The 69,897-nt window shown below is 32.8% G+C and overlaps 2 protein-coding genes across 4 annotated transcripts; one reads left to right on the top strand and one right to left on the bottom strand.

Moving 5' to 3' along the window:
* Window positions 1-20,775: 20,775 nt before the first annotated feature.
* LOC18039348 (ACT domain-containing protein ACR10) lies at window positions 20,776-25,875 on the top strand. Of its 3 annotated transcripts, none has more exons than XM_024182719.1 (6): window positions 20,776-21,281; window positions 21,950-22,051; window positions 22,515-22,620; window positions 23,557-23,890; window positions 24,557-24,841; window positions 25,249-25,875. In XM_024182719.1, the coding sequence occupies exons 1-6, from the start codon at window positions 21,128-21,130 to the stop codon at window positions 25,384-25,386; spliced, it is 1,119 nt and encodes a 372-aa protein (XP_024038487.1). In that variant the 5' UTR covers window positions 20,776-21,127; the 3' UTR covers window positions 25,387-25,875. The 3 variants fall into 3 exon arrangements, with proteins under 3 accessions (XP_024038487.1, XP_024038488.1, XP_006428457.1); XM_024182720.1 differs by having other exon boundaries at window positions 21,833-22,051; window positions 23,557-23,650; XM_006428394.2 differs by having other exon boundaries at window positions 21,833-22,051.
* A 10,547-nt stretch (window positions 25,876-36,422) lies between these two features.
* LOC18040086 (heparan-alpha-glucosaminide N-acetyltransferase) lies at window positions 36,423-42,429 on the bottom strand. The gene is made up of 13 exons (XM_024182483.1): window positions 42,205-42,429; window positions 41,576-41,713; window positions 41,306-41,387; window positions 38,318-38,394; window positions 38,003-38,112; window positions 37,799-37,907; window positions 37,603-37,719; window positions 37,398-37,489; window positions 37,235-37,301; window positions 37,076-37,157; window positions 36,899-36,990; window positions 36,666-36,809; window positions 36,423-36,569 (listed from the first exon to the last, which is right to left on the bottom strand). The coding sequence occupies exons 1-13, from the start codon at window positions 42,427-42,429 to the stop codon at window positions 36,423-36,425; spliced, it is 1,482 nt and encodes a 493-aa protein (XP_024038251.1).
* Window positions 42,430-69,897: the final 27,468 nt, after the last annotated feature.

Raw genomic sequence — 69,897 nt, 5'->3', positions numbered from 1 at the left:
TAAAGTCCATTTAATCATGTTATATGTATTTATGTGATCACCATGTGGATTCATAGAAGACATAAATACAAGTTATCTTATGATTAAATAAATTTAGTTCGCAATTGATAAATAAAGTTGGGCACTTTATTTAGGTATAGACTGTAATGAATTCATTAAATGATTTGTCTTAATCATGTATGAATTTATTGATGTAGTACGACTACATTGAACAAGATCACATATGAGATTTAACTAACTTTGTAATAACTGTCAAACTTATTAAATCTCATAGGCATTGATTTTACTATAATCTTAATCTTGAGTTAATTATGATTTCATGATTGTAATTGTTATTTCATTTAAGTTACCAATGGGCACGACACATACTTGTGGTCAAGATTACCCGGTATCTTGATGGAAGCAATTATGAGTATTGGAGTTATGGATTAATAATATAAAATTTGTACAACACATCTCTTGATGGGTTTTCGGCACTTGATCATAGAATTCTCTGGCCAGAGTGTGTCAAACATATTTAGTATGTTGAAAATGATCATTAGAGAAAACCAGTAAGTATCAAGGAACAAGATGTAATTAAATTGATTGGACAGTTGAGATATCGATTTAATTAATGATGTGGTACAAAGGATTGTGCAATAAAGACATCAATGTGGCTTGGGACGAATTATGATTCGAGCATACAATTATGGAGGTCAATTCCAATCTTTTAGTGGAGTAGATTTGGAATTAAATAATTCGGCTAGTTTAATTACAGGCCTAATTGTTATATCCACTATTGTATGTTCCCAAATGATCCCTGAGTTAGCTCATTTAATTGACTGCACCACTACTGGATTAATAAGCAAGATAACTAATTATTTGGGTCAAAAGCCTAAATATATCATTTAGTGGGAGGCTCCATTTAATTAGCTTGTGTGTAAGGACCTTATGTTATTTTACAAGGTGGGTCCCCTATAGAAAAAGCAAGTAACGTGAGTTTTGATTTTTATTATTTGGAGCCTAGGGTTTTTACTAAAGGGAGATATAAAAAGGCTTATTTTCTCTAAAAGAAAGAGAGAGCAGCCACTTTATACAGATCAGAGAAAAAGATTTTTCTCTTTATTGTTGAAAGAAAAATTTTCTCGTGCTAGTTGCTTTAGTAGTGATAAAAGCGCCCACATGTCAAGTGCAGATCAAACTTGAGTCATAATCTGGAAGATCATTGGTGACAGTTCGTGATCTAACAAGTATGGTGGTGACGGATCGTGATCTATGAGCCTAAATCACTTCAACGGAAAAAACTAAATCGGATTTTCAAGGTACGATTTTTAGATTACAAATTCTTATATATTATATGATAGCGATCTTAAAAAGGTTTTATAAAAATTGAAAAAACTGATTTTTCTCCAACAATGTGCGCTGTCATGTTTAAAAAAAAGAAAAATAAAATTAACTCATCTCAGTTTCTTAAGAAACAAGCTTAAAGGTCTCTTTAGCGGCAGATTTTCTCGAGAAACAAACAAAAATAGTGGAAAATGAAAAAGAAACCACATGGGCAAGGACATCCTCCAGTCAACTTGGAATTTGATAAAATAAGGGCAAGAGAAGTCCCTAACGTCAGAAGAAGATTAGAATTTAGAAGAGTAGCACGTTGGACACGTCACCGTTAATGACGAAGATGATCTAACGTTTTGGCAAGATGGGTGTGGGAAGCTGTGTTGGTAGAAAGAGAGGAAAATGAGAATAATATAATATGTGCTTTTAAATTCACGTGAGTCCCACATTACTAAAAGAATTCATAGATAAGTGAAAATGGCAGTGGGCTGCTCCACTATATATCATTGTCTTATAATTATAAGTTATTACTATACAATGGAGCAACTCCACAAAGTCGAACTTAGTGAATTTTTTTTTCTTTTTACATATTTTAAATGTGCTCACAAAGGCATAAACAAAAAAATCAACTCATGTCAAAAGTTAGCTAACTTCATAACTAAATTCAGCCATTTATTGGATTGAACCACCACGATTAATAGTGCGTTTAGTAAATAGGAATTGAAATGAGCTGAAACTAGAATGAGAAATTAGAATAAAAAAAAGTTATATGTGTGATCTGTAAGAATCAAAATAAAAATAAATTTCATTCCTATTGATATATTTATTTTATCTTAAAATCGTAATGAAATAATACAAGTTACTAAAACGTCCTCTATTAATTGTTGTCCGTAGTATTATTTATATACATTATAATAATAACAAGAATAACAATAAAAATAATAATAAAACTAATAATAATAATAATGAAAATAATATTAATTAAAAAATAAAATTAATAAATTTTAATAATAATAATAATAATTGAAATTAATGACAATAATAATAATATTTTAATAATATTAACATCAATATGAATATTAATGACATTGGTGATAGTAATAACAACAATTAAAATAATAAAATTAATAAATGAAGCCTAACAATATTAATATTAATAATAATGACATTAATGATGTTGTTATTAATGATAAATAATAAAGGACCTATTTGTAAATAACACAAAAATTTTGGGTATTTTCACAAATTCTATAGAGACCAAAATGTAAAAATAATAGAAATTGATTAATGGCGATTTGGGGATTATGAAAATTCAATAAGGTAAAATGGGCAATTCAAGGAATCAGAGTGTGATTCCCAACCCCCCTTGGGAATCAAACTTTATGGGAATGATTCCCAAATTTGTGGGCCTCGCACGATTCCGATTATAATTCACACTCTTATTTTGTGAAGTAAATGTTGTTAATGGTTCTAATTCTCCCATCCGAGAAGTAAACACACCCTAAATGTCTGCATGTTCATAAGGGTATAAGGGCATTTGTGTAAGAGAAATACACACACACGATTCTTTATTCAAAAAGTGATCTCAAACTGTTAATCAACAAAATACTAAATATGATGAATATGTCAAATATTTGGTGGAAGACATGAAAGAAATGAATTAAAAGAAGGGGAAGTCATAGGCAAAAAGAGAAGTGTTATTAGGTCATTTCTCCTATAGCATATCCTTATTCAGAGTAGAGTATAAACTTAATAAAAAAATAAAAGAAGCACATTCAATTCAAGAATAAGAAAATGACATCGTATTTTTGGATCAAGTCTAAATAAAAAATACATCAATGAAAAGTTAGTTTAATAAGTCGATAGGTTTATTAAATTGCTTTTTAATATTAGAATATTATAGGACAAGGAAACTAGCTAAACTCATCATTCTTCAAAACCAAAAGAAGAGCCCCCTTCATAGAAGGAGTCGGTGAATAAAAAAATAAAGGAAAACAGCTAGGAGCTACGCATTGATTTGTTTTTTGCAAGTTTTGTTGAATCATATGCATTAAAACATGGTTGTATGGCTCTAAAAGGATATTGTTTTATCCTAATCAACCGACTTTATCGAGAAAGATTATTTTCTTTAGGTCAACTGGTTGAGAGCGATATCTCAAATCAATTTACTGGTATTATCATATATCTCAATATAGATAGAGAACAAGACCAAAGATCTGTATTTATTAATCAACTCTCTTGGCGGATGGATAATACCCAGCATAGTAATTTATGATGCTATGCAATTTGTGCGACTCGATGTAAAGACAATGTAACACTCCACTTTTAAAAACATAATTTATTTTTAAAATATTTAAAACCTCGTTACTTTTTAATATAAATACGAATTTTAAAAAAATGTTTTATATAGCAAGCAAAACTTTCTTACAAAATGTAGGAGACATGCAGAAATTTCTTAGTATATATCTCAAAAACTTTATTATTACATAAAGCTAAGATATTTATTTTTGATAAAAACAAAGCTAAGCAAGCCTATCATAAAACCCAAGATTAATTTGCTATGCCCATATGCACTTCGTCTTAGCGTCAGCTTGCCCTACTCATCATTGCCTGTAATGTAAGGACTTTATAAGCTAATGCCAAATAAGATAACACTTTGATGCATCAATAAATTATTATGCATATAGATGACCATATTAAGTTCTTAAAAGAAACTGAGAAAATACAAAACAACTTTATGAGAGCCCTAGGTATGTTGCACTACAAGGCTAGCACTTTTATTCTTTAAAACAATATGCCCTTCGTCCTAACTAGTTGATCTTTTGGGCGTTACGTATCGCCATCTCAAAAGATTACCTTTTACTAAGTTTGGAGAGCTTGCCCTCTTTGGGAACTTTACCACCTCGTAGTACAACAAACCATTTTTTAAAAATTCATTTTCTAAAACTCTTCTAATAAAATAATCCATGAAATGCATGCGTTCAATACAACTTATATCATAACATGTGAAGTTCCTAGAGGTACAACAGAATCAACACACAATGCTATTTAACGACAACAATCTTTAATATAAGCGGCAGTGTCGTCCATATAGAGATTAAACAAAATGAGATTATAATATAAGTGACAAAGCCGTCATAGCATAATTAAGTAAAAGTATCACAGAATAGGCGGCATACATGACCATACAAGGAGTAAATAAGAAAATATCATAATATAAGTGACGTAGCCGATCATATAAAGGATAAATAAAAAAATCATAATATAAGCGGCATAGCCGACCATATAAAACTTTTGACAATAACCAATCACATCATAGTAGCCATCACAAAATAAAAGATTAGTTAAAGCTGAAGATAAGTATAAAATGAAATTTGTCCCTACATTACAGTTGAAGTGTTATTTACCTCTTAATCTTGACTCCTTTAGACCTTTCTAACTTGAGGATTTCTCTACTCTTGATGTTATGACTTAAAATAAAAGAGGATTGAATCTCTAGGTTACATTGAAAATGAAAGGGCTAGGAGATATTTATAGGGTTTCCTAAAACTAATAGATGGTTAGAATTTTGACATCATAACTCTTGATTAATGGTGGAGATTATCACTCTATAAATATCTTAGTAAATTCTAGAATTTCTATCTCTAAAAGTGTCTCTTATAGCGTCATCACTTATGTCATTACTTATGTCATCATTACTTTAGAATTAAATATTTTATATTATTATTATTGTTGTTGTTGTTGTTGTTGTTGTTGTTGTTGTTGTTGTTATACTTAAGGGGCTTGTTAGCTTAATATTAATTCTATTATATTCAAGTGAGAAAATTGTACTTCACGGACAATATGCAAGGAATTGGCCACCTCCATGGGGTCTTTTCTCCTAGCTGCTGAAGTAAGTATCAAACATATAGTATTCTCTCACGTTTGATGCCAACGAGTTTTTAATTTGAGAGAAAAAAAAGAAGACTATGTCTTTACCATATGGATTCTTAATATTAAATTATACTTTAACAAAGTGGGGATACCAATAAAAAATAAAAATATATAAATTTTAATACACTAGCAGGCAAAAAAATAATTTTTAATGTATTATAATATGTGTTTTGTGGTATTTTAGTATGCATTCTTATTTTTAATAGCTAATCTGTATGTTCAAAAGTTGCAGATATCCAAACCTAAGAATAATTGTATATATAAATAGAGAATTTAGCTGAGTCTGACAAGTCTGTTATTGCTTGAGAAAGTTTCTATTTGTTCATTTACTAACATGTCGTTGAGTCACTTTCAGATTCAATGACATTTATTTGATGTCATCTAATCCTTTAAGTAGAGCACATGCCACCACTTAAGTTGTTTGCACTGAATGACAACATTTTCCTGTTGTTTTTGTGATTATAAAGCCTAAGCAGGTTGCATGTGTGTCCAAGGCTAGTCAAATGTTTGTTGGGGTTATTAGATAAAGCAAGAAAGTTTTAGGTTTCTCAACAAGCCCATAACGGAATGTTGGCAAGTAGACGAACTTTCTAGATGTCATTGATCTTGTATAAATATGCTTAGAGTATGGTAAAATTATGTCAATTATCCAAAGTGAAAAATAACGGGTAAGAAAACAATTCTCTTACCTATCCTCAAAGTTGCATTTTAGTGTTTTAGGTTCCCAATCTTCAACCCTAATGAGTTGGGCTAGAGAATTTAGTCAACCCTAAAAATAGAATACCAAAAGAATAATAATAGCTGCATACATTTAGTTAAATTTCTCCTAAAACTTTACAGAAATTAATTCTAATCATGTTATATCACAATCCAAAAATATATAAGTTCCATCTAAAACCATATATGTTAAACTAGTTAAAAATTACCGAATCATTCATGAATTTTGTTAGGTCTACACATAATATATTGACTCAAATTAAAATTTGGCCTCCGATAATATGATTTTATTTGCATCTTTAACAACATATTTCCATTGATAAATGTATATAAAACTTGAAAATGAATATTGATCATTTAATTATATGACAATTTCATAATTTTATTTTTGGTATGAAGAAATGAAAACAGGAGAGATAATAGGAAAGGAGAGGAAGAGAAGGATATAAGAGAAAAATAGATGAATTTCATATCAAACTAAATTAAATAATGAAATTGAAATTCACCATCCTTTTCTCCAATTTTTTCTTTCCTTCTCTTCTTTCCACTCCTCTCATTTCTTCCAACCAAGCATGCCCAAAGTATATTGTTTAGGGGGTAAATTTAGAATGATATTTTGGACCAATAAATGAATGACACATGGACAATTACAAGTGAAAAATTAATATAGTACTTAGAGCAATAGAAAGATGCCATTTGGAAGAATTTACTAGATTTGATGGGCTTGGAAATCAATGGTCAAGTTGGACACTTCAAGATATTTATGAGAAAGAATAAACTCAATACAAAAAGAATATTCTTACTCTTTTTTCTTCAATATGACACAAACCTCTAAAAACATCATCTTCTTTTTAACTAAGGATAACATCTAACCATAACTTTTATGCACTCTCCTTACCACTATCCGTCATTATATAAATGACATATTCACTCATATTAGGGCATGCTATCATTTCTTGCCTCCTCTTCTCTCCTTTTCTCTCTATCTTTTAGATCATCAACTACTTCTCCTTTTTGTTGAGGTCATTAATATTCTCCACCTTCATCATCTTCTCCTACATATTATCAGTCTCCATATCTTTATTCACCATTTTATTTTTATCAACACTAAACATCTCAGTATAGCTATTTATCTTGTGTTATTCATCTTAGATAATGTAAAATCTTTTGTAATCTTTAATTTATATAATGGATTGATGATGATTTGCTCCTATAAATGTAGGCCTAAAGTCAAACCATGTAAATATTGTGTGTTCTTTGTATTTATGTTTATTTTGCTATATTATTAATTTGAGGTCGAGATTATGTTTCACGTATGAGCTTATCTAGGTACCCCAGTTACATTAAGTATTCTGTGAGACCACTCATGCTATTCCTTGAGTATATTGAGCTACACCTAAACATATATTAGTCGTCTATTAAATCCTACGACGCTCCACTGAGCTCTCCCTATTTTTCCTCATGCAACCACCTCAACTCACTATATCTACTACTTTAGCTCACAGCCTAGGATACCTCAGCTAAAACACTCACCCCAAATATCTGGAAAAATATATCTAAACCCAAACTTAGTACAAGCTCCTCTCAAATATAAATTTATTTATTTGAATCAAATTTGAGCTACATCTAGTGAGGACCACTCCATTGATCCAAATTAAATCCTAGCAAAATTTTTGGTGAAAACAATTGGTGTCTTCTGCAAGGGTCGCTACAAAAAGCTTTCGCAGTGGGGACTAGTTTAGTTTAGTTCATAAAAGGGCAACAAAGATACCATCAGATGCAAACACCACCAAAAGGCATTTGAGATATGCCAACATCGGACATGCAATATAGAATTCTCTATTGATTTATTCTATTCATTTCTCATCTTATATATATAACTTTATGGGGGCTCTCAAGGGTACCCCACAATGGTCATATTCATTTATAAATGTGTTTTTATAATTATTGTGTGAAGACATAGTGGGGACCTCAGGGGTACCTGACAATGATCAATTTCACTTGTGAATGTATGTTTATAAATATTGTGTGAAGATATTGTGGGGACCTCAGGGGTGCATTGCCTGGCTAGTCTCACTTTGTGAATATGTGTTTATAAATATTATTTGAAAGCCTTATAGGGACCTCAAGGTACCCGACATAGGCTGCTTGCTTTTCTAGAGATTTCATTATCTCCTTTGAAATTAAAAGCATATAGTTTGCTGGCCCAAAGTCCTCACAGTGAAAGCATGACTTGTTGTTAGCTATATGTCATAATGAATGGTACATAAGCTTCTCTTTCGTCAATTATCACTCATGAATAATTTATATGGGTGATTTATTTTTTATCGCCATGGGTATAGCTCACCTTGCTAAGATCATCGTTATAATTGAAGTATGATGCAATAGCCTGTCTTCTCTAATATATCTTACAGGGATAATTTATATGAATGATTTATCTTTATTATCATGTGGTTGTGAATGTATGATTTACTCCTTATTTATTATGTTTTGTTGATTGTAATTTATCTCCGCTTATGACTCACTATGTTTAACTTTTAGACCATAGCTCTAGATACTTGAGCTATTCTTGTTTCAGCTGACTTATACTTATTGCTACTAAAGAGCTATAAATATAAGCAAATCACCAATATTAGGATACCTTGGTTACCTACATATGGGATTGAGAACTCCTCCCTATTAAACATGTGTATATTGCCTGGAATTATCGTTATACTTTACAGCCATTTTTTTATTGCCATATGATCAAAGAGCTAAGAAAGCTCTTGAAAAAATTGCCATGATCAGAAGGTTAAGAAATCTCCTGAGTGAATCGTCATGATCAAAGAGGTAAAATAGCTGCTAAGCAGGGTTGCCATGATTATTGATGTAAGGAAACTCCAAAATCAATCTCCATAAAAGATATTTATTGCCAAATTTTGTTTTGCTGGAGTGGTTGAGCTCCATCGGTTTCCTCTCTTGCTCCAAAAAGTTTACAAGATTAGTGAATTAGCAGCTGAAAGTAGCGATGGCTCATCAAATCCAAATTTTTTCTTTGAGTTTCTTGCGCTTTAATTCTTTCAACACAAGAAACTAGGGAGATCTAGTTTGGGGGTAAATTTGGAATGATATTTTGGAACAATAAATGAATGACACATGGATAATTACAAAGGGCAAAATTGACACAATACTTAGAGCAATAGAAAGATGCTATTTGGAAGAATTTACTATATTGAATGAGTTTGGAAATCAATAGAAGTGTCAAGTTTGACACTTGAAGATATTTATGAGAAAAAATAAACTTAATATAAAAGGAATATTCTTAACCTTTATCCCTAAATATGATACATAACCCTAAAATTATCCTCTCCTTTTAACCTGAGAATGACATTTAGCCTTAACTTTTATGTATTCTCCTTACTACTAGACTCCACTATATAAATGACTTATTCACCTATATTAGGGCATGTCGTCATCTCTTTGCTTCCTTTTCTTCAATTTTCTCTCTATCTTTTAAATCATCAGTCATTTCTCCACTTTAGGAGGCCATTTTTATTCTCCACCTTTATCATATTCTCTGAGATATTATCATTCTCAATATCTTTATTAACAATCTTTATTTTTATCAATACCAAACATCTCTGTATTGCTATCTAGCTTGTGTTATTCATTTTGAATAATGTAAAATCTTATATAACCTCTCATTTATATAATGGATTGGTGATGATCTGCTCTCATGGATGTAGGCCAAAAGGTGAAACATGTAAATACTGTGTGTTCTTTATATTTATGTTTATTTTGCTATATTTTCAATTTGAGGTCGAAATTGTTTTTCATGTATGAGCTTATCTATAGATACCCAGTTACACCAAGTATTCTGTGAGACTATCTATACTATTCCTTGAGTATATCTGAGCTACACCTAAACATATATTAGCCCTCTATCAAATCCTACAAGACTCCACTGAGCTCTCCCTATTTTTCCTCCCACCTGAACTCACTATATCTACTACTTTTGCTCACTATCTAGGATAATTCAGCTAAACTACCTGGTCCAAATACTATAAAAATACACGTAAACCCAAACTTATCACAAGCTCCCTTCAAATATAAGTTTATTTGTTTGAATCAAATTTAAACTGGGTCCAATGAAAATCAGCCAACTGGTACGAATAAGATCTTAATGAAAATTTGGTGAACACATATATTAAATTATAGAGTATGATTGCTACAACTATTTTATTATACTTAGAATAAGAAAAGATAAAATATTGTGTGCATTATTTTAATCCATATTCCAAGATACTCATTGCCCAAAAGATACCAAAATCAGTTTCAAGATTCCAATATGTGAATATATATATATACATATTTTTAAATTTCATCCGTTAATGCATACATACGCAAGATTCAAAATCCCAACTACATCCATATAATTTTTATTAATTTATGAAATTAATAGTACCTATCGAAATTGATGACATGACCCACCATATTGTCACTTTTTTATTTTTCTTTAGACAAACATTTATTCATATCTCTAAATACCCACTTTGTCATAGAGTTCGGTTATACGGTTCACAGCTGATACAAATATAGTGGTTGATTTTTTAATCAAATTTTAAATTCAATTTCCCAAGTTGGTTTAAATTGAACTTTAAAGATAAAACAGTTATTTTATTTTATTTTTTTATCACTGTTAACAAAAAGATAAAAAATTGATACAGTTTATAAATTTGGAGTTAAATCGTTATTCATTAAACAATATATATTTTTTGATTTTTTAAAACTAGAGAAAGTAATAACTGGACAATTAAAAATTAAAAAAATACAAACTTACATAATGCTTGCACATTATACATTGTTGCAACGGTAGTTCCATGGTCAAATTTACATCTGCATAAAAAGTATCATACTTTAACACATGTATATCATATCATTCATATACTGATCTAATAAAATTTTATTGTATACATATTCAATTTTGAGATAAATCATGATGTGTGATAGGATTTTATTAAGAATATTTGAGGATATGAAAAACAAGGATTTTTCTGGTTTAGTAAGTCGTGAGAGCATATCAGGAATAAGGTTGTGGTCTCCTTTTATATGCTTCACTGAGAAATTATATTTTGAAAACCAGTCTTTGAGCCTAAGCAACTTTTACTTTTCTAAAAGCTTGTCGCTTGTAATTATGACTTTGCTTTTCAAAAAGTGATAGGGGTCTTGTCCTATCCTTTTTCTTGGTTTGCCTCCTATTTAAGCTCGGCTTCTCTTGGTTCCCATCTGCCTAATAAGGATATCTTGTTAGGATTTGATATCATTCACCAGATAAAACACCTCCAAATCATTCCTATTGGAATTCAAGTCAAGTCCATGTTTAAACCATACATAGTAGCTATGCTTAAAAATCATTAAACGTGTAAGGTGTATTTGACACATTATATTACAATATAGTGTATTGCATTAACATGCATTGCATTAAGTTGTAATGCAATACTATGTTTGGTGTAATATGGACTCTATTATATAAAATAATATTATATTATATAAATGTTAAAATTAAATAATATTTATTAATATTTAAGATTTTATTATTAATTTTTGAAATTAAGTACTTACTAATTACTTTTATATATTATTATTATAATACAAAAATGACTTAATAATATACTATTATTAAATAATAAATATTAAAATATTATGTTATATGATAATAATATTTTATTATAATATAATTTATTTCTATATATTAGTTACTATAATATAGTAAAATCATATTATAGTATAGTATAATTTGATATTGTATTACAAAAATATATTACTGTATAATTATATAATATAATATAAATTATATTATAAAATCATACAATATTAAATTATAAATTTATTTTATTTATTAATGTCAAGTATAATTTTTTAATCTCAATTTCATTTTAAATTTATTATTTAGTAAATAATAAATGATTAAATAAAAGTAAATATGTTCTATGTATTTAAAGTAAAATAACTAAAATAATTTTATGTAATAAAATCAGGATAGTATACTATCATTATTTATTAAATATTTAGGTTCATTACTATCTTATATATTATTTAAATTAAATTTCTTGCTTAAATTTAAATATAAATTAATATTAATAAATTTAGACCCTAGACCCTACTCCTCCATGGTTTATTTTATATGCCTTTCATTTTATTAACCACCTTCTTAAAGCAGTGTAATGCACTAGAAATTGCAGTCAAACATGGCTTAACATAAATAACAGTGTTTTAATGCAATGCAATATAGTGTAATGCAAGTTGCTAAACGCACCCATTGTGCATTGGAATGGATATTAAAAATATCCATTCGGTCTTGAAATTGGACTTAATAAGCCACCGTCCATAACTCAAATTTTATGAGAAAAGTATTAAAAATATATTGTTTTAAATAATTATATTTTTTTTGGCTTACCTATTACATATATTTGAAATTTTAGACCTTTTAGGTCCAATTTTTTAAGCCCAATTTTATTGAAATAAAATTAAAAAAAATAAAAATTATAAAATAAATATATATAATTATAATTATAAACATAAAATTCTAGTTTTTTATGCTAGGATAAAAAAAAAATCTAGCATTGGTTGAATTCAGACACTGTCATACTCGATATTGGCCTGAGTTTTTACCATCCGTACACTTTAGTAAGATGGTCCTCTGAATAATGTTTCTGTTTATTTTCTCTTTCCAAAAAAATATATAGAATAAAAATAAATTTCTTTATAATATTGTAATTTACAGTAGATTTTTAAGATAATCTCAGTAAATTCCGAACTCTACTATAAATATTACTTGTAGATTGGAATCAGTAAAAAGTGAAAAAAAGAAAAAGAAACTTTGCTTAGAATAAAAATTAATTGGGAAGCAAAATGTCCAAAAGAGATACACGGTAACATTTTGGGTGTGTTAAGGGCGAAAATGATAGCCTGGCACTGGCCGAAACCTTTTTAATTGAATTTCCGACGAAGCAAAGCTTAAGCACGTGAGGGGACCACTCACTCCGACTAAATTAAGACACGTGATGGCGGCTGATTTCTGTGTCTCAACCAACGTGCGCCACGAGGTTAGCTGATAATTTTTGCTTCACGATATGATATATTGCTCTAATTTCTCACGATCTCATGTGGTTCCTATGTCTCCGTATATGATAAGTTAATATGAGATTGGGTAAGTTTCGGTTTACTCAAGGTCCCTTGAGGTTTAGGGTCCTTCCACCTTGATAGATTGTATGAGTGTATCTCTGCTTTACACCCCTACCGTTAGTATAAATTTCAGTATATGTTTAGTATATAAGGGCAAGTAAGTAATTTCATATTAAATTAATTAAATATTAATAAATTTGAATTTTTTCACTTTAGAAATTGGAATATCTTCAAATACTCTCGTTACACAGTGGGTAATATATATATATATACAGACACATATATGCTGCTGTACATTGTTTTTTGCACCAAATTAAACAAAAAGAACGATGCTATCTTTCATCTTCTCAAATCAAACCCACAGTCAATTTTTTTTTTTAACATTAGATTGCACACCGATCATTGAACTTTCCATTGTCATCGAGCCATACCAGTCTCATTCCGGAATCACATTACTTATGACATCATCCGGTAACAATATATCTATCAAATATCAATATCAATATTCAAGTAATAAATTTGGATTTTTTATTCCAATATTTCGATTTAAAAAAAAAAAAGATGCATTCTTTCACCTACTATCAAAATTAGAACTTTCGACACAGATATCAAATAGGCACATATCTTTTCATAGCTTGTTTTACCGCAACAGCTGCACCTCCCGTCAACCCACCAATCGCCCCCACAACAGCCATCGACGTTATTCCTCTCGCCACCTGACACACAGCCCCAGTGCCCAGTCCCGCCGCCATGCTACTCCAAACATCATTCTGATCCGTAACCACCACAGCCCCACACTCCATCCCTGCATAGATCAACCCAATCACGCCGATCCGACTCCCCCGCGATCGTCTTGAATGTCCCAACGAGTTCAAAACCCACAAACTCAAATTACCCGAATGTCGCGCCGCCTCTGTTGGTGGTGGTTGCGTCCACCTTCATTGCTACATGTTTTGCCGTGTGCTTCTTCGACTTCGCATTTCCGATCATTGTAATTTTTTATGTTGAGGATCCAACGGCAAGGATTTGATAAGGTGTTTTGACGGATGATGAGAAAAGAGAAGAAAAAACCCTGTGAACTAATCAAGAATTGTGTCACATTAAAGCTTTTCTTGATGCAAGGGTATTTTGGTCATTTAGTTAGTCAACTAACAGTCAATAATACTTTATACTAACGGTAAGGGTGTAAAGTGAAGAGACCCGCATACAATCTATCAAAGTGAAAGCACCTCAAACCTCAGGAGAAGAAACCGAAAATTACCTATATAAGATTTGACATTTGGGGTCCGCTACTCCACTTATAATATAGCCGCGGTATGACACCGTTCCACGATTTATTTAAAAATATATTGGCCGCTCGATGGCTTTTCAAAGCAATCCAACGGCTTTATAATTTAACGCATAAAACCGGCTACCGAAACAAGGGCAAACTGGCAAATATCATTCTAAATTATCATATAGTACCTTCTCTTAACTAAATATCAAGTATCAACAAGAGCCATTTAAGTTTGGAAACTATTAAAGACAGCCTCAACATACAAAAATTTATTTTTTAATGATGAAAAAAGTACTTTAAAATATGAAAAAGATTATTTATATTATTATAAATCAAATTAATCCAAAATCAATTATTATTTTATATTTAACTACTGAATAGTTTTCAAATAATTATAATTATTGATAATACCAAATATAATATTATATCATTCATCAAACATTATTGTTTTCAATATTATTAGTATTAGATGGCTAATATAAATACTATAAAATTGTATTTAATGTGTATAATACTCATAAACAATCTCTTGTGTAAGCTATTCATAAAAATTATGAGAAATTAATTAAATTATTGCTTGTAACCTACTTTGTGTTATTTGTATGAAATAGCTTGCATAGAACCTAATTTTTTTTTCCTGCATTATTTTTGTGGTTTCGTTTATTTACAAATTTCTACAACAATAAATAGTTTTATTGGAAGCTTATACATGTTGTAATGTTAATATTTGATCTTGTGTTACTAGTCATATCATAGTTACTAATATTATATATAGTACACAACTTTACTATTGATGTTGTTGATAAATAGCCTTATTAGTCAATATTACTATGATTAAACTAAATTCAATTTTTCATAATTTTAATCAATATTATATAATTTTATTATATGTGTGTATAACCTATAGGACATTATCTTCATAGCAATAGAATTTTTAGTAATGTTATATATATAGTTTAAAGTGAATGTGTGTGTGATGTGAACCTCAGCAAGATAAGTGAGACCCTGCGCTCAATGAGATTCTTTTGTCAAAAATCATTCTAATTAATATTGAAATAAAAGATCTGGTTGATCCTAAAGTAAAATGAAAAAAAAAATCTTGTTTCCAAAATAGATTAGGAAATAAAGATTTTGTCTGATTTTTCTTCCTAATTTGATAAGCCCTTGTTTTTTCTTCATGCAGGTCACTCTCAATCAAATTTAGAAGCTTAAATAATAATGACAAAGTATTGACTATCTTGAATACTTATTTTTGGTATATTAGTATATATGGACAAAATATGAATTTAAAATGTGCTCAATTAATGAATTTAATGCTTCCTTCATTTCTTAATTATTACCCTTGTCATTGGAACTCTATGAATAGGGGTGGGCATTTGTTTTAAGTTGACCCAAACCGAACCAAACCCGCTTTGTTATTTGGTTTTCGAGTCGGTTCAGGTTAACCCAAAAACCCCAAACGGATTACAACCTCCAAACCGAACGGTTTCGAAATTTAGTTTGGGTTAACCCAAACCAAATTGAGTGGAGTTGGCAAATTATGGGCTTGGGATTAGCCTTGAAGAGTAGAGTTGCAAGGTCTGTGCTTGAGCCGGGCTTAGGCTTTTACTTATTTTTTCAATTTTTTTTAAATTGTTGTAAATTTAAATGAGCTAATAATAATCAAGTTGTTATAATCAATGAATCAAAGAAAATAAATATTTTAAAATAAAATAATAATAAAAAATGAAGTAAATAAAAATTTAGAAATTTAATTTTTTAGTACTGCATTCTCTAATTTAAGCACTATATTAATTAGTTAACACTTAAAAGAGAGTTTAGTATTATAATTTTAACTTTTCTTATTCATTATTTATATATAAATTAGGGATTTAAACTTTCACTTTTTTATTTTTCCATTATTTTTTAATTTTAAATTTATTATACTAACTTATAAATTTATTTTAAAAAAAAAAATTGATGGCTTAGGCTTGGCTCAGGCTTTTTTTCCTAAGCCATTGTCCAAGCCCTCACGTGGGAGGCCCAGGGCCGACTTGGGCTTTTTTCCCAATTCTAGAATTGAGAAACCAATTAAAAGCATGAAAATGGGAGAAAATAAGCAGAGCAAAGAGCACATGCACCAGCATGAAGACAGAAGTCAAAACAATTTCACAAAGACAAAACAAAGCCCCAAACCCAATCAGCCGATCCCCAATCCCAAATTCAAAACCTAACAGCCGTTAGTCATCCTCCGCGCCATACCATGTCTAGCCGTCGTAGCCCACGACTTCGATCCTCAAATTCACAATCTTACAAAACAAAAAACAAACCCTAACAACCACATCCTCTCTTATTTGGTTATGCCACTTGATTTGGCAGTCCCTCTACGTCGCTCTACGTTAGCTCAACTCGTCGTTGCAGCCAACAACTTCAGCTCACAACTCTCTCTCTCTCTCTCTCTCTCTCTCTCTCTCTTTCTTTATTCATCGTCGCAACCAACTATTTTAGTTCAAGACTCTCTCTCAAATTGCCATCGTAGCCCACGACTTAGGTTTAGCCACTACTTCATCTCCTTCTCCCAGCTTGCCATTAGCTCTTCATGCCTTCATGGTAAATCAGCTCTTCACAGCCTGTGTACATACTCAGTAGTGTTTTCTTTATTGTTGTAATTTGTATTTGAATATTATGAATTTAGTGTTTTGGAAACCCCGAATATTTCAAATTGGTTGATGTTTTTATCCCGACGAATTCAAAATAATGGGCAGTGCAATACGCTAATGGTTTTTGGAAGTTGATGGATCATGAGAAGGATGATTCTTTGCCCTTTGCCATTCTATTTGTTTATTTGTTGAGAATTCTAGCTATAACATAAACCATTAACCTTATCTGAATTATTAGCCCGACTCGATTTATAAACCCAATAACCCAAACCGTTTTGCAACCCAAAATTAACAAATTGAAACCGAACCGAAACAAAATAATTTTCCAACCCATTTGAGTTGAATTGTTAAACCCGAACAAGTTGTAAACCGAACCGAAAATGGGAAAAAAAAATCGAAACATAGGGTGCATTTGGGATTGAAGTTGATCAGCTGTAACTTAAAAGGTACAGCACTAAAGTGTTTGGTAAACACTAACTGCTGTAACTTAGAAGTTACGTTGATATAATTTTTCACTTGTATAATGCAAAATCTATTATATCTTTAATAATTTTATCAAAATTATTATTTAAAATTTACATTTACTATATATTATTAATTTTTGTTTTATAGTTACAGTTTTTTTTCCACAGCAGCTGTAACTTAAAAATTACAGGACCTCAATCCTAAACGCACCCATAAACCATAATGCCCACCCCTATCTGTGGATAGTCAATGAATCTTGTGAAGATTTATCGGCATGATTCTCATCAATGTGTAGGCTAATTGAATATGTGTATAGTATAAATTGAATTTTTAGTCTCCACCTCTATTAAAATTCAAACTTGAGTGCTCATTTAAAAAAAAAAAAGGAAAACTTTTTATTTTAATAAAATTTTAATTATATAATGAGTAATATGGTAAATTATTATTACACTTGTTCTTAACATTGTGTTGTACAAGTCCACTATATTAACAATGTAACTATATTAGTATAATTTTAGTGCAACAACTATCATCAAATACTATTTTTATTGATTGCATTTTGTGATTATATGATGTAAGCATGATAATTACAATTTTAAACTAAGGTAGATAAACTTAAATAACAGTGCACTTATACATAAAAGTTATAATCCATAGACTAATAATTGATGTACTTCATTTGTAGGTGTTACAAAATTATTACACAATTAATAGATAGCAAATTAACTGTCAGTGACATATAAGAGCCAAAAATTGGTAACATCAATTAAATTATAAATTTATTTAACAATATATTTATATAGTTGGATACATAATATATGATTAAAGATGAACTAGTGGTCACTCGTTCTACTAGATATTGAGTATTTGGAAACTTACTATAATTATGTATATCGAGTATTTGGACACTTACTATAGTTATGTGACTATATAAATAATATTAAAATTGTGCCTTAACTCTACAATGACACATGGTAATGTAATTCACCATAAAATACCGCTGCCAATCAAATCATTATTCATTTATAATATTAAGAGAAGAATTTGGTTCATTTGGCGGTAAAATTACTGCCTAAATGAATACTAAAACATTTTTATCAATTTTAATGGATTAAAATTAAAATTTGATTCGAAGTTTTTTAATCTTCAAGATAGTAACTTTATTTTTGCTCGACCACAGACACATTATGGACGTGTGAGCTTTATTTGAGCTAAATAAAGGAATGTGAAGATAATTTAATATAATTATTTTGTATTTAATTAAGCATCTTATTTGAAACTAAAAAAAAAGAGTATCTTATTTGAAAAAATAGAAATATTAAGTAAGAATATGCACTCAAGCAATGCTTGGGACTTGATTCTCCTCCTAATTAAATTGGGTAGGTGAAAAATTTCTACCCGATTAATATGAGTGGTGCAAATATTCTTCTTGTATTATGTGTGGATAGAATTCGAGATATGGTATAGTAGACTTATCAAGGATAGCCGAATAGATTTTTTATATTATAAACGTATACTTTTCTATTGTAAAAAAGGTAAAATTGTTTGAGTATTAAATTAAGGAAAATAATTTATAGAAACTTTGCCAAAACAATTAGGAAAATAATTTTCGTCAGGTGACGCTTGGGATAATGCAAAAATAAAGAAAAAAAGGAAAACAATTTTCTTTTTAAATACTAGTTAATGACTATAATTACTTCAATAAATATGTAAAATTTTTTACGGGACCTTTTGTGTGAGGTGAGGTCTAAAGCAATTATCTTAGAGTTGTATATAGCTGAGCCACCTATTGATCAGATTTTATTTATTCTTTTTTATCTAATGATGCTTAGACTTTAAAGTATTATAACCAAGTCCAATTTTCTTTTCTTTTGTTTTCCTTTTTAAAAATGCATTTCTCAAATTCAAATTCAAATGGATAATCAAATAAAACTACACTAAGGAGGTAAGTCTTCTTCATCAGTTTTATTTATTTTAAAGGAAAAGACTGACAAAAACAATAGTGTTGCAATAGAAGCAATATATCATTGCTTTCATCTTTTTATTATTTAACTAAATGACAATCCATTTTGTTTTCGTAGTTAAAAAGAAACTATAGGTTTCAAATTTTTATATATAAGTGTCGTTTTGGATAAAATGGGATTTAAAAAGAATCTTTTAACTACTGACTTAGCAATCACTCTTCTGACTCTTGAGTGATGCTGGCCAAAAGAGATGCAAAGGAGGCAACATAAGCCGTTAAACACTTAATGACATTACGAGAAATGTGACCTTTTTGCAATGGCCCTTTACCATCGTAAAAGACAGTTAGGTCAAAATATTACTACTGTAGGTGTTTCTTTCTTGATTAGTCATTTCAAAAAGTCTAGGACAAAAAAAATTAAATGGTCGTGAGCCATATATTTAAAAGAGTATTTAGAAACTAATAAATTTATTAATTAATCATTCTTATTGAAGAATAAATTATAAGTTATTATTAAAACAAGGATCCATAACTTAAGTTTCTAAGAGCAAAATACGATGGATCATTCTCAAAAAACATAATTGCTTAAAAGCTTTTGAACTATTTAAAAAAATTTTAAACTACCTTCATTTCATATTATTCTTTTTTTAATCTTTCTATATAATTTTGTTGGGCTACATTTAGAAATTTAGAATGGTTCCTTAAATTTAAAGGAAAATATTGGTATTTTATAGGTAAACTAACATATTTCTGTATAGATAAATTAATTTGTCAACTAACATTAGAAATAAAATTGTAGTAAAAATTAAAGTTTTATAATAAAAAATAATAAAGTATTACAACCTTAAACATTTTTACACATGTTTTATTTTGCAATTTTACCTTTTTATTTGTACAAATTTCTGAAGTATTAAAATGTTAATAACCCATATTTTTAATGTATAGTCAATTTATTATTCTATATTAAATGTATATTATGTAAAAAATGATGGTTGACACGTATTGATTTTCAAGCGTTTAAAAAATTTATGTGAGATTACATAATCCTTGTACCATCACTCATTTTTACAGTCAAAATAGGTTAGTGAATCAAAGATTATAAATTTAAAATAATATGCAATTATATCTGTAAATATTTTAAAATTTTTGGTTTTTATAATTGTTTGATAAACAATAGGGACTGAAATGTTAATAAGGAACTAAACATATTAACATATCCCCAGCCGTTGAACAAATTTTCCAATAAATCTATTTACCGAATCAGAAATGGACAACGTTGTAGTGGCTTGCAACTGGTGCAAGGGAGCTGGATCCCGATTCACATCATTAATCACAATGCAGACCATCCTCTCTATCTTAAAATAATGAAAAGAAAAGAATCATTTCATCAGTCGATAAAATGGATTCGAGATTTTGGATTTTTGGTGGAACACCGAGAAAAAAGCATAGTTAAAAAGATAATAATAAAAAAGCCAGAAACAACTGCAACAACAAGAACAAGTGAAGCAGAAGCAAAGATGGAAGCAGCAACACACAACACTGACTCTTTCTATCTCTCTGATCTTTAATTTTTATCTGTCTCAAAAATCTCTGCTTCCCTGTTTCTTTCTTTAAAGCGAATAATAAGCTTGAAAAATTGAATAGCAATAGGAAATGGGAATTCTGTACGACGACGTTGTGATCATCAGCCAATCAGACAAAGAAGGTGACCCATGTGTGATAACAGTCAACTGCCCTGATAAAACTGGTCTTGGTTGTGATTTGTGTCGCATCATTCTCTTCTTTGGTCTTAGCATTGTCAGAGGAGGTAATTTCTTCCCCACTTAATTGATTTTATTCTGTATTTAGCAACGATTTTCTTGTTTGGCTGCTGAGAAAATATGGGGAAAATATGTTATGATTTTCTTTTGTTGAATCTACCTCTTGAAATTTTTTGTAAAAAGAAAAAAAAAAGAGTGATTGGTATGTGTGATTGGTCTTCAACTTTGAGAAACAAGTGATGGGTAGTTAAGATTTTAATTACATCTAGTGAAACTATGATTTTAATTTTTTTAAATAACTATTTTCCTGGTTTGGCTGTTGAGAAAATATAGGAAAAAAAAGTTTTATTTCTAGCCATTTTCCTTGTTTGGTTGTTGGAGGAAAAAAATATTTATTTTGCTTTCATTGTATGTACCATGTGTAAAATCGAGTGATGGGTATGTGTGATTGATCTTCAACTTTGAGAAACGAGTGATTGGTATTTAAGTTTTTCATTACATTCGGTGAAATCTAGTTAAGATATTGCTCTTTTTTTTTTTTCGAAGTTATGGTTGTTAATTACAATATGTGTGATTCTTTTGAATTTGTATGGTCAAGATGTATCTACGGATGGGAAATGGTGCTACATAGTGTTTTGGGTGATTGGGGACTCACAAACAAGGTGGGGTTTATTGAAGAAGAGACTGATGGGTGCATGCCCTTCTTGTTCTTCAGCTTCTGTGGTTCTTTACTACCGCGCAGAAATGCAAGCACCCAAACCTTCTGATGTTTTTCTCTTGAAGCTTTCTTGTTATGATCGAAAAGGCCTTCTATATGGTACTTTTTTTTTTTTTTTACACTTTCAATTTTCTGTTTTTGATTTTATATTTGTGCTCATGTAACTTTGTTCGTCTATTTGGTTTCTTTTTTTCATATTAAACATAGTTATTTTGAGATGAATTTGGGTTTTGGTTTGCTAATTTAAAACTTTTGTGGTCTATTTGTATTGTCCTTTAAGTTGTTGATTCATACCCTTTGACTGTTAAAGAAAAGAAAGAGAGAATGTGGAATCTTTGAATGACCCTTTTTAATCCACTTGCTTTTTAATGGATTCTGGGATTTCAGATGCTTTTCTTTTACTATGGTTGGAGTGACAAAAATTACATTCCTCTGCTTTCTTGGTTTTTGGATATGGAATTTCTGATTTTCCCCTCCAGTGGAGAATTTTGATATGATAATATTTTAAGAACCGTGTCCATAATTGATTTTTGGAACAATTCTTTTTCCTATCTTTTGCCAGATGTTACCGCGGTTCTCTGTGAGCTTGAGCTTACCATAGAGAAAGTGAAAATATCTACTACTCCAGATGGGAAAGTGATGGACCTTTTCTTTGTCACAGACACAAGGTTTTGCTCTTTTGATATATTTTTCTCAAGATCAGCAAAAATATTCTTCTAATCTTTGACAGCTAGTTTGGTTTTCATCAACATAATTATGTTATTAAGGTTGCATATTATTCACTGACTGAGAGTTATACAATTATTTTGGAATGTCTGCAACTGTGCGAAATAGCTTCCATATACAAATTTAACTCGCATCTTGTTAGTAGATATTTGTGTTAATGGTCACTACTTTCAAATATAACAACTTTTTAGAGTAATAATAGAGTTACAAACTACAAATTGATATGGTATAACTCAATTGGTTGGATACCTTTTGGCCCATATGATTAATTTTTATTGTTTTGTATTTTCATTCAGTTAATGAATTTTTGTCACATCAGTTTTTACAAAATAAGTATATACAATAACTTGTGGCTCTTGACTAACTAGACTATCCAATTGACTAATATTCAGCAGCATCTATCTCATGTTATTGGATATTCTCTCTTGTCAAATGGTTCATTTGGAAAGGTCACTGTGCCATCCTTCGTAAAGTTAATATGGTCGCGTACAATTGAGATTGGAGTATTGAAAACCTGTGAACTGTGATATAATGGGCAGATAGTTACTCAATTGGTATTTAATTTATGTGCATACTTTTTCATTTGCTTCTTTATTTTTATTTGCTTATTTGGGATTTAAAGGGGTGTCAAAGGGGTTTTTCAAGAACTGAATTTATTTAGATAAGGCCATTTTTATTTTCAATATTTCGAATTTCGTAAAGTATTGATAGGTTGTCTCATGTGGTAAAAACAAAAGAATATATGGTAGTAATGCAAAGATTTAAAGGATTTTGAGATATCCCTCATTAAGATACAAAGGGCTTTTCTTTTGCAGAAATGAGTCCATGTTGACCTTTCTCTGAGAAACTAATGTGCTTCTGAATATTTTCGTTATCAGAGAACTTCTACATACAAGGAAGAGAAAGGAGGATACATACGAGCACTTAAAAACCATTTTGGGGAATGCAATGATAAGCTGTGATGTAGAAATGGTAGGCACAGAAATTACTGCCTGCTCGCAGGCATCTTCATTTCTTCCATCTGCAATCATTGACATGCTCCATTTAGATATGCCTGTTGAACTCCCAAGTGGATCGCTCACTTGCAGCAATGTCTCTGTCACAATAGACAACTCGCTGAGTCCTGGTCATACTCTTGTCCAAATTGTCTGCCAAGACCACAAAGGTCTCCTTTACGACATAATGAGAACTCTAAAGGATTACAATATTCAGGTAGATGAACTGGTTGTATGATAGACTTCAGATATAGTGGCTTTAAGAAAGTACTGCACTGTTTTGTCATGTACTTTATGTGTTATGGGAGTGTTTTTCTTTCTTGAACCATCTCCAATCCTGATGAACCTGGATTTGTTAGTATTTGAAATCCTTTTTTTTTTTGTTTTTTGGTTGGCTTGTGATTTGTTTATAAAACCATCAACCTGCTTAGATTGGAAGAATCTTATTGCATGTTTGGTTTGAAGAAATATAAGAAGAGGAGAGGGGAGAAAAGAAGGAGCAGGGAAAGAAACAAGGGAAGAAAGATAAATTCCATGTTGAACCAAACAATGATTGACCCTCTTTTTCATTCATTTTCTCCTCTTGTTACCTTTCTATTCCTCTCCTATCCTACCATTTCTTCCAACCAAACATGGGCTTAACTTTGACCTGCGGCTGTTTACCTCATGGAAGGATCTAGTTGTTAGATGGATTTGTTCTTGCTTTGCTTACATATTGAGTGCTCGAAAGTATGATGCATAAAATCCATGTTCTGCTGGTGTACTTCTCATCCAAAAATGTCGATCATATTCTGTTAAATAGAACACTTAGAAAAGTGGAAGTTAATGGAAGGTGGCAGCTGGTTGCATAACATTAACATATTAAGCATTATCTTTTATGCAGGTTTCATATGGACGCTTCTCTAGAAGACAAAGAGGAAACTGTGAGATTGACTTGTTTATCATGCAAGCTGATGGGAAAAAGATAGTTGACCCTAGCAAGCAGAATGGGCTATCCTCTCGACTGTGGATGGAACTGCTTCAGCCTCTCAGAGTAACTGTGGTCAGCAGGGGTCCTGATACAGAGCTTCTGGTTGCAAATCCTGTGGAATTATCTGGCAAGGGTAGACCTCTTGTTTTTCACGATATCACCCTTGCTCTCAAGATGCTTGATATTTGCATCTTTTCGGTATGTACTTATTTTCCTACGACATTAAGTGAAAAACCATTTTGGCCATGCTTACATATTCAGTTTTGTTTAATTGCATTTGTTGCATTATTAATATTGTGAGGATAAACATAAAACATTAGGCAGCTATGTCATCATTCCAGTAATGGAGTCGCCACAGCTGAGCTACGTTGTGTTATTGTCATAATGTTGCATTCCATTTTACTTTTCACAGTTAGGATATAACATTATCACAATGATGAGTTATAGATACTTGTTGTTTTGTCATTTTTACTTTGATTTGATTCCAAGAATTGGCATTCAAGAAATTTGTACAAAAAACAATTAAATTCTTGTTTTTTAGCAACAAATCCTTTCAATCTTCCTAAATGAAAAGTATAACATCTATTGCCCCTTTTTGTTTTCAGGCTGAGATTGGAAGGCACATGATTGGAGATAGGGAATGGGAAGTTTACAGAGTCCTACTTGATGAAGGGGATGGATTGTCTGTCCCAAGAAATAAGATTGAGGAAGGAGTTTGGAAATTGTTGATGGGTTGGGAATGACCATGGATTCAGACACAATTTGCTCTGCATGGTCCTTGTTCAGTATCCATTGTCCTACCATGATATGCCTTAGATGTAAATTACTGTTGTTCTTTAGAAGACTGAGATTTGACCCCCTCAAGTTACATCCATGAGACTAACATTTAGTAATACGTATGACAAGTTGGTAGTAGGATATATAGCACAAGTGAAGCTCTTTCAGGCATTGGATACTTCAAAGATATTGCATGGAAGTTTATGCAGATGGTGGATCCATTTCATGCTTGGTTTGATAAATCAGAAGTGTTTTCTGCCGCAGCGCTTCATGGGTCATTTGGGTTATCGCAATATGGTAACTGTCTTTTTATTTCCACTGTACATATGTTTAGGATATAAAAAGATCAGGATTTTGAATGTAAAGGAGACAGTTGTGCATGACAATGTTTATTTATCAATATAACATCTGTTCCTGCATTTTGTTGTATTGCTTTTTATTATAATGGCCATATTCGCAACCGCTGAACCTTTTCAATTTTCGTGATACCTTTTTTTATTTTTTCCTCAAAGAATTTGTTAAAAAAATACAATTGGCCAGCAACATGTATACAATAACATTTTGGGATTTATTGGCAGTCAAGATGGTACAATTCAGAGCTTTAGTAAGTATGGCTCGAGAATCTACTCCTACATAATGATAAATATTTTAAATTTTTTTACTATAAATTTCATTTTAAATTATGTGTTATTAAGTGGTTGGTAGTTTTTTTTATAAGATTTAAGTGAATTAATTGTATTATTTTACTAACTAATTAATGATTTGGCAATCGACAAAAGAACGGTGCGCACGCCTCTCTCACACCCGTGCGACAGGTGCATTATCGTGCCAAGAGACAGCGCGTCTTGGTGGGACAAGCAGCCTTGCCGCACCATGAGACAACACTTTGGTTTTTATTTTTTATTTTTTGTGTTGTTAATGTTATTAATTTATTGCGTGTAATTGTGCAATATAACAATTTAATTATGTAACTTGTATCAGATACATGGAAAAATTGAAAATAGGAAAGCATAATCCTCCCGGACCGACGTATGAATAGGGTACGATGAAGGTACCTTATGACAATCACTTCTCGGCGCGTATCAAGAGTATGTGTAAATTAGATATAGTTTTAAAAGGCATTTGAAAAAAATTAACAAAACGGTAGTTGAAACAGTTCAAAGAAGACATATTTGGGCATTTCATGGAGTGCCAAACCTTTTCGTTTAGTGGCGTAATTGTGCATAATGTGTTGCTTAGGCAAGTGGCCCATGCATAAGAAACAAAAAAAGATCAATTTTAGTTTCAAATTGGTAAGCATTTGATAAGCTTATCAGTTGGAGAGTGGTGCCTAGTTATTGGACTTTCTTACGGTCAAGATATTGTACTGAAAAATTTAAAAACAGTGCATAAGTTACTTAACTAGTATTTTGGCAATTTGTTTCGCAGAATGAATCTTGACGAACTTGAGGAAAGATTTGCGGACTTAGACTTCGAGGGTATAGACGACACTGATGTGCTAAGGATCGTGCTATATTACTTTGCAGACGGAGAACTAAATGGAAGAAAAGATCATTGTCAAATCAATATTTTATTGCTCAACAAAGTAGATGAGATTGATCACTTTAGAAATCATCAGTGGGGTCGTTTGTCTTGAAAAACTATATATAATAGTGTTGACAATGCATTGAATGAAAAAAGCCAAAAGTTTAAGAAGACCTGCTTGGAAAATCCCAGCCATAATATTGAAAAATACAATGTTTATAGCTTTACATATGCGGTTCAAGTGTATGGAGAAATTTTTTTAGATTACTTAGTTTTATAATAATGAATAATTAATGATATGTTTTATAACTTTATAACTTTGCTTGTTGCAAGCATGAATTTTTGAAGCGACTGAAGGGCAATCTTTAGAGTGGGTGTGAAAACTAAAAAGAAAATTCCCTGAATCGTGTAGTGGAAGCCCATTGCTTCTTCTCATCTTGTATATAACTACTTTCCATATTACTAAATACTAGATGATTATACTAACATAAAACTTGGGATTCTTTATGGCAAGGAAATATTTTACAAACCATCAAGCTAGATGCAAAAGAGAAAGCCACAAAATATTAGAACAATGTGGAGGATTACGTGCCGTATATCCTAAGTTGGGTCCGTAACGTGAATATCTTTTACGACGTCATAGCACGATTTAAAATATAATCAAAACTCGAAACTTTTTGGCTTGTTATTTATTCATTTTCAATGTTACTTTGTGGTTCATCAACCTTTAATCAATGCGCCACCATTATAAAGAAAACGGAGGAGCATCACGACACCACAACCCAACACCGCTACAACAAAATCCCGTTGAGGATGAGCTTGCTGCATATGACCATCTCGAATCTGCGGACGATTCTAATGACACATAGAATTCAGATGTTACTTCCTAATTTAAAATATTATTTCCTTTTCTCATATGTAAATGATTTTATCACTCTCTTATTAGTTTTTTTGTTTCTTGGTAATAGTCGAGGATAAAGTTTGATTATGATTATATCATTCAATGGATGAACAAGATTGATAGTTCCATTTCTAAACTAAGATTGGATTTTGAGGCAGAGCCTAAAGAACAACAACATTTTAGAGAAGCAGTCATTCGAATGTTTATGGCTTCGTATAATGATGGTTTATTCAAATGTTTATATGGTGATTCTTCAATTGGATTCCCTTATACGGTGAGGAAGTTTAACATGCAACAATTGCGTTCTTTTTGTATTTAATATGATATTAGTTTAATATATTCATCTTGGTGAAACGACAGGCCTCCAATGACCAAAGAGTGTACAGTGATGCTGGCGATCATAATGATCACACTCCCATGTCATTATATAGTTTTAATGGGGACGTAAGTGGTGACCGCATACATATCCTCATGGAGGCACCTTTTGGCATAAGTAAGTTTGGACGTCCGTACAAACTGTCGTATGTCTTTAACATCCTTTGTTAATTCCTTCTTTCAAGAGAGTAAGGAACATCAGGCCTCCACCCACACTTGAAATAATGGACCGTGAGATAGATGAAAGAATGAGTGTGGATATAAATCCACTTAGGGGCCTGGAAGATCCAAGGCTATTTAAGGAGTTCGATAAGTGGTTTGCTTGCAAAATCATAGTGGATCGCACCGTCCAACGGTCACATAAATTCTTTGAATACTTTTAGGCCATGCTTCAATGGGTTGGTTTGGTGACGAGATAAGTGTTGTTAAGTGTTATTTCTTGGAGTATTTTTTGATATTTTGTATTGTATTTTGTTCGAAATTGACATGTTTTTATTCCTTCATAGTATGTTCACACTTATTCATGATTGATCAATGAAAAGCAATGGCAGTATCCAAATGCCTTATCTCAACATGTTACGCATACGAACACATTTTTTTGGGTAATGAGTTTACGGAGCTTAATAATCATTGATTTTATTTCTTATCTCCTAATGCCTTAAAGCCTTATTAATTTCTTCATCTTCATGTAATATATCCACTAGGTGTTCTTGAAGCAATTATGGAATAACGGTGACTGTGATGTCCATTCATTACAATGTAGCAACAATTTGAATAGTTACATTGATGGGTGGGAAGACATAATGTTGAAACGGTTCATAGACGTCGACGTGGTGCGGAATGCTAGACTTTTTTTTAAAAAACAATTATAGACATAACAAAGACAATAAATCTATGATAAATTTTATATACATATGTTCATTCCTGTGAATTTGGGCGGCGATCATTGGATATTAGCTGGAGCGGACCTTCGCGCTAAGAGGATGTGGATCTATGACTTGTTAGTGACATTTCGCGACAGTAAAACGTACGTAGGTCAATTCAAGCCATTTGAAGTCATCTTCTCTCGATGGCTAGAAAATGTTGGATTCTACAATATCCGATATAAGTTGCAGAGTGTCGACCTTTGAAAAGTTGGAGTAGTTAGGGATATGCCACAACAAGAGGCTGGAAGTGGCGATTACGACTTTTTTTTATTGATGTTTATGATGTTCGGGCTCAGACTTGATTTTAGTAGTAGCTACAAGCAATACTTTAGGAAGAAAATTGATGTAGATATATTTAATAGTGATATTGGATTGTAAGCCATTGTAGTCATTCGAATGTTGATGTATGAATATTTTTTTTCTGATAAATACAATTTTTGTTATACTGAAATGTTTTGTCATAAGTAATTTTGGATATATTTTTACTAATTAATATGTAATCATAAACAAAGTAAAAATACTTCACTATATATAATTGTACAACACAAAAAATAAGAGTTCAAAATACATAATTACTTGGAATGATACAACTAATTTGGATTTGATGTAATGAGATTCTTACATCTCTTGCGGCTATGACCCAATTTATTACACCACCCATATTTTACAGTCATCTGGTTTACATCTTCACCGATAGAAGATATTCTAAGCTCTAGAAGACGATTAGGTGGTGGTGCTTCTTCCAATGGCTTAACCTTTATTTCTCAGATTTTCGCTAGAACTTCTCAATCTCCATGTTGCTAACTAACCCTACTTGTTGTGCATATGTCATCACTAATGATTCCTTGGAGTAAAAATTAGAACAAAAACTTATGTAATCCACCTGGACGGTTAGACAAACAGTAATTGCATGCACACAAACAAGCTGATCAAGTTTGAGTACTCTATAGGAGCAAGTCTTGTTACGTATGTCAACTATCCATTTTTCTGAATACCACCATCCAAAACATGGAATCGATGTTGAGACACAGGACAAACGGTCATTCTTTCGGTAAAAATTCTCCTCTCAACGACTATTTCATCTGCCTAGACGAGTACTCATTGATTAAGCGCCAATTTTCCTATCATAAAACCATTGCTACAATATTTTTCTAAAGTGATCAATAAGATGAGTAATAGGAAATTTTGCGGTTCCCTTATGAAAGAATTTACGCTCTCTGCGATATTGGTGGTAAGTATATTGTACTTCCTACCTTCAAACTCAGACCTTGCCCAATTACACGTATCCACATTATTCTTTAAGTAATCAACCGCACCCCAATGGAGCATCCACAACCCCTCAAATTATTTTTTAAATTCTTCGTGTCTGTATGCTTTTACTACATTTATAAAGACAGACCCAAATTCATCCCAAACAGCTTTAGATATCCTGAATTTTGATTTTATGTTACCTTTGACGTAGTGAAAACAAATGCCATGGGCAGCAGTGCGAAATACTTTTAGATCTTAATGACAGTGCATCGATCAAAGATAATTACCAACTTTGTCCTATCGTCAATCACTCCATGTAACTTCGTCATAAACCATTCCCAAGAATTATTATTTTCTAAATCCATGACTCCAATGACTAATGGATACAGTTGATTATTTCCATCCAGCCATGTTGCCACAAACATACTTATACGATATAGCCCCTTTAGATAAGTATCATCTACAAGAATCACTAGCCTGATACACTGTATGAAATACTTGATGGAAGATCCAAGAGCTACAAAGTAGTATAAGAAATTATCATTTTCATCTCGCTTGAGGCGAGTAACTGTACCCTTATTTGCTTTGGTCAAAATGTGAGAGTATTTAACAAGTAAGTTGTATGACTCTGTAGGGTTCCTTCATACTATTTTAAGACCAACTTCTTTAGTCTGATATGTCTACTGATATATTAACTAGACATTATATTCATGCTGCATGTCTTCTTTAATGTCATTCGTTGTGTATATTTGTTTATCTTGGATAAAATTATCCGTAATAATATGACCAACAACTTAACTCCTTACTTGACAAAGACCACCAAGTAACACCTCATTACAATAAGTGTGCACATTGTTAACTCTTCTCACTACCCAAAAAACATTTTGCTTATTCAAATTTCTCGTTACTTGAATATGCCATTTACATCATTTCGAAGAACAATGGGCCTCAAAGTGTGTCGTTGTAGACTGCAATTTTGAAATCAAATTTATCCCTCAAGGCAACTTTGCGCAATTTCATTATTAACTCATTCTTCTTAGCGAGCAACATACCACACAAATATCATCAGAATTACAACTTCTAACTAAGTCTGGAGCAACTAAGTTTGAAGGCAAAACTGAAGCAAGACTTACGAGGGGGATAATTGTTATCCTCCTCCTCGAACTGGCCATTGGAGGAATCAGTCGGTTGTCTCTATTATTAATAAGAATATCATACTGATGCTTATCCTCATTATTGATAGGAATACAAAAATGACTGACGCCTCTATCATCAACTAGACTATTAAAGTGAGTGTCCCTCAAATTATTGTATAGTTCCACATAAACACCATCAGCTTCTGTGTTGCTGATGTCATCAACATGATCATTATTATTGTGGAAATCATTATTTTGGAAGGGAGAGTGACGTTACTCTAACGATTTTGTTAGTGGTAACACCTCTTCTTTAACATCCACTGACGTAATGTCATTACCATCAATAATGTCATTGTTTTCGTGGAGTGGAGAGTAATGTTGCAACGACATCATCTATGACATCACTTATTCTGCAATATCAAGGCAAAAATTATTTAATCTAAAAAAAGTTTCAATTTCTACAAGTGGCTCAAGATCTTGGGTCGAAATTTAAAGAGATGTGGTAACAAATATAGGGATGCATTCATAGTTGATCACATCAGAGGTCAAATGTAGCACATCATTGACCATTTCATCATTAAATATGTCCATAGGTAGTGAACATGCACGATAAATTGTGTTACTAGACCTCAAATTTATTTTCACCATAATACTACATTCATTAGGATTTATTTGTAAAACTCCATACAACCTTGCCAAAAACTGATCAAATGTATAATCTCTCCGCGCCAAAAAAGTTGTATTCTTAGTATTCATGTACTCCATACACCCATCTGCTAATGTTTCCCACCAACCATCGTAACACAATTGAAGCGCAACTGAATTCTTAAGCCTGAAAATCATTAAAATAAAATAAAAGAAATAAGATTACATACTACAAAATATGATAAAGTTAATAGGCGGCACATTCTATACGAATGTCGCACATATTGTGATTATGTGCGATAGTGAGGCAGGTGCCTATCGCACTTAAATTCAGGAAAATATTTTGTTTGACCATGTGATAGAACAAAGTAAACAGAATTGAATTTGATTCGTCTCTTTATAAGCTTCGAAATGGTATATTATACGTCCAAAACAGATATATGTAGTCTAAGTTGTGACTTCCAAAAAGTATTCGAAGATCTAGTGAGACATGATGATTTAGTGAGACAGGCAGTGGGACAGGTGCCTGTCGCACATAAACATAGTGTTGATTATGTGCGACAGGTTCCGGTCCCACTACCTATCTCATTAAGCCAGCCTGTATCACTAAATATGAGTTTCGTTTTTTATTCGAATTTCTTTGATTTTTAATATTTTTTTATTTCTCTACTCAAACTAAGTGCTTTAACAAATTACATTATTTTATGAATAAAAAATAACAACATTTACAATAAAATTATGACAATTTTGAACCTAAACACTAAACTTAGTACATAAAGAATATATTGTGCAAGAACACACACTAACCTTAAGAAGTTTCCTAATTGATGATTATATCTTTAGTTATACAATACTTGTTTGATGAGATTTGGTGATTTGTTGAGAGTGATGATGCTTGGTGATTTGTTGAGAGTGTTGAGAGTGTCAGTGGATTTTCAAGAATGACATTTGTTTGTAAATTTGTGTAAAGTGATGAGGACTATTTGGTCTAAAAACCTAGTATTTGGCTAGTTATGATAGGAAAAAGTTTGGGGGCTAAATTCAAAAATTGAAAAATCTCACTCCTCACTCTAAAAGTGGGTGGGATTCCCACTCCCACCCTTAAATAAGCATGTAAATACTGAAGTGGGACGACTCCACACTCCTCATTTCCACTTCAGTAAGTAAATAAACCCTTATTTTAGTACCCATTTTTCTTTGTAGTATTGACCAATTAAAAGCGTTAGTTGTTAAGTTAGTAATGATGTAAGATCTTTGCAGAATAAAATATGTTATTGGATAATTATTCTTTTAGTTCTCATATTTAAAATATTTTAATATATTTTTGTTGATAAATATGTTATATTCCTACTTTTACTTCTTCTTTACATCAATGTTATTGGAAATATTAATAAAAAATAATTTATTAAATTAACCTTAAAAGTAACATATAAATTTACACAAACTTTTATATTATTATTTATTTTTGGGATTAATTTCATATATTATTTCTTATTAAATAATTATCAGTAAAATTGTTGTAACGATACATTTTTTCATAAATAAATTAATTAATGTTAGGAATATTGTTGAATAGATATTATTGTTAAAAAAAGAAAGTAAGAGTAAGATTGTAGTATATTTATATAAAAATAAAAATGTAATATATTTAACAATATGAGTGTTTTGAAATATTTTTTAAAATATAAAACTAAATAAAAATTTATTATCCTTAGTTATGTGATTCACAATTTATTATCCTTAGTTATGTGATTCACAATTTATTATCCTTAGTTATGTGATTCACATCTTTTACTACAAAGATTGATTACATATATATTCATTAAGAAATATCTGGTCACATTGGCCATAGTGGTTGTCTTTGTTTTAAATGATTTTTGAATTGACATGAAGAGAAAGAAGATATTTCGGAGCCATGCATTTATAATAAATTCAGTTTGCTCATGAAAATGCTACACTCAGGAGTTTTGGGCTATATAAATTGTCGGGGTAAAAGCTCATTTAGTCCCTATATTATAAGGTTAGTGCCCGTTTAGTCCTTATATTTTTAAAAATAACTTACAACATCTCTGTCGTTAAACTATTGACACCCTTACGGTTACTTTTTGTTTCTTTTGACTTGCTTTTATAATATTACCCTCTTACAATAATGTTTCTTTTTTTGAACATTAATAAAAAAAATAAATTAACAATTTAACCCAAAAAACAAAATAAACACAAAAGGAATATATATTAATTTTTGTGGAAGCTCACGCATGACCAAAAAAATTTATATTCTGTAAAAAAAATTAAATTACCAATTTTTGGACATTAATAAAAAATTAATATATTATCTCCTCAATAGAGTATTTCAAAAAAATTAATGTTAATTCTTTTTATTTCCATTTTATATTGTTTGGGTGAAAATGGTAATTTAATTTTTTTATTAATGTCCAAAAAAATTATTGTAAAAGGGTAATATTGTAAAGCAAATAAAAAAAAAATAAAAAGTAACTGTAAGGGTGTTACTAGTTTAACGATAGAGATATTTTAAGGTATTTTTAAAAATATAGAGACTAAACGGGTACTAACCTTATAATATAGAGACTAAACGAGTTTTTATCCTAAATTGTCGTGCATGTTTAAAAACACAAAAGCCTAGATGAGACGTGCCTATAATGAAAAAAATATTTATCGAGGGCGATATGGGCCCATATCATGTCAAATTCAGTTGATTTTGTGAAGAATTTTAAAAACTAATAAAATTTATTTATTATTATTCATGGTCCTGTAATCTATTAAACATACTTTTAATATTTTAAAAAAAATTTACCTGTTTAATATTTTTGGCACTACCTACGTCAAGTGTAGTCAGTTCTATTTTGAACATACAAATATTTAATTTGAAAATATAATAAATACAATATAGTTTTAGTAATTTTGTCATCTTTGCCAACCCAAATCCATTATTTCGTGTGCTTTGCAATTGTGTAAAAAATTACCACTCGGCCCACTTCTAAATATGCACTTCTTATTTGCCCTATATTGAAAATCTTTCAAATTATTCTCAAATTAATTTGTTTAACCCAAAAAATATTTTCTTTCAATCACATATAGGATGTTCGATCCATGGGTCTCTCTAAGTTATATTTAATATAACTTATAACCACTAAAAGGAAAGAAAAATATAGCATTAATCCCACGTATTAGCCAACTTGCATGTTACTTATTTTTACATTATTTTTGTTTATTCTAAGTTACAATAAATATAACTTAAAGATTGCATTAAAAAATTATTTACCATTCTAATTGCAAAATTACCTAAAATTGAAGCTGAAAATTTTTGGAAATGACACTCGAAGAAATTGAATAAGCTATGTAAATAAATTGATAAATAAGGGTATTTTTAAAAATAAATGGGATTAATTAAAAAAATAATGATAGGAATCTCAATATCTCAATTTATATTTTAACTAATGTAGCATTAATCTATTAAATGGAATAATGGTAATTAATTCATTATTCAAAAATAGATGAGTGATACATATTGTTGGGAAATTGAAATCCAACTCTAACATGATTAATTAATTAAAAAGTGAGATTGAGGAGATAAATTGAATGGATCAGATATATCACTACTATTTGGTTTGTCCATTCAAATCGAATCCAACTTAAGTAAATTCCTGTTTGGTATTAAAGTTGGACATGTATACCTTAAAAGTTAAAGCAACGAAGTGTTTTGGTAAACATTATTTGCTATAACTTAGAAACTAAGTTGATTTGATCCACCACTTATATAATGAAAAACCTATAATATTTTTGCTGTTTTTATCAAAATTATTATTTTAAAATCATATTTACTATATACTATTAATTTTTATTTTATAAAAAAAGATTTTTTCTATAGCAACTATACCTTAAAGTTACAATACTTTAATACTAAACATGACTTAAGAGTGGACTAATTTAGACTAGATCGTGAATCCCCTATGTGTAGCGTCGATGTTGCAAATCAAAGGCATACTTTGGAGTAATTTGTTATGAAAGATTAAAGACTTTGCTTCTTTCAAATCTGTATATAATAATGGCAACCAAGTAGAAAACAACATTACAATTTTCTACAACAATTTTCACATAAACTCTCACCGTAGTCCAAACAAAGCTCATAGTAATATTGCATTTACTACACCATGCAAAAAAGAAAAAACTGAACACAAGAACCGTGCAAGATGGTCCACCATAAAAGATGTTGCAATTTTTGCTTCTTATAGCTTCCAATATATACCCAATCTATGCAAGATGCCAGCTACTACTCCCCAGAATGTGATTTCGGCAAATATCACATACAAGAGGGTCCCTAGCCTCTCTGAGTTCCAGACATGGATAAACAAATGATTTTGGATCCAATTAACCTGATAAAATTGTAGGTTTTGCATATTGATTAGATCTGTTTTAATGAAGTTTAACCATTAAAATTAAGAGAAATATAAAACATTACTAATACTTACAAGTGTGTTATCTGGGTTCTTATAGTACCATCCATTTACAAATCCTGCTAGGATACCTTGTGCTCCAAGCACGAAAACAAGCATCGCATTCATCCCAATCCATTTCAGGAATAAAAATGGAGTTCGTAATTCCCAAACATCCATCTGTTCATTTAAAACGCTGCTTGGATTAGTTATTCTTAAGATCAGTGGTAATTGAAAGCCTAATTTGTCGGATTTGTTAGAAGTAATACCAGAACATATAATGCAGAGAATACAATACCAGCCGCACCAGCTGTGAAACATACATAGCTGAAGCTGTACAGCTGCTTGTTAATAGGAATAGCTGCAAATAAAACAAAGGTGAAATTTCAATTTTAGCAACAAAAATTGAGCCTAAAGTATTCAAACACATGATTAAGAAAGCTCACCATTTGTAAAATGAAGAATGGTGGCTATTATAAGTAAGCCAAACCCCATCGAGACCCAGTGCTTGAGCCTCGCAGAGTGACCCTGGCAAAGACCCCCACATTAGTATGAATTAAAACTGCACATAGTGCAGAGTAAATGTAACATCATGAATTTCTGACCTTGAAATGAATCAAAACATGTCCATAGTGAATACCAATTGTGCCAGAGAGAATAGCTGAGATTGTACTAGACAAGATGTTACAAAATGAAAAACAATAATTAGGTTCTTATTTGGCTTGAAATAAAGTTCACACAAGCAGTGTAGATGATTGAATAATAAACCTCAATAAGCCTTCAGGTTCAAATGGAGCGCGGCACCAACTTGGAGCATCCTCGCGCAGAGGGCCAGAATTTGGAGAACTAAGCGTGCAAGCCTACAATTTTATATTATGATTTTTATCATTAGCAAGTTAGATAGCTAAACAAATTATGAAGCAATGACATCAATAATCGGAACAAACCAATGACATTAATAATCGGAACAAACCTCTAATCGCGACCAAACAGGGTCAGAGTACAGATGGTTTATGCCCCAAAGCTCTCTATCAACATAACCAACGGCGTTACATGCAGGACCTAAGTGTCCTCTCATCCCACATTTAACCTGAAAATGTCAAATTGAAATTTAAAAGTAGCAGTATATAACTATTCATTTTGCATTGAACTTTTGGCACATTACTTACGATGTATTTCTTAACTCCATGATCGCTGTGTTCCGAAAAACTCCAATTTGGGACATATAGTGAGTATGTTGTGATAATGTATATGACAAATGCGATGAATCCTCCAATCCTAAATCCCAGATTGATAATTAATTACAAAATGTAAATATGTAATAATACAAATTAATTTTCTGCATGGTTTTTGTTTATTTTGGTTACCATTGCCACTGATATGCAGTGAAAATTGAGAGGTGCCGAGGTTCCAGGACATTAGGTCTTCTCTTGGTGGTTAAGGTCTCAATTAGAGCAACGACTACGTACACTAATGCTATTCTCTGCTTGCAACAAGTAACAATAAACTCAAAAGCAATGTCAGTTATTTTTATGTAGGCTTAATTTTATTATTATTGAGCTATATATAGAGTGCCATGTTGACGTCAGCATAAAATCTTATATAGATGTGCACTTTCAAGGTCGTGTCTGCAGAAAGTCCATAGCTGAGCTGTTCATAAATATATAGTAAAAGGTTGGTAGAAAAACCTGGAGAATGCCACACCATCGAATGTGCTTCATGTCAACTCCGTATGAGAGAGCATCAGGGGCGTGTGAGTATCCTCCTGAACCAATCCAACTCCCACATTATCTTTAGTCTTCCTAATTTTCTCATTATTTATTTGCCATCCAAATGTCTCTTTCACTCCCAAAAAAAAAAAAATTATTATAACTATGCTACTGTTAATCTCTAGTCCAAAGGTGGGCACAAATCTAGCCGGACTTATTGTTATATTATACTTAAATTCATTGAAAATCTGAACCCAACCAACAAATAGTTTCGAGTTGAATTGGTTAAGTAGGACCCTAGATTTAATTGATGAAAAAGCTTATTTCCCCAAATTAATAAGGATAAAACTAGTGGCCGAGGGACAAGCAGGATAGCTCCCCCCCTAATTTAAAAATTTCAGAAGATATTTTCTTTTTAATTCAGTTACATTATAAATTTGACTCCATAACTAATTAAACACATTTAATTTAAGTTCAAGATATTTTAAATAAATTCAAGTTTAAAATTTATTTTAGAAATCACATAAATCCAGTTCGATTTGATTTTCTTACTACGCCATCAGTTTTTTTAACTTTATGCCAAAAAAAAAAAAATATCAATAGTACCGAAACTCTCTCCAAGTGATGGCAGTTAGGGTCAGCAAGCGCCTGACCATGGCTTATACAGGCCGGGATTTTTCATAGCCCGGATATTTTAAAAAATAATAATTTTTTTGCTATGGAAGCGGTAGTGTTTATGAGTCAATCCTCCGAAATCATTAGTCAGCATGCTTTCTCAACTTTTCAAGCACTTGAAAGTTTCTTTATAATATCTGAGCGAATTAATTGTATTATCCATACTAACCAATTGATAAATGACACATCATTTGAGATAAATTTTTTAAATAATAAATTTAGAATATTTAATACTACTCTTCATTTTAATTTGACATGTATACAACGTACGTACTGAAATTTGATTGCTTAGCCACTATTTCACTTAGCTCCCTCAACTTCATATAACAATTTTAAAATATTTTTTAATAGTTAGACTTTTTTTAAAATTTTTAAATGAGAAAAGGACACCTACACCCTACAGTAATAGAGACCCTTAAATTTTTAATAAAAGAACATCAAGACCCTATTTTGACTATAATTCCTTTTGACTCTATTAATTCAAAAAAATTAACTCAAATGTTTTAAAAAATAGAAATATAATATTAAAATAAATATATAAAATTTTAAATTATTTTCAATATTATATAAAAATAATTTTTATATTATTAATACATGAGATATATTTTATTAATTTTAAAATCTGTTTAGCCCAAAGATTTATTTAAATTTTTTTATAATAAATACAAATATATTATTAAAATAAATATAATAATTTACGTTTTAAAAATTATTTTATTTATAAAATATTATAATATTATTAGTCTACTAGATAAATTAAAATATTAAAATTATATTTGTATTTATTGAAAAACTTTAAAGTCAATTTTTTATTCCTATCTACAAATGATATTATATTCAAAATGAGGTCTTGGCGTTGCTTATTGAAAACTTGGGGTCTATTTGACTATTTTTCCAAACCTTAGGGTGTGGATGTCTTTTTTCCTTTTTAAATTGTTTTCATGGGCTATTCGATTGGTTTTCTTTTTTTAATTATAAATAGTGCATTTAGAATAAAAAATAAGTGATATTATGTTTATTGAGTTGGAGTACAATAAAACATTTCTATAGTAATATTCTATATAGGAAAAAAAAAACTCCATTTAGTGAAAAAAGATAATGGTCCTAATTTTTGGGCAAACTTATAAATAAAAATAAATTTCACATTACAATAAATTATATTTATTCTAGATCTTGTCTTAAGGAGCTTGTCTCTATGTAGTAATAATTATCTCTATATTGTAAAAATATGTGTTGTGTTAGATTAAATGAACTTGCCTCTACCTAGTACACTTAGGTAATGAGAGAAAATTATTAAAGAGATTGCTAATATTTAGAGATTTTAAAGTTGATTTTGCATATTTCTAATAATAGTACATAGATACATGTACTAACTTTTTGATATATTTGATTTGACATTCTCTATTAATAAGTTATTAATGTAATAGTGCATACTTATATATTCTTACTATAAGGATAATTAAATCAAAAAAATAATTTTTGTAGTTACAACTTTATTAAGTTACAACCCCTTCATAGTAATAAATTAGTTTGGTTTCAACATTATGACCACAAAGATGTTTTATTGTACTTAATTTATATCTTTATTGATGTGTTATTAATAGAATTTTACTATTTGAATTATAAATATTAAATTTAATAATAACTATTACTTGAGTCACATTAGTTCGAATACAAATTAAGTATCCTAATTAAATAAACATAATATTTTTGATAAAAAAAATTGTATTTGGAAAATGAAAAATTAAAATTTAAGATTAATAACCAAGCCCAGGCCCAGCTTCAAGTTTTCAATGTAGGCAAGCCCAGGAACAGGCCGTTCCGGGCTGGCTTTTTTGCCATTTCCATCTCTCTGCTTCACTGAGTACTGAGTAGTGCTCTGCAACTCCGCCACAAACCTAAATTGTCACTCCCCTCCTCTGGATTTTGACTTTTCGCTTTTACTTTTAAATTAGTTTATTATTTTTTTTAAAATTTTAATATTATTTATTAATGGCTTATTCCACAATTTTTATTCTAAATAATATGGCATGGTTATCAACTATCTAGTTTGGATGATTTTTAAAATTTTTTTAATGTAATTTATTGTACAATTTTTTAATGCATATATTGAGTGCTGCCCCGGATAATTTTTGTTTTTCTTTTTAAGAAATTTTTGAATATATATGTAATTACTCTTATTTGACAATACTTATGAACAAAATTGGATTTCACATCACTTATAAGACAATCTATGTATCACAAATATAAATGCAGTATTACTTGTAAAATTACTTTTGACTTTGTCATTACCTTGCAAGATAATTCCCCAAAATAGAAGCTTCAGCGTCCTAAAAATTATCTTCTTAACTGCACCATTGATCTTAGGAACTTTCTGCAATATTAAGATAAACTATATAAATTTGTTAACTTCTCTGCATGACTGACCAGAATTTATCTGCATCATTTTCTTTCTCAATAATATTAAAATAACCGCGAGTCATTAATTAACTGAAGAAAGAGACGGAAAATTAAAGAAATAAGTAGATTGAAAAATAATAAATTAAGAGGAAGTATTGGGACCTTGAGAGCGAGTGCGATTGCAACCCCAACAATGAAGAGAAAGAATGGCATCACAAAGTCAGCCAGCGTGCAGCCATTCCATGGCGAGTGATCAATGCGTGCATATGCACCCCCAGCATCGTCTACTAATATCATCAACTGCGTATATACCCACTAGAATTTAACTGCATCTCTCATAGTTTTTTTCCTCCAATGATTGGTATATAGGCCGAAAGATCAAACAATTTTACTTAGTGAACCACTGGTGTGGGAGGTGAAAAGATAAAGAATCAATTTAAATTTGTTCATTTAAAAATAACAAAAAATTAAAAAAATTAAAAAAAACTCTTAATCTCTGACACACGTAACATATCTGTATTGAGTTGAAAAATTTTTCAATGCAACTAACTAATAAAATGATGACATACTTTTTGTTAATATATATGTTATGATTCTATTAGCAGATTGTTGTTTATTTATTTCAATTACAAAAAAGGTTTGAAATGAGACGAGAGACCTCCTTCAATAAACAACAAACCTGCCCTTACTACTACTATTCAATCTCGCGTGATTATTTCCGGCCAGCCGAACTACGCACATAAAAAAATAAAAAATAAAAATAAAGGTTACGCATATGTTAAGAAACTCACCACAACAGTAAGACCTCTAAATGCATCCAAGGTTGCAACTCTCTTACTCTTCTGCTGCAGAAGCTGTTGCAGCTGCAGCTCTCCTTTCTGTTCATCCTGCACTTCACTCCTCTCCAGCCCTTTCTCCTTGTTTATGCCATTTTCACTGTCTTTACCATCGTCTTGTTCTTGTTCAACAAGTTGGGTACGCCCTAACCCTTCTTCCACTATCCTAAGATCAGCCATAATAATACTTGATGCTCAAACCTTAAATTAACTGATAAGCTTATAATGTGTGGTGATAATAAGGATATATAGTGGCAGTGACAGCAGTTTGACACATATAGAAGAGCAATAGAGACAAGAAAATGATCGGACGGCCGACATTAATTGGTTGGCTTCTCAATGGCAATAACCCACAACTGTGGATGTGAGACAAATTAGAAATATACTACTAGGATTCGAACAAATCAAAGGCCAATACATTAAGACAGATAAGTAGTCCAGGATTCCATTGTGGGTGGCCAGTAATCGTCAAGTTGGATGCTTTTGTTGATTTATTTGAATTATATTTACTTTGACTACTAATTGTAGCCGGTTTTTTTTATTTGGCCTTTCAACTTATTAGGAATGTCATGTAGCGGCATCGTTGCCCTGCCGTTATGCCTTTCCTTTAATTACAATATAACTACTGATCATTAATAATAAAAGAAATTATTGAATCTCTTATTAGAGTAGTTTCCTATGGGGAAATTTTGATTTTTTAGAATTGGCTGAATTGAGTGAAGCTATTGGCACCCCTTCATTATTCTTGTAAAATCCATTTTCAAATAGAATTATAGTTAAAGACAAAGAAGAATTAAATACTTATAGATTTTTTTTTTGCCAACAAATTACTTACATTCATAATCAATCTTTTTTTTAAAAATTTTTTACTACCTATTACTTCCAATCTAACTTAAATAAATTGTAAAAATTTAGAATAATTTATTTTTCTTTTTCAATTACTTATTAATTAAATATTTTTGTACAAAAGATTACTTTAAAACTAAAATATGAAATGTGTTATTTAAGTTAATGATTAACATTCAAAACTTCATTATTTAGAAAAAATTTTAATTTGTGGGTAGGATAAAATAATTTTTTTTAAAAAAATAGTACAATATTACTTTGAGTTTTAACAATAAAAAAATTAAATGAAAAACTAGAAGAGTGTCCTTAAAAAAAGAGAGAGAGATTTTCATAAATAAAATAATTATAACTAAAAAAGTGGTTTCATGAGGAGATTAGACGGGTGCCAATAGTCCAACTCGGCTGAATTTATTTCTAAATATTTAAAAAAATTTCAATCACAAAATGCACATGAGAGTATTCGAACCTCTCCCACGTTAATGACAGAGAGGATTTATTACTAAGCCATTGAGTGCTGCCACCCAATTTTCCTAAGCTAGTTGTTTCTAATTAGGCTCTAGTTTTGTATATTCTACTTGTGTGGAGTCAAAAGTTTTAGGAAGAAGATTGATGTATCACGATATTTTAGGATTTTAGGAATTTATTATTTTAGGCCTTTTAACTCCAATGGGAGACAAGATCCGTTGGAATCTCTAAGGTGACATATTGTTCCGATTATGTTGCTTGAAGAGCACACTGGTCCAATCGAGATGACTGGACATATCCTTTGGGATCAGGTCTTTTAGTTGAGATCAGAGTTCTAATACTCCGGGTGAAAGAGTTAGGTCTTTGATATAGTTTGTATGGGCTAATGAGAGGCATAGAAGATTCACTGATCTGAGCTGAATCAGGGACATAAGAATATTCAACAAGGTTTTCTATTTTTGAGGCAAGGTGTTTAGTACAGTTTTTTGGAAGAGAAAGTGATGAAGAAAGAATAACAGGAGCAAGATTTTCTAAGTTGGATGAAAAAGCCATTCGAGAGAAGTTTTTCCTCTATTTACCAATTAAACAGACAGATCTCATATTTACCACTTCATGCTAGGCTCTGCTAGACTCTGCTAGGCTTTGCTAGGCTCTAATACCACTCGGTTCAAGGAGTACCAACATGCAGTCATTGGCACTGTCCTGACCACTCTACACGCAGGAAGTGTTCTTTTGACTTTCTATCCTAATTTCAATCTCTCTCTTGATGATCCCAACCTACCCACAACTTTAAAAGTTCAGATTCAACTGCAAGGAGCTGAACAAACAGTCTCGTAAAAAATGGGAACGTTACACCACTAGCTGGTGTATCGATTACAAAACCATGCACTTGACCTTCCCACACCACAAACTTCATCTGATGCCTTAATGATTATTGCTAATTCAGAAACCATCCCTTCAATAGTCCAAATCCAAAGGCAAATCCAAAGGCAAGAGCTTCTTAAGCTTATGCCTCTTGAGTGGTTATCCAATTATGAAAAATTCCACCAGAATTCCTAACTTGTTCAAACTTCTAACGCTCTCTTTGAAAAAAGAACTGATGGAACGGTTAGGATGACCTTCCAGCCACCCATTGAACAAACACCACCCAGAGCTTCTTTCTGTTACTCTTCTATGATTACCGCTGTTCCAACAGCACAGGAAAACATTCCCATCAATGGATTTGCTTCTGATGGCTATCCGATTTATCCGGATAAGATTAATGGTCATTTTCTATGGGATGTTCTTAAATATAAGTGTGCAACCCAAGAGGGCGGGGGTGAATTGGAAATTTAAAATTTATCCTAGCAAATCCACACAACAAGTAATCTAATGTCTTAATAAAAATTGAAAGCAATAAGTTCAAGAAAAGCACAATAATTAAAGAGTAAGGGAGAAGAGAAACAAACACACGAATTTTTACGTGGTTCGGCAATCCTCGCCTACGTCCACGCCTCCAAGCCATCCAAGCTTGAGGATTTCACTATCCAAGCCTTTCCAAGGCTTCAACAATTACAATTGACTTCGAGGTGTCAATAAACCTTTACAACAAAGAGATTATCTCTTAATCTCTTCACTCAAGTGTCTCACACACTCAAACTCTTACAATTGAGATGAATAAATGAAGGTTACAATGAAACTCACTCAATGAGTAGATATTCAAAAATGAAGAACAAGAAAAGATTCAATGTTTGTATTTCGCAAGTTTGAAGGCTCAAGATATCACGTGTACTTTTTGTTTTTGCTTGTTGGAGAGACTCAAAATGAGTCGGATTTGAATTCTTATAGTTTGAGCTCAAAAACTAGCCGTTACTCACATTCTGGGCGTATCCGGTTTGCCGTTTATGGAATCTGGTAAGCCGAATTTATGTTACCGTTAAGGCAAAAATTTGAATTTTGCCTATCCAGCTTGCCGGTTACGAAATTCGATAAGCCGTTTGCGTTCTGGATGCTTACTACCCCGTATCCGATTTTCTGGTTTTTATATCCAGTAAGCCGCTTGCTATAGTAACCTGCTACAGTGAAAAGTTTCCCAAATTTTTAGTTTGACCCCAAAACTTTATAAAACTGTAGTATGGCCCAAAACATTATGAAACTTTGCAAATAGGTCCAATTTCAGAATTTCTAAGTAATGCTTTGTTAATCCCAAAACTTTTTGAAATTATGATTTCGCCCAAATTTTGTGAAATTATAGAATGACCCAAAAACATTTAAATAGTTTCAAATAGGTCCAAATCCGAAATTTAAAATACTATCAAACATTTTAAAATTACTTTCATTTTAGTCCAAAATGCTTTAATTCCATAACATCATTTTCTTATTATAAAAACACAATTCATAAATCTTTACTTAATAAATACATGTGGTTTGTTATCATCAAAATCAATATTTATAGCCATATAGGCTAACAATCTCCCATTTTTTGATGATGACAAAACACATTAAAAACTTTAATCTTGTTATGAAAAAGCTCCCCCTTAATCAATGAAAGTTAAAAAATGATTTGAAAATTGTTTAACAAAAACTCCCCTTGCATACATGCTCCCCCTAGATACATGCATATTTTCATAACACATATTAAATCATTCTCCCCCTTCATCATCAAAAAGAATAAAAGCTCCCCCTATCAATCACCAAAATCGCAACATAAGCACATTAGTAAAAAAATATCCATAAGCATAAGAAAATCCATATAATCCATAATGATCAATCAAAACAAATCCATAACATCCAACATAAATAGTCACAACAAATCCATATCATCCAAAAACAAAACCATAAACCGAAAATCATAATAACCATCCATAGAGTCGAAAATAAAAGAACACACAATGCAGTAAATGAAATGTAGGTGTGTTCAAATACAAGCATAAGATACTACTCAGGTGGTGAGGATGGAGGTGATGGAGGTGGAAATGGATATGGAATGCCAAAGTGCTCAAAGAGGAGTCGCTGTCCATGAATAAGCTGCTGCTGCTGCTGCTGAAACTCAGTCTGCCGCACAGAGAGTGTCCGCACTTCATCCATAAGCTGCTGAAGAGTGACCTCTTCAGAGGTAGGAGGATGTGGAGGTGATGAAGCGGATGTAGATGCACTAGGAGCTAAAGCAACCGTGGAAGAAACTCGGCGTCTACGCTGCCCTCGAAATGAGAGTGAGAAAACTGGAAGCTGATCAGCTGGAATCACAGCATTAAGTGACCAATCATCACTTGGGGCTAGAAAGGTAAACTTGTTATCGCTGTATTTGACCCAAGTGCCATCCTTCCACTCAAAGCCTAACCCAATAATAACCTCATCCCCAATACCCTTGGACGGCCTACAAGATGGTTCTCGAATAAGCACTTCAAAGAATTTAAGAATTCGGGTAATGAAGTGACCATAAGGAAGAGAGCGGGTAATCAAGGCAGGAATGCTCAACATGGTGCGGATGATGGAATAGCCCAAGTTAACCAGGCGACCTCTAAGAATACAGTCAATCATGGCGACATCCATGTGAGAAACCTCATCCAAATGTCCTGATCTAGGAAGTACAATGGACTGGATGATACGAAGCAAAAAATGAGTTTGAAGACAAAGACACTGAGTACGGAAATGAATGGTACAATCTTCAACAGAAAGATCACTACATCGACAAATATTACAAACGGCATCAACATGAACATAGTCATCAATATCAGGAGGTTTCCTAGGAGAAAAAATGTCCAGGCCATCATCGGAAGATCCTAGGATGGAGTTCAACTCCGAAGCATCAAATTCAATCAAAACTCCTCCAACTGTGGTGATTACTCGATTCTCTTTCTCCGTGGAACAATCCATATTCGAGTAAAATACTTTCACCAAGTCAGGATATACATTTTCCTCAACAACAATTGCATTAAGCCAACCAACATCTTCCAACAATTGAAAAATATTTCTATAACTAATCTTGAGAGTATGCATAACATCCGGTAAAACAAAGAAAGTGTTGAGTACCTCACGAGTCCGAAAGTTTTGTTGAAACTGTTTGATCAAGTGTTGCTTGTTCTGAAAATGAATGGACTCAAAAGTGGATTGATTTGAGGTTCCCCTTGCTTCCCGTGGCCGGGTGGTTTGTTGAATCGGTTCTTTGCCTTTTCTTCGAACCGGCCGAGAGCTTGACATTTTGATTTTGATGGATTTGAAGATAAAAACACCAAAGAGAATGAAGATGATGAAGATTGAAAGTGATTTGGAGAAACAAATTGGATCAAAAACGGCTTGAGAGTGAGAAATCTAGAGAGAGAAAAAATCGGCCCAAAACCTAGGTTGAAATTCGGATCTAGGGATTTGGAGGTTGAAAATGAGTTTTGAGTGTGATTTTAGGTATAAGAACGGATGGGGATCAAGATTTATGGATTGATTTGCATCAAAACCGAGTAGAAATGGTGGATTTTGGAGTGAAAAATGAGAGAGAAGCAAACGGTTTTTAGAGAGAGGAAGAACCGGATTGCCGAATGCATGAGGAAGAGGATGAACAGCACAAAAGGCTCACGAATCCGGCTTGCCGGATTTCCTAACCGGCAAGCCGGTTATTGGACAGAAACCAAACAAGTGAAAACGATCTGCCGGATTTGAAATCCGGTTGACCGGATATGAACCCGAGAGCAATATGAGGGAATTCGGCTTGCCGGTTTTCTTAACCGGTTGGCCGGTTTCGAGAGCTTCCAAAAATTCAGCTTCCGGATTGTCTTGAACCGGAAATCTGGTTTTGTTCCAGCAAGCATGCACTCGAATTCAACTTTTCGGTTTTAATAATCGGTAGACCGGTTGTGAGGCAGTGATGAAGCTTAGCAAATCCGGGTTTCCGGATTGAAAATCCGGTTATCTGAATGTTGTCCCGAGAGCAACCAAAGCTAATCCGGTTTTCCGGATTGAAAATCCGGTTATCCGGAATTTGTCCCGAGAGAAATCAATAAGGAAAAATGTTTTTCCGGATGAATGGAAAGGGAATATTTGCTAGCTCTTATACTTGTACTACACACACCATTTTATTTCCGGTCTTAAAAATTGATTAATTTAAAATCATTTTGAGATTTAAAATTTTTCAATAAGCCATTTAATGCATGAAACACAAAATCATAAAATTATAAATTTATAAGCATATCATGCTATCTAATTCATGAAGTATAAAACCATATGATAACAACCATATCAAGTCATGTAGTAAAACATGAATTAAGATTCAACATTCATCATTCCAAGCTCATGTCTTATCTTTATAAAATGCTCTTCGCTAAGAGGTTTTGTAAATATATCCGCAAGTTGATTTTCAGTGGAAACAAATTTAATTACGACATCTCCTTTTTGAACATGATCTTTAAGGAAATGATGTCTAATTTCTATATGCTTAGTCCTAGAATGTTGAATAGGATTCTTAGAAAGATTTATAGCACTAGTATTGTCAAATAAGATAGGAATTTGATCAAGCTTAATACCAGAGTCTTTAAGGGTTTGTTTCATCCATAGAATTTGTACACAATAACTAACTGCGGCAATATATTCTGCCTCGGTGGTTGAAAGCGCAATCGAGTTTTGTTTCTTACTAAACCAAGAGCCAAGAGAATGACCTAGGAAGTGACATGTTCCACTAGTACTTTTTCTATCAACCTTATACCCAGCAAAATCGGCATCCGAATAACAAGTTAAATCAATATAAGTTCCTCTAGGATACCAAAGGCCAAGATTAATAGTGCCAATTAAATATCGAAAAATGCGTTTGACAGCAAGCATGTGAGACTCTTTAGGACAAGATTGAAATCTAGCACACAAGCAAACACTAAACATAATATCAGGCCTACTAGCAGTCAAGTAGAGTAAGGATCCGATCATATCTCGATATGTCCTGATATCAACTTCCTTACCTTTCTCTTCTTTGTCCAGTTTGATGGTAGTACTCATAGGAGTGCTTTTTGCTGTTCCATTATCATAGCCAAATCTTTTGAGTAGATCTTTCACGTACTTGGCTTGGTTTATGAAAATTCCTTCCTCGTTTTGTTTGATTTGAAGTCCAAGTAAGTACTTCAACTCTCCTATCATACTCATCTCAAACTCTTGGCTTATACATGATGAAAAATCTTTATACAACAACTCATTAGTAGAGCCAAAAATAATATCATCAACATAAATTTGAACAATAAGTATGTCTTGGTTCTTATGCTTAACAAAAAGAGTTGTGTCTGCTTTTCCCATTGAAAAATCGTTATCCAACAAGAAATTTTTAAACCTATCATACCAAGCTCTAGGTGCTTGTTTTAAACCATACAAAGCCTTAGATAACTTATACACATGATCTGGAAATTTTTCATTTTCAAAACCAGGAGGTTGTTTCACATAAACTTCCTCCATAATATATCCATTTAAGAAAGCACTCTTGACATCCATTTGATATAAAATAAAATTCTTATGACATGCATATGCTAACAACATCCTAATGGATTCTAACCTTGCTACAGGTGCAAAAGTTTCATCAAAATCAATTCCTTCTTCTTGGTTGTAACCTTGAGCCACTAATTTAGCTTTATTTCTTACAACCACACCGGATTCATCCATTTTGTTTCTAAATACCCATTTAGTACATATAATCGATTGATGTTCCGGATTAGGAACTAACTCCCACACATTGTTTCTCTCAAATTGATTCAACTCCTCTTGCATTGTCATAATCCAAGATTCATCATTTTCCGCATTCGCAAAAGATTTTGGTTCAATTTGAGAAATAAATGCAGCATGCTCACATGTGTTCCTAAGGGATGATCTAGTGGTAACACCTCGTGAAGGATCTCCTAAAATTACATCCTTAGGGTGAGAGGATACATACCTCCACTCCTTGGGGAGTGTTTGTGAAGTACCTTCATTTTGCTCTGCATTTGTTTCTTCATGATGTTCTTCTTGAATTCCATGTGGCGCGTCTTCTTGGTTGTCATTCGATGCTTCTTCTTGTTGTTCTTCTTCTGCATTATCATCAACAACAACTTTCTCTGTAGAAGAGTGGTTAGACTCATCAAATGTAACATGCATAGATTCTTCCACAACTAAAGTTCTTTTATTATAAACTCTATAAGCTTTGCTTGAATTTGAATAGCCAAGAAAAATGCCAACATCAGATTTTGGATCAAATTTACCAAGATTATCTTTTGTGTTCAAAACAAAACATTTGCATCCAAAAACTTTAAAATAGCCAATGTTGGGTTTTCTATCTTTCCAAAGCTCATATGAAGTTTTATTAAGATTAGGTCTAATCAACACCCAATTTAAAACATAACAAGCGGTGTTGACAGCTTCGGCGCAAAAATACTTAGGCAAAGAGTTTTCATTCAACATGATCCTAGCTATTTCTTGAATAGACCTATTCTTTCTCTCTACTACTCCATTTTGTTGTGGAGTCCTAGGTGATGAAAATTGATGTTCAATGCCAAGGTCATTACAAAAATTTTCAAATGCATGATTTTCAAATTCTCCACCATGATCACTTCTAATACAAGTAATAGAATAACCTTTTTCATTTTGAACCTTTTTATAGAAAATTCAAAATACATCAATGGCATTATCCTTATTAGCTAAGAACAATACCCATGTGTATTTAGAATAATCATCCACAATTACAAATGCATAATATTTGCCACTTAAACTAGCATATCTAGAAGGTCCAAATAAATCTATATGAAGCAATTGAAGTGGTTTTGAAGTAGAGACATGATTCTTGCTTTTGAAGGAAGTTTTGATTTGTTTTCCAAATTAGCATGCTTCACAAATTCTATCTTTTTGAAAACTGATTTTTGGAAGACATTTAACTAAATCATTTTTCACGATTTTTGAAATCAAATCCATGCTTGCATGACCTAATCATCTATGCCACAACCAGCCATCATCATGCAATGCAGAGAGACATTTATCATGTATTGATGCACAATCTATATTAATGGTATAGACATTAACACATCTATTTCTTACAAACAAGACTTTTCCATCACATGCATTCTCAATAACACATTTTGATTCATCAAAGATAACTCTATATCCTTTATCGCATAATTGACTAATACTAAGCAAATTGTGTTTCAAGTTTTCAACCAAACACACATTTTCAATGAGAGTAGAGGATACATTACCGACATTTCCAATCCCAATGATTTTTCCTTTTGAATTATCTCCAAACGATACATCTCCATCATTTTCGATCTTAGTGAAACTTGAAAACCAAGAATAATTCCCTGTCATGTGTCTTGAACAACCGCTGTCCAAGTACCACTTATTCTTCTTCTTCTTCAGGCCCTGTAGAGAAAATCTCAAGTTTTAGGTACCCAAACCTTTTTGGGTCCTTGAGAGTTAGCAATGGTTCCTTTCGGAACCCAAACACATTTCACACCATAATATGTATTTCTCTTCACCACACATCTATTTTTCATATGACTATCTTGATTGCAATAATGACATACAATTTGATTGTTAATAGATGTATTCTTCACAAAATAACTCTTGTAAAATTTTTGTTTCAAATTCGGTTTATAACCTATGCCACTTTTGTCAAATACACATTTTTGTGAGTTTAGCAAATTGTCCAACATCTTTTGCCCATTTGTGAATTTTAGCACAATTTCATTTAGTTCATTGCTCTTCTTTTTAAGCATTTCATTCTCATTTTTTAAGTCATTCATGTGTGACGCTAAGTGCTCATGTGAAGTGCTAGAATTCTCAAATGATGTAATACTCTCATGCAATGTTTTATTTTCTAATTCTAGGCATGTAATCTTTGCACTAAATGAATCATTTTCATTCTTAAGCTCTATCATCTTCTTTTTAAGATATATATTCTTTTTACCAATCTTCATTAGCTCATCATGCAAATCCTTAAAAGCATCATGCAATTCATCATATGTAGGAAGAACACTTACCTCATCAAGTTCATCACATGATTCTTCCCCAACGACCATGAGAGTTAAGTTTGTCATTTCTTGTTGGTCATCCTCATCACTTGTTTCCTCATCGCTATCATCCCATGTGGCCACAATAGCTTTCTTCTTGAGTTTGTTGAGAAGAGGACATTCCGGTTGTATGTGTCCGGGCTTCTTGCATTCATAGCAAGTGATTGGCTCCTTCTTATTCTTGTAGCCTCTGAACTTTCTCTGCTCATTATTTTTCTTGTAAAATTTTCTGAATCTTCTAGCCAACATAGCCAACTCCTCATCATCCATTTCACTTTCCTCATCACTCTCACGTTTTGAAGCCTTGAGAGCAATGTTTTTCTTCTTTTCCTCATGCCCTTTTTCAGCTGCCAAATCTTCTTCATATGAAATGAGAGAACCAATTAAATCATCAATAGGTAATACATTTAAATCCTTGGCTTCCTCAATGTCAGTCCTTTTTGGTCTCCATTCCTTAGGTAGTGACCTAATGATTTTCTTGACTTTTTCTCTATTTGAAAAAGTCTTCCCTAGAGCTCCTAGAGTGTTCACTATGTCCGTAAATCTAGTATACATAGAGTACACATTTCATTTGTTCCATTCGAACAAATCATATTGTCGAGTGTACCTACTTATTTTAGATTCTTTCACTGGGTTTGTGCGTCATAGACAACTTCAAGTTTGTGCCAAATCTCATTAGCACTTTCACGGCTAGACAATCTATGAAACTCTTTCTTATCTAAAGCACAAAACAAGGCATTCATGGCCTTGGAATTTAGAGAAGCTTTTCTCTTTTCGAATTCATTCCAATCCCGTGAAGGTTTTGGAATATCTTCTTCAACTTCATTTTTAGTTAAAGGCATGAAAGGACCATCATTAACGATTTCCCAAATTTCATAATCTAAGGCTTGCAAGTAAATTCTCATCCTAGTTTTCCAATATGGGTAATCGTTTCCATCAAAGTAAGGTGGTCTAGTGGTGGACTGTCCTTCTCTAAATGTGGAATCATTTTGAGTTGCCATTGATCTTTAGCTCTAGACGGTTAAGTCTTAAATAAGAGCACCTTGCTCTGATACCAAATGAAATATAAGTGTGCAACCCAAGAGGGGGGGTGAATTGGAAATTTAAAAATTATCCTAACAAATCCACACAACAAGCAATCTAATGTCTTAATAAAAATTGAAAGCAATAAGTTCAAGAAAAGCACAATAATTAAAGAGTAAGGGAGAAGAGAAACAAACAGACGAATTTTTACGTGGTTCGGCAATCCTCGCCTACGTCCACGCCTCCAAGCCATCCAAGCTTGAGGATTTCACTATCCAAGCCTTTCCAAGGCTTCAACAATTACAATTGACTTTGAGATGTCAATAAACCTTTACAACAAAGAGATTATCTCCAAATCTCTTCACTCAAGTGTCTCACACACTCACACTCTTACAATTGAAATGAAGAAATGAAAGTTACAATGAAACTCACTCAATGAGTAGATATTCAAAAATGAAGAACAAGAAAAGATTCAATGTTTGTATTTCGCAAGTTTGAAGGCTCAATATATCACGTGTGCTTTTTGTTTTTGCTTGTTGGAGAGACTCAAAATGAGTTGGATTTGAGTTCTTATAGTTTGAGCTCAAAAACTAGCCGTTACTCACATTCTGGGCGTATCTGGTTTGCCGTTTATGGAATCCGGTAAGCCGGATTTATGTTACCATTAAGGCAAAAATTTGAATTTTGCCTATCCGGCTTGCCGATTACGAAATCCGGTAAGCTGTTTGCGTTCTGGATGCCTACTGCCCCGTATCCGATTTTTCAGTTTTTATATTCGGTAAGCCGCTTGCTACAGTAACCTGCTACAGTGAAATTTTTCCTAAATTTTTAGTTTGACCCCAAAACTTTATAAAACTGTAGTATGGCCCAAAATGTTATGAAACTTTGCAAATAGGTCCAATTTCAGAATTTCTAAGTAATACTTCGTTAATCCCAAAACTTTTTGAAATTATGATTTCACCGAAATTTTTTGAAATTATAGAATGACCCAAAAATATTTAAATAGTTTCAAATAGGTCAAAATCTGAAATTTAAAATACTATCAAAGATTTTAAAATTACTTTCATTTTAGTCCAAAATGCTTTAATTCCATAACATCATTTTCTTACTATAAAAGCACAATTCATAAATCTTTACTTAATAAATACATGTGGTTTGTTATAATCAAAATCAATATTTGTAGCCATATAGGCTAACATCTTCCGAGTTCCCATATGTGTGATCCAGACTGTCGGTGCCTTGAAGAGGATGATGATGATGATGACTTTAACAGACGTCCTAGACGTTGGAAGAAGAAAAGTCATAAGATAGAACCATGCCAACAAAGGCCTTCTTTGCCTCCAGATGATCCAGACAATACAACTCCTTTGCCAATCTATAGAAAAGGATTGAGACTCATCCAAAAGGAGTATCAACAAAAGACATGCAGACAAGAGGCTAACCAGCCTCGAATGCAATAATCACCAATCCAGTCTTGCATGATGTTTTCATCCAGCTCGTACCAAGAGCAGTTTCCACCTTTGGAAAAACACACAGATCCTCAGACAAAGGTTGTCACCAAACCTTTTGTCCCATCTCTAGTAACTCCCATAGGCCAACTTGAGGATCCAAGGCCTTTTGAAGCCGTCCTAAACTGGCAAACGTAGAATGCCAGAGCACAAAATTCGGCTTTCAGAACCCTTGATGAGAAGATAGAAAGGGTTGTGTCTCAAGTTAAGCAGACTGACACCAAAGTTGATAAGATCATAACTCAACTTGAACAGATATATCTCAATCTGCAAAATCAAGTCTCTCAGCTTAATTCAGAACTTCGGATGATGATTCAAAACAGATACTGGGTCCAAAATTCAACCAAAAGAAAGTTAAAAGCTAAATTAGACAGAATAAATGCAGATAAAGAACAACCCTCCTTATTTGCAAAATCTCCTACCCTACCTCTCCATGCACCAACCTTCAACACCTATCAATCGTTCTATACACCATCTTCCTCCCGACAGTCGGTAGATTATGTAAAATTTTTTGGACTGTCCCGTACTTTGTACAGGCAAACTCCAACTTCGGCTCCACCTGAACAAAAACCCAAACCTACCAAAACCGACATAATAGAACCACCACCAGTCTATCAACAACCACCATCTATCCCAGATCCACAATCTCTACAAAAATCAACTCCTGAACCTGAACCAAAAGACAAAATGCCTTTACATCAATCTTCGTCCCAAGTTTGTTCCCATTTGTCTGAATTAGAAGATACTTCTTCTGATCAAGAATCCTCTAACGAATCTTCAAAAGAATCCTCTCTTTCTTCAGACTCTGAAGCAGATTTGGCTGATATCTCAAAATTGTTAATGGTTCAACCCTCTACAGGGTCCAATGATCTATCTCCTTCATCTCATCCTCTAACAACACTGATTGTTGAAGAAGCAAAGTCAGATACCAACCCCACTGCACCTTCTCATGACAATCCTCTTAAACCTTCAAATGGCCCATGGTTTACCTTTGATGATATCCCGAAAGTCAAATGGCCAGTTCGATTCTAAGAATTTTCAGCATTGATAGATGTTCAGATGCTCAGAATTGGAGCAACATCTCAAACAATCCTTAAAGAATCCAGTTCTCTATTTACTAGATATTTAAGAGATTGGTTTGAAAGTCTTGGCCAATACAGACAACTTCAGATGGTCCAAGCTGAAATTTCCCAAGTTCTTGGTATCATCTATGAATAATTTCTCAGAGAAGCTACTGCTGCTAATGAACAAACACGACGAGAATTCCATCAAATGAAGTGCTGTTCTCTGCAGATAAAAGATCTTGATTTTAACTACAAAAGAATGTCTACGATGTACTACAAGCTTAATGGCTTTAATGATCCTTCGTTAAAGCACGTCGTCGTGGCATCTCTTCCCAAAGAAATCCAGCCATAATTACAGAGACAATTCACTATTCATCAGCTGGATATCGCCAACCTTTCTTTAGGGAAAATCTATCAGTTGGCAGTAAATTGTTTGGAAAAACTCTGTGAACAAAAAGAGTTTTTCAAGGATCTGATGGAAAACAACCAGCCATTCAAAAGTGCTTGCAAAAAACCTCATCTCTCCATCAAGTGTAAAAGTGAGAAAGATTGCACTTGTTCAACCAAGAAAAAATCTAATTTCCAGAAATACCGACACCCACACAAGAAAAACCGCACTTTATCTAGACCCAAAAAATTCTACTGCTTTTTTTTAAAAAACATCCTACCCAATCCTCCAAATCTAAAAGCAACTGATGTTTCATCTGTAAGAAAAAAGGACATTTTGCAAGAAACTATCCAAACCGCCCTTCTAAATCAGTTCGTCTCATTGAACATCTTCAAGGTTCTTCATTGCTCTCCGATAATGATGATATTGAATCTTTCTTTTCAGAACAGGAAGATTATGACGAACAAACTGCTTTTGTTCTTATAAAAGACCACTCTGATCCAGAAAGTGTTTCAATAATCCAAACCATACAACAAACACACATAACCTAGCTAGTCATACCAATTCCTTCAATCAAAATCCATCTTTTCCCTGAGAAATTTGGTAAACTAATTCCTGTCATTGGATTCATTGACAGTGGAGCACAAAAAAGTATGCTTAACTCATCCATTCTTCCAACTCATTTTTGGGAAAAGCATAAGGAGTAATTTAGAGCAGCCAATGGAGAATTATTCTAGACCAATCTAATCACTAAGAAGCTAGTTGGTATTCAGTTCTTTATAAATTGCGTTCTTTGGATCAAAATTATTGGATCCAATCTACATGATAAGGATTTTTTAATTGGGTTTAACATACTTCACCTGATTAAAAACCTTCACATTACAGCCTCTGGGATTCGGTACAAACAAATGTTTCAACTATACACTGATGTCCTAAGATTGTTCTCCATCTCAAACTCTCCTCTTCATATGACTCATTCAAAACCCAGTTTCTTCATTTCTGTCCTAAAAGCCATAGTCAATTTTCACATCCATCTCTATTGTGGAAAAATAAAGATTTCTTCATTAACGAAAACATCAATCCTACCAAAGCTACCCATTCTGGTATGACACCATCTGATCTTAAACTAGCCCAACAAGAATGCTCTCAATTGCTTGAACAAGGGCTTATTGAACCCACAAATTCAAATTGGGCTTGTCAAGCCTTCTATGTGGAAAAAAGGTCTGAAAAAGTCCGAGGCAAAAAACGTCTTGTCATAGATTATTAGCCTCTTAACTGTTTTCTCCGTGATGATAAATTCCATTTGCTAAAAATTCAGTCTTTGTTTGTCCATATCTGTGATGCTAAGGTCTTCTCTAAATTTGACCTTAAAGCTGGCTTCTGGGAAACAGGAATTCATGCTGTTGACCATCACAAAACTGCCTTTTGTATTCCAAGTGCCTATTATCAGTGGAAAGTAATGCCATTTGGCCTTAAAGTAGCACCCTCACTTTTTCAAAAGGCCATGATCAAAATCTTTGAGCCCATACTCCATCATGCACTTATCTACATATATGATGTGCTCTTATTTTCCAAAGACCATGATTCCCATCAAGATTTACTTTCCCACTTTCTCAAGATAGTGGACTCACATGGCATCAGGCTTTCTGACAAAAAGAGCATCCTAGGCTAGGATTTTGTAGAATTTCTTAGAATGGTCATTAAAGATGGTCATTACCGCCCTGGTCCACACAGAGCTCAAGAGCTGATTTATTTTCCTGATGAACACCTGTCCAGAAAACAAATTCAGCAATTTTTAGGCATTGTGAATTATCTTTGGGATTTTTTCCCTCATGTGGCTGTTGAGTGTTAGAAAATGCATATTTATAAAGGAGAAAACCGTCATTTTACATTTCAAGTCTTACTAACACCTTTACTTTTATGAATTTAACCTTCTTTTAATTTAATTCCGTTTGTTTTATTTTAATTAAGTATTTTATGTATTTTAGGGGCATCATAGTCATTTCACAATAAACGAGAGATCAGATGGCGAAACGGACATCACTTTTGAACTCAGGACGGTCAAAAACCTTAGGAGGAGCATAAAAGGAAAAATAGCACTATTCACATGTACGGTACTATTCACGTGTACGGTACTGTATACGTTACTGTTCACGACACTGTTCACATAGACGGACGATGACCTGGCATTGACTGATGATGTGGCATTGACTGATGAGGTGTCACGATCCTATTGGGCTAAAATTCTTATGTACTGTTGATGGTGACGTGGCAGCATATCAGTGGACGAAAAATCTCGCGTACGGTACATGCATCACACAGGATTATTTTCAACCAAACCGCGTTACTGTTCATCCGGGTCAAAACGCGTTACTATTCATCCGAGTCAAACCGTGTTACTGTTCATCCGCGTGGCCAAACCGCGTACTGTTGACTGATGACGTGGCGCAATCCTGAGCGTCCAAACTGTTTTTAATCCGATGGCCATGATTTACTCCATGTATCTATAAAATGGGGGCCTCTACCCCCTAATTTGATATCTGTGAATCCATTTTTGGGATCCATTTTCTGTAATTCCTTCTCCATCTTGTATTTTCTTTGCATTTTAATAAATTCTCATTTTGCCCCTAGTTCAATTATGAGTGGCTAATTTTCTTTCAAGCTTGGGTTGAATGTGAAGTCTCAACATGTGTCATTGGCTTAATTTGGTAAATTTATTTTCTCTTCCCCTCTAGTTTTTGTGGATGTTTTGACTTCTCGTCGACAGATAATAATATTCTTGTCTAGTACCGCCTTGGTTTTACCGGCCCTCTAGTACAAGGTTTTATTATTTGGCACGATAAGCCCTTAGCACCATATTGATTAGAGCGTGGTTCATGAAGTGTGGATTCCCCCCTCATGATTTAATTGGCATTAATACAGATTATTTAACCCATGATGCATGTTGATACGGATCCAGATACCCAAGTACGTCATTTCAATAGATTTCGCTTCAATTTATTCTCGCCATTTTAATTTAAGTTTTAGTATATTCCAAATCATTTCCACCACAAATCCAATCACCCATTCACAAAATTAATTCTACACAATTAAAATCCACCTCCTCGTGGGATCGACATTCGTCACCATTGATCTATACTACAATAGATTCGTGCGCTTGCGAGTACATTAAAATTTGCACAACAAGTTTTTGGCGCCGTTGCCAGGGAGGTAAGTAATGTTAATTCATAGAATTAATTTTTGTGAATAATTTCTTTTATTTGTTTTCTTGTATTTTTTTTATTATTAAAAAAAAAGAAAAAAAAGTGAATCTACATTTAAAGGTTAGTATTTCTTTTCTTTTTCTCTTCTTTAAAATTCTGTAATTTAATTTTCAATTTATTTTTCTTTGTAATTTTTATTTTATTTTATTTTATTAATTTAATTTTTAGTTAATTTATTTCACGTATTTATTTTTATTTATTTTTATAGAAAGGTGGTAATAGCGCAATAAGGTTAGTATCATAATTTCTCCCTCTTTTTTTTTATTCTTATTTGTTTTGTTCTCATCTTTATTTTTATTTTATTTGTTTTGCATGCATGGTCGTAGGTCATTATTTCCTAATCTTGAACCTATAGACCTTAAATTAGAAAAAACACTTCGCACACAAAAGCACATTAAAAATAAATTTGGAATGGATTTACAAGCACCACAGGAGAGGCCATTTAAGGACTATTTTAGTCTTTTAGCTAATTTGAGCACATCATGCATAAGATACCCAAATGTAGCTGCTAGGAGCTTTGAACTAAAAACTAGTGTGCTAAATTGTCTCCCCACATTCTATGGCTTAGAAAATGAGGACCCATATAATCATCTGAATGATTTTCATGCCATTTGTCAAACTTTTAAATATGAAAATTTTTCAGACGATGATGTTAAACTTAGACTATTCCCATTTTCTTTAAAAGATAGAGCTCGTTCGTGGCTTAATACATTGCCTGCTAATAGTATTGCATCATGGGAACAAATGGTAACTAAATTTTTAAATAAATATTTCCCAGTGCATAAAACCAAAGCTATTCGCAGGGAAATTTTAAAGTTTACCCAGAGAGAGGACGAGCAGTTTTTCGAAACATGGGAGCGATTCAATGGGCTACTCTTGAAGTGTCCACATCATGGGTACGAGAAATGGCACCAATGCCAATACGTTTTAGAGGGATTATTGCCGAATGTGCAAGAATGGCTAATGGCAACAAGTGGAGGAGAGCTAATGTCAAAAAGTGCATTAGAGATTTGGGAATTCTTCCAGCGACAAGCGGATAATTCCCAACAATGAAGTCGATCAATCAGGAATACTAGAAGAATTAAGGGAGTAAATGAGGTTCAAATTGGCGAGTCAACTTCGGGAATCAAAGAAGTCAAGGAGATGGTTGAAGGTCTTGCTCGACAAATAGCATCGTTATCGACTGCTTGATCAACAGAGCCACATGACCATGACTTATACTCAGATCAAGTCAATGCCATAGGTGTAATGAGAAAACCATCGAATTACAACCCATACTCCAACACATATAACCCTGGATGGAGAGACCACCCCAATTTTTCATGGTCTCAAGGATTCCAACAGAATGGACCAGCAGCTCCAGCTCCACCAATGCAACAAATTTCTCAAAATCCTCAAGCCCCTCAGCCCCCATTTAGACCATACAATCAGAACCAGAACTACTCTCAACCCAGACCATGGGAGGATTCATTCCAAAATCTCAAGAATCTTACTCACTCTACGATTGAGCAACAGAACCGCACCATTGATGGACTACGAAATGAGTTAAGAGCGGGCTTCAACTCACAAACCCAATCAGTTTCAAGCCTCGAGAAGATGGTGGGACACTTTGCTTTTTCAGTTCAGACCTTGGCAATGACTGTTGAGAAAGGCAAGTTTCCAAGTCAACCAGTGCCTAATCCTAAAGGAGTGCATGAAGCAAGTACTAGTTCACCACAGCAGCATGGAGAGGTCAAAGCAGTCATGACCTTGCGAAAAGGAAAAGAAGTCGACAACAAAGTGGAGATGCCGGTGACAAAAGAAAATCAAATTGTACCTGTGAATGTTGAGGACTCATCACCGGAGGAAAGAGAAGAAACCAACCCACGGGAATATGTTCCCAAAGCTCCATTTCCTCAGAGGTTAGCTAAAGGAAAAAAGGGAAAATCCACAGGTGAGATTCTTGAAATCTTCAAACAGGTAAGTGTTAACATCCCTTTACTTGATGCTATTAAGCAAGTTCCATCTTATGCCAAGTTTCTTAAAGACCTTTGTACTAAAAAGAGAAATATGCATGTTCAAAAGAAGGCATTTTTAACAGAAAACGTTAGTTCTATACTCCAACATAAAATTCCTTTAAAATGCAAAGACCCAGGCTCCCCCACTATCTCATGTAGTATAGGGAACCACACAATTGAGAATACTTTGTTGGATTTAGGAGCTAGTGTAAATCTTTTGCCTTACTCTGTATTCGTGAAACTTGGACTTGGAGAATTACACCCAACTCCAGTGGTGTTACAGCTTGTAGATCGGTCCACGAAAATACCTTGTGGTATTGTGGAGGACGTGCTTATCCAGGTAGACAAGTTTTATTTTCCTGTTGATTTCATTGTAATTGACACTCAATCAATACAGGATTCGAGGAAGCACATCCCTATTATTCTAGGCCGACCATTCTTGGCAACTGCGGATGCTCACATTCAATGCAGGACTGGAAATATGCAGTTGTCCTTCGGCAACATGACTATAGAGCTGAACATCTTCAACATTGCCAAACAACCTCATAATGCAGATGATGGAATTGTTGATATGGATTTAATTGAAGCATTAGTTGATGATACTTTTATTTCAAACCTTAGTGATGATCCTTTACAAATATGTTTAACTCACTTTGGTTTGGATTTTGATATTGACAGATCAGTCGATGAGGTCAACGCCCTACTTGACTCAGCACCATCCATGGACACTAATAAATGGAAGTCAAGAGTTGAACAATTAGCACCATCAGAGAAGAAACTCATCCCATCATCAGAATCACCACCAAAACTCGAGCTCAAACCATTGCCCAACACTTTGGAATATGCATTTTTGGGAGAAGAAAGCACTCTGCCGGTAATCATCTCATCATCCCTCAATGACGAACAAAAAGGTAAGTTGTTGGATGTTTTAAAAGAGCACAAAGGAGCATTAGGATGGACCATAGCAGACATAAAAGGTATAAACCCAGTAGACTGCATGCATTACATTCACCTTGATGAAAATGCTAAATCTACTAGGGAAATGCAACGTCGGTTAAATCCTAACATGAAAGAAGTTGTTAGAACTGAAGTCCTTAAGCTATTCGATGCAGGTATCATTTACCCAATTTCTGATAGTTGATGGGTCAGACCTGTACAAGTTGTCCCCAAAAAGTCAGGAGTCACAGTAGTTACCAATGCTGATAATGAATTGATACCAACTAGAGTAACTACAGGATGGCGTGTATGCATTGATTATAGAAAGTTGAATTCTGTCACACGTAAAGACCATTTTTCTTTACCATTTATTGATCAAATGCTTGATAGATTAGCAGGCCATGAATTTTATTGTTTTTTAGATGGCTACTCAGGATATAATCAGATTCCCACAGCACCAAAAGATCAAGAGAAAACCATTTTCACTTGCCCTTTTGGCACTTTTGCATATAGGAGGATGCCATTTGGATTATGTAATGCATCTGCTACATTTCAACGATGCATGTTGAGCATTTTTTCTGATATGGTTGAACGATTCCTTGAAGTCTTTATGGATGACTTTTCTGTCTTTGGTGATTCATTTGATCAATGTTTACATCATCTAACATTAATTCTGCAGAGATGTATTGAGAAGAACTTGATATTAAATTGGGAGAAATGTCATTTTATGGTAAAATAAGATATTGTTGTCGGTCACATCATTTCGAGCAAAGGTATTGAGGTTGACAAAGCCAAGGTAGATCTCATTTCTAATCTTCATTCACCCAAAACATTCAGAGAAGTAAGATCTTTCCTTGGGCATGCTGGTTTCTATAGACGTTTCATTAAAGATTTTAGCAAAGTTTCTAGACCCTTATGCAATCTACTTGCTAAGGATGTACCTTTTATCTTTACTGATTCATGTCTTATGGCGTTTGAAAAACTAAAGCAATTGTTGACATCATCACCCATCATTCAGGCCCCAAATTGGAGCTTACCATTTGAGCTCATGTGTGATGCATCTGATTATGCAGTAAGAGCAGTATTAGGACAAAGAGTTGATCGAATTCCCCATGTTATTTATTATGCTAGTATGACATTGAATGATGCACAGTTGAATTATTCAACCACTGAAAAAGAAATGCTAACAGTAGTGTTTGCATTAGAGAAATTTCGATCTTATCTCATTGGTTGTAAAATAATTATATTCACAGATCATGCTGCTCTTAAATATCTTCTCACAAAGAAAGATGCAAAAGCTAGACTAATTCGTTGGGTGTTACTTTTATAGGAATTTGACTTGGAATTCAAAGATAAGAAAGGGACAAAAAATGTTGTGGCAAACCACCTCTCTCGTCTCCATTTTGACACAATTACAGATGAACAATTAATGAGTGTGGAAGTATTACCATGGTATGCTGATATAGTTAATTATCTTGTTACAGGTCAACTTTCAGAGCATTGGACCAAGCAAGACGAGGCTAAATTCTTTGCAGAGATAAATAATTTCTTTTGGGATGACCCGTATTTGTTCAAGTATTGTGCTGATCAAATTATTAGACGATATGTCCCAGAAAATAAAATTCAGAATATTCTTTCATTCTGTCATGAACAAGCTTGTGGAGGCCATTTCAGTGCTAAGAAAACAGCAACTAAAGTTTTACAATGTGGTTTTTATTGGCCAACTATATTTCGAGATGCTTACACTTTTTGTTCTTCATGTGATAGGTGTCAACGAATGGGGATCATTACACGAAGGAACATGATGCCATTAAATCCAATTTTGGTGGTTGAAATTTTTGATGTATGGGGTATCGACTTCATGGGACCCTTTCCCCCTTCTTTTGGCCATCAATACATATTGGTTGCTGTTGACTATGTATCGAAATGGGTAGAAGCAATTCCATGTAGAACCAATGATCACAAGGTGGTGATAGGATTTTTGAAAAGCAACATTGTTTCACACTTTGGATTCCCTCGAGCAATAATCAGTGATGGTGGTGCCCACTTTTGTAACAAAGCATTCAAAGCTCTTTTGACAAAGTATTCAATCACACACAAAGTGGCGACCCCATATCATCCGCAAACCAGTGGCCAAGTTAAGATCTCCAATCGAGAAATAAAGCACATATTAGAAAAAAGCAGTGAGGCCGGACAGAAAAGATTGGTCATTAAGACTTGATGATGCATTATGGGCATATAGAACGGCTTTCAAGACCCCGATTGGGATGTCACCCTACAGGCTAGTGTATGGAAAAGCTTGCCACCTAGCTGTGGAACTCGAGCATCGTGCATATTGGGCCATCAAGAAATTCAATTTTGACATGCAGCAAGCCAGCTCAGAAAGAAGATTACAGCTGGCAGAACTTGAAGAAATTCGCAATGATGCATACGAAAATGCCAAGATTTATAAGCAACGAATGAAAGTCTTCCATGATAAGAAAATTATGAGAAAATCGTTCACTCCAGGTCAGAAAGTGCTTTTATTCAATTCTCGCTTGCACCTATTCCCAGGTAAGTTACGCTCTTGTTGGTCTGGCCCATTTATTGTTCATACTGTTTTTCCACATGGGGCAATTGACATTAAGGACCCAAAGAACGGTGTCACGTTTAAAGTTAATGGTCAAAGATTAAAGCCATATTTAGAACACCAACCACATGGAGAAGACATCGAAATAAATTTGAGTGACCCACCAAATTTGAATTGATTTTTTTTCTCTTTTCGGTGATTTGATTTTTTCTTTCTTTCTTTCTTTATATTATTCTTTTGCTAATTGAAATTATTTTTGGATAAGTGTGTTTGTTTAACTATTAAGTTTTCTCTTATCATTTTTTATCATGAGTACCTTACTTAGACCGTTCCTCCTGAACATTCTTAAACCACTTCAACGTGTCAAAACTCATCTCAAAAGGTAGATTCAATTTTCTAAAACACATCGTATTTGGGCTCTACAACCACCAGAGTTAGTAGCCTATATTGAGGGTTTAGAAAGCCAACTCAAAGACATTGAGAGAAGTGTTTACGACATCCAGTTGGAGCTTGAGGTAAATTCAATAAGAGGACGATTTTAATTTTCTTTGTGTGTTTTAATTTGTTTTTCTGTTTGTGTGCTTTAGTTTGTTACCCCGGTGAAGTGGCGGATAACGGTACTCCGTGACAATCAAGTCGGTTACTTCAGTTTCCCATAATAACTGATATTCTGAGGAGAAAGTATGGACAGAAACGAGATTCTAGCGAAGCTTCACAAGCGATTCCCTTCACTTCCTCAGAATGCCCTCCTTACGATCTATAAAGCTCGGTCCGAACGCATGCGATTACTCATGAGGAATAACATACCTGCTGACATCCGTTGGTTAATCGAGGCTAAAGTACGATCGGCAGGTGAGTTACCTCCAAAATTTATTGCATACATGCCTGGTTGTGGCAAAGGAAATTATGCAAGAAAACGACGAGCTCGAAGAATTTCTGTTGCTTGTCATAAGTGTGCCAGAATGAGTTGTAATAAACACCCATGTTCTTTAGGAATGGTGTCTGATAACAGGGAAGATAAGATTCAATTCATTAGGGATGGCTTGAATAAGGAGTCATTGGATGATATCATTTTGTCTCTTGAAACGCATCCCAGTGGATATGTGCAAGGAGCGATTCTCCAGTTATGGCCATTATTCCAGAAAGAGCATGCACGATATAGTCTCGGGAATCTGACTATAAACGACCCTGTTTACCAGTTTATAAGAAAATTGGATGGGAAGCCTATCCTCGACCCATAGAGGGCGTTCAAGCCATTTCTGGACGTAAAACCAGAGGAAGATGTGAGCCACAGTCGCAACTACTTGTAAATATCCTTTCACTTTACTGATATTTTATTTCACTAATTATTTTATTGTGTGCATTATTATCTTTAATAATTTTATTACTGTTTGCTTTTTCTTTATTACTGTTCGCTTTGTCCCTTTTACTGTTTCCTTTTTAACTAGCGAGCCACGTGCTTTATGCGTTATTTGACACTGACATGTTACCTCATACACAACTGTGATCCACTGTCAACAAGATTCTTAAATGTGATTTCTTTTTTTGTCAAGCACTCACAAATTGTTTTTGAGAAGTATCACAATGGCAGCTACTCCCAATAGACAATTCAAGAACATTTGTGTGCTTTCTGGATTTACCTATGGCAAACATAAAGAGTTCGTTGAGGCAGCCATAGATCTTGGTCGCAGCATAGCAGCGAGAAAATTACACTTGGTGTATGGAGGAGGTAATCGAGGGTTATCAAAAATGGTCTCAGAAGCAGCTTTTATCAGAGGCAGCCAAGTGTTAGGCATCATCCTAAGAGCCCTAAAACCTTTGGACAGTTCGTCTGACTCATCAACTGGAGAAGAGTTAGTCGTCTCAGGTATGCAAGAAAGAATAACTGAAATGCTTAATCATGCTGATGCTTTTATTTTCCTTCCAGGAGATCTTGTAACATTAGAGGCACTTATCACACTAGCATCTTGGGCCCATCTGCATATCCACCAGAAACCCATCGGTTTGTTAAATGTCAATAACTTTTATGATGGCTTTATCGCATTTCTTAACCATGCAATAAAAAACTATTTCATTCCCTCTAATGCGAAAAAACTCTTTATTTGTGCTCACACTGCTAATGAGCTACTTGATATGTTACAAGCTTATCAACCGGAGCCAGACACCTGGACATTTGTGTTGGAGCACCCAAATAATGATGGTAACAATAGCCGTAGTAAGAAGTACAAATTAGATTTAACTCTCCGCTTGTAAATATTTTCTTTTGTGTTGCACCACCCAGGTGATGTCTTCTAAACTCTACTTTTTTCCTTTCAAACATTGAGGACAATGTTTCATTCTGGTTGGGGGGAGGGAATAGTCGACAATTGTGGAATTTTGGTTAAGTTTTTACTAATTTTTTGTTGTAGAAACTAACTATTGCTAACTTTTTGTGTTGAAGATGGCTGAATATGGAGGGTAGTGACTCTAGAAACGCATCTTCATTGTTTAAAAAAAATTAATTAAAAAAAAATTTCTTTTTCTTTATTAAGTTTTGATGTTCATTTTTCTTCTTCTTTTTAATTTCTCCTCTATAAATATACATTTTCCAACTTTTGAGTCGAAGATGGCTGAATATGAAGTGTAGTTCCTCTAGAAACGCATCTTCTTTAAAAAAAAAACCATTTTCGTTTTCTATCATTTTACGTGTAACTTTTCTAATTATTTTTTATGCATCATTTTCACATTTCTGCATGCATATTTTCCTTTCATGCTTAGAATATGTTGGGGGGTAGAATGTTGTTTTTAAAAAAAAAATTTGTGTGATTTGTTTTAACATTGGATGACATGATTAATTTCAAATTTTAGTATTTGTATTATCTTTGGTCTTAAGTGATGTTACATTATGTTTGCTACTCTACATGTTGATGTCGGAGACAAATATGAGTTGCTTGAAGGAATGAACATGTCATAATAAGTACCAAGTGAGTTTTTGAGCCTATCATTTTTCTTGGAGAGTAACCCTTTTGCCCACTCTTTATACAGCTTAGCAGTTTATTATTTTATACACGATCTCTAAATTGCTTTTGAGTTAACCCTTAAAAAAAATTGTAAAATAAAAAAAAGAAAAAAATAAAAAAATGTGTGTTGTTACATTGGGAGGCCCATCTAACTAGTAGATATGGATGATTATTTAGAGCCGTAAAAGACGATGGAAAGGCCATCTTTGATCCGTTTGAGCCTTTCTAGCCATCCCTTTTATTAAATATCCATAGTTAACCCTTTTGAGCCTTTTAAAAAGAAAATCTTTTCTTTGTCAACTTATCATCTTGACCCACTCCAATTTGGAGTATTATCCGATGTCTTATAAGTTCCATCACCTATTTATGTTTGAGAAAAATGTAAATAATTATTTTGTTTAGTGAAGTTATGCCAAAAAAAAAAAAACAAAAGTTGTTGTTTCAAAAGAATAAAAATAAAAATAATAGGTGAAATCCACCTTGCAACTTCCAAAAAAAAAAAAAATTCTCTGCATTTTTCTCAAACATACACTTTGTTTTCCTTATTTCCCTTCTTTGTTAGCCATGTCCCCAGCCTATGTTACGTCCTAATAAAAGTCCTTCTTGATTTTAGGGAACTATAGTTTGAAGTAGAAGCTAGTTATATGGGCTAAAAAGATATAATGATGCATACTAAAAAAATAAAAAAAAGATAAATAAAATGAGTTGACTAGCATTTTTGTTTGACTTGAGATCGTATTATTTCTAAGCTGAGGGCATATTTATTTCATCTTGGTGAGAGCATGTGATATCACTTCTTTATTATTTTCTCTCTTAATTACCATTCATTGGAGTGACTATTTTTAGTGGGTTTAATTTATTTGTGAGAGTGTCACTACTTCCAGTGAGATTTTGGGGTTTGACATGTCATTCTTGAAAGTAGATATAACAAAGTCTACTGGGCTAATTCATGTGGATGGTTGATGTGAGTGTGATGTTGCTTTAGACTGGAGATAATGCTTATACTTTTATTTGATTGCTATCATTAATCTGATTGAATAAACACGAGTGTTTCTCAATTTAAAAAAAAAATCATTTTGAATTTGAATTTGAATTTTATTTTCGCTTCATTTGCTAGGGACTAGCAATAAGCTGGTTGGGGGGTGTGTTGAGTGTTAGAAAATGCATATTTATAAAGGAGAAAACCGTCATTTTACATTTCAAGTCTTACTAACACATTTACTTTTATGAATTTAACCTTCTTTTGATTTAATTCCGTTTGTTTTATTTTAATTAAGTATTTTATGTATTTTAGGGGCATCATAGTCATTTCACAATAAACGAGAGATCAGATAGAAAAACGGACATCAATTTTGAATTCAGGACAGTCAAAAATCACATGTACGGTACTATTCACGTGTACGGTACTGTATACGTTACTGTTCACATAGACGGACGATGACGTGGCATTGACCGATGATGTGGCATTGACTGATGAGGTGTCACGATCTTGTTGGGCTAAAATTCTTATGTACTGTTTATGGTGACGTGGCAGCATATCAATGGACGAAAAATCTCGCGTACGGTACATGCATCACACAGGATTATTTTCAACCAAACCGCGTTACTGTTC

Source organism: Citrus clementina, unplaced genomic scaffold (assembly GCF_000493195.1).
Source record: "Citrus clementina cultivar Clemenules unplaced genomic scaffold, Citrus_clementina_v1.0 scaffold_6, whole genome shotgun sequence".
Classification (NCBI taxonomy): Eukaryota; Viridiplantae; Streptophyta; class Magnoliopsida; order Sapindales; family Rutaceae; genus Citrus; species Citrus x clementina.
Note: the sequence above shows the minus strand (reverse complement) of the source record. Positions and strands in the feature narration are given on the sequence as shown.

Bases quoted from the DNA above. Each gene is read 5' to 3' on its own strand.
- LOC18040086 (XM_024182483.1), bottom strand. From the start codon at position 42,429: ATGGCTGATCTTAGGATAGTGGAAGAAGGGTTAGGGCGTACCCAACTT. The intron at 41,388-41,575 runs GTCCCAATACTT...TTAATATTGCAG, and splicing joins CAATCGCACTCGCTCTCAAG to AAAGTTCCTAAGATCAATGG. The intron at 38,395-41,305 runs GTAATGACAAAG...GGATTGGTTCAG, and splicing joins TTGGGGAATTATCTTGCAAG to GAGGATACTCACACGCCCCT.
- LOC18039348 (XM_006428394.2), top strand. From the start codon at position 21,128: ATGGGAATTCTGTACGACGACGTTGTGATCATCAGCCAATCAGACAAA. The intron at 22,052-22,514 runs GTACTTTTTTTT...ATCTTTTGCCAG, and splicing joins TCGAAAAGGCCTTCTATATG to ATGTTACCGCGGTTCTCTGT. The intron at 23,891-24,556 runs GTAGATGAACTG...TCTTTTATGCAG, and splicing joins TAAAGGATTACAATATTCAG to GTTTCATATGGACGCTTCTC.